This window comes from Mesoplodon mirus (assembly GCF_964341445.2).
Source record: "Mesoplodon mirus genome assembly, chromosome: 5".
Classification (NCBI taxonomy): domain Eukaryota; kingdom Metazoa; phylum Chordata; class Mammalia; order Artiodactyla; family Ziphiidae; genus Mesoplodon; species Mesoplodon mirus.
In genome coordinates this window covers 79805697-79877785 of record NC_138980.1, presented here as the reverse complement: position 1 = coordinate 79877785, position 72089 = coordinate 79805697, and positions in this window count along the sequence as shown.

Below are 72089 nucleotides of genomic sequence, written 5' to 3'. Positions count from 1 at the left end.
GGGTTTGCCGAACTCCCCCCTCTCAGTGAGGCCAAACCAAAGGGAGAGCTCAACAGGAGGAATGAAAATAAATAATTGTATTGGCCTTTTGAAAATGACAGATTATATGTCTATTTCCCCCTTAAAACACTAATGAATTGTGATGATACAGTGAAACCTACAAAGTATAAGACCACAATTCCTCTTCCAAAATCCTCAAAGATAGAAGTGTTTCAGGGGCATTTTCAAAATATAATATAGTACAACTATCAGATATGTATAACACCACTGGTGGGGACTAGGGTGCCTATTCATTATCAAACAGTATAATTTCTACCCTGAAGTTTGGTTTTTAGGTTCTTTTTGGTTTAAGAATAAAGGATTAAGTGATTGTAGATTTTACCATAAATGTTTCTCTCATCAGTTTTGGACTGGGATGATCAAGAATTGTTTCTGCGGCATTTTTCTGCAGCAAAAGTAGTCCCTAGTTTGTGATATATGTGTTGAAAGTACCCATCAGGGGAGGAGGTGGTGTGAGTGGATGATGTTCATGCTTTATTCAAAGTCTCTTAGCAAAGCACTCGCCAAAGCCAGAGTGAGTGAGGCTGGGAAGACAGCTTTTCTTCTACGGCTCTTCTCTGATCAGTATCTCAGGCAGAGCAGCATTGCTCCTCAGTTAAGATACCACCATCATTCAAGTGCGGTCGGTCGAGTGAGGAGGCTAGAAAAGGAATGATGGACAGCACCAGCTTGCCATCTTCTTTCTCGACGCTAATTGCCTTCAGGATCCTGCCTCTTTTACCTCTAAATGTAATTTTCTTCTTCCCTGCTGTGCACAGACATCATCATCTTTTAAGTTCCTGTCCCTGGGCGCAGGAGCTTATGAAGAGAGTTAGAGAGTTGCCTACACTCCTAGTCCAGCCTTTTGTTCAGAATAACTATTCCCATTTCACCTAATGATGGAGTTATTGTTTTCACACATCCTACACATCTCCAGCACTACATCCTTAATTTATTTCTTGATGTTTCTTCTCAGATAATGTATGCCCACTTCAAACTAAAGCTGAGCTCCTAATATTCTCCTTAAAATTGGCTTCCCTCCAGTCTTCTCTCTCCCACAGCCAAGGAGGCTCAAAATCCTAGAGGTATCAATGACTCCAGTACCTACTTTTCCCCCCAAATAAGGGGCAGTGAGCAAGGCCTGCCAGTTCTTTATTTGGAAAACATCTCTTTTCATTTCCAGCCTATTTCTGAAACTCATAGCCTTCTCCATCCATACCTGATCTACTGGGGCACTCTTATAAGAGAGAACACCCCACCCCATCTTCACGCAACCAAACAACACATCGGAGTCAATGAATCTTACTGAAGTAACTTTCCATCTTACCCTTGCTCTGTTTAGAACACTATAGTGTTGCCAAGAATTAGAAACTATGTATGTACTCTTTAATCTGCTTTCAGAGCCCTCTGTAATACAAACCCAATTTGCTTTTCCATTTTTATTTTTCAATCCTCTGCTCCAATATTCCTAGAGATACACTGGTCCCGGCACATTATATAAACTTGTCAGCATCTCCCCAAACTCCTTGCTCATTTTCATCCTGTTCATCTGCTTCAAACCTGACTCCATTCACTCATCGAAGTTCAAGTTTCACTTGTCCATGAAGGCTACTGCTTATACTCATACCACTTGGATTGTGTTTCTATGTGTTCTGGATATGGCGATACAGAACATACACTAGTCACTGGTACAATGTTGGTGAATGGCCACTCTAGTCACCGGCCGGCCTCCTGAGTCTCAGGGTTAGCCTCTGCTGTCGGCCTAGGGGCACATACGCAGGAAAGCCCAAGTGTTAAACCCACACATGGCCACTGTGAACAAAACAAAGTGAGGAAACTTACAGAGGATCATCGTATAAACTTTATCAGCTAAAAATCAAGATGAGGTCTCTTTACTGGGACAAATGAGCACATGCCCTGGAACATGGTATACAGCTATGGCTCTAGAGGAGAAAATATATAGAGGGACAACGGAACATACTTATGATCTGGTGTCAAGATCAATCAGTTCTCTGGCTCTATGTCATAATTCAGTTTTCAAAAACTTCAATCATCTCATTTCTCATAGGATATTATATTGCTCCACTGTCTTAATGGCATCACATTGCTAGGGCTTGGGGAGCAGAAGGCAGAAACTACTCTAGATATCTTGTATTGACATTTGTGCTCTAGATTCAGAAAATAATTATGAAGAAAATTCAAGACCTGCTATCATATTGAAGTTCCTTTGTATCCAGAAGTGATACATTTTACTGTCTGCTTCTAAGTGGCACAGAAATGTAAGGGCTTATTTGGATTTTAGAAACAACTGTGGTCTTTGAGACTATTTTCTGAGTAACCTAAAGGGCTGTTAACATGGAGAGTATCCTAGAGCAAGAGAAATTTTCTAGTACAAATAGCTTTCCTAATTGCTCCTTATGACCATGAAGCTCTAATCATGCTGAAAGTCTCTGAGGAAAATTGGGATACTGGATGGAGCCTGTTGCAAAACTGGATAGAGGAATCACAGCAGTGACACCTGGGTTTTGAAACAGGTAGGCTTTTTTCGGCAAACCTTTTAAAAATATGGCTGGCTGCTAAGAGTCCTATTAGAGACTGAACCGTGTGCATAGGACATGAGCAAGTGGCAGCTTATGATCTGTTCTACTCATCATAAACGTGGTATTATCTGACTCATCAACCCACTAAACTTTAAATGCCTGACAATTTCTTATTACCAAGTAGAAGTATTATATGCAACACAGGGCTTGAGAAGGTCATGAAGGCACAAATATTTTGCATGAGCAGATGGACCCATTTCCCATTGTGCATGACACACAGCTATCTTTCCCTAAATCCATACATAGGGCCCTGGAGGAAACTGTCTATGACTGGGAAGAAAATCATTCAAGCCTTATTTGCAGATAAGGCTTTATTAAATGATGGCATCAACTGGAAATGCACCCCACTCATTGCTGGCCTTGAATGATGATGAAAAAGGGAGACAACCCAGTGGGCAGAATTTATTTTTAATCAACCTTGTTAAATTCCACGTACAATAAATTCCACAGATTTTAAGTGTACAGGTTGATGAGTTTTGACAAATGTATATGTCTATGTAACCAACATCCCAATCAAGATACTTAAGATGTCTATCCCCCCAAAAAGTTCTTTGTACTTCTTTGCAGTCTACTTCCCCATACCCACTCCCTACCACAGAGAATCAACAATGTGACTCCTATTACTTTAGTTTTTGTCTGTTCTGGTAATTCATATAAATGAAATCATCAAATATACTCTTTTCTGTCTAGTGTATTTTGCTCAACATAGTGTCCATTTGGTTCATCCATGTTGGTGTCCATGTTGGTGCATGAATCAGCAGTTCATTTGTATTACTCAGCAGTATTTCAAGGTATGTATATATCATCCTTTGTCTATTAATGGACATTGGGGTGTTCCCAATTTGGGGCTGTTATGAATAAAATTACTCAGAATACTCATGTACAAATCATTTTAGTGGCATGCGCTTCCATATATTTGGGTAAATATTTAGGAGTGGAATTGTTGGGCCGTATTGTAAGTGTATGTTTAACGTAGTGAGAAATGAGTGGACTGATCTTTGAACAGTAGAACCTTTGGTCTACTTTGCCTGAAAGAAGATGTAGCCTGAGGCAGAGATCTGTAGCAATGCATGGATATATATTGGCTAATATATAGTGGCTAATAGTTTGCATATAAATACCCAGAGACTTGTTAAAAAAAAAAAGATAGAAAATGGATTAAAGGATATTTGGAGAAGTATGTGAAAGGGCCTGGAGTGTGAGAATATTGATTCTCATGTGTTGATCACTCATCACAAGACCCTCACTAAAGAAGATGCTCCTGATAAACAGGCAGATATAAGTTGGTCTCTATACAGCTATACAGATGTGTTCAAAACAAAGTAGCCAAGATGCTAAGTCAGAGATCACTCATAGGTTTAGCACTTGGACTTTCACTCACAAATCTTGACCTGGCTAAGTTTTGTCTCATATGCCACTAACAGAGAACAACCCTGAGCCACAGGAGGCTATGCTATCAGGGGACCCAGAGAGCCAGTTGATTATATTGGACCCTTTCCTTGTGGAGAGGGATCAATTTTCCCTGTTGGGAGTGTTGCTTGTTCTGTACTGTGAATAACAGCAGCATTCATGAACTTACTAAATGGTATTTCAGAAACCATTTTCTTTTGAATAAGGAACCATGTACCCATTTTATACTGGAAAAAATAGTCAGCAGATACTGATGAGGTTTACTGATCCTTCCGTGTACAACATTACCCAGAAGCTAGAAGACAGCATCTTGTAAATTTAGAATGTACTATTACCTGGTGCTAAATATGCTCTGAACCATTGATAAATGTGTACTCTGCATCCCATTTCCAGAATACACAGAACCATGACTGCTATGGGCTGAATTTTGTCCCCCCCACAAATTCATATATTGAAGTTCCAACACCCAGTACCTCAGAATGTAATTGTATTTGGAGATAGAGTCTATAAAGAAGTAATTAAAGTAAAATGAGGTCACATGGGTGGGCCCTAATCCAAGTGACTGGTTTCCTTATAAGAAGAGGAGATTAGGACACAGATACACACAGAGGGAAGACCGTATGAACACACTAAATGAAGACAGCCATCTGCAAGCCAAGGAGACATTACTATGTGTCCACACATAGTAATGATGAATATCACCCCCTTTAAATAACTGCGCATGTAACATGGGTGAAATGTGCCACATAATTAACCTATGTGTGGACTCAGGACAGGTTATCTGATGATGAACAAAGCAAAAACAACAATGAAGTGCCAGCCTGATGCTTGAAGATAATTACACCTTTTTTTCTAAACAGCTAACACTGACATCCTCTTTAAAATGGAAAATCAGATGTGGCATTCTTTGTTGAGATATTTTTAATATTGGTTAAAAATAATCTTCAGGGCTTCCCTGGTGGCGCAGTGGTTGAGAGTCCACCTGCCGATGCAGGGGACACGAGTTCGTGCACCGGTCTGGGAAGATCCCACATGCCGCGGAGCGGCTGGGCCCATGAGCCATGGCCGCTGAGCCTGCGCGTCCGGAGCCTGTGCTCCGCAGAGGGAGAGGCCACAACAGTGAGAGGCCCGCGTACAACAACAACAAAAAAAAATAAAAATAATCTTCAAAACAATACCATTTTTGTGATATGAAAAGCAAATGAATAACTTGAGAAAAAAGTTATATTTTAATTTTTCCAGAAATAAATGCTTAATTTTTTTCTTATTTTTCTAAGGCTCTCTTTAAATCCTGAATGGTTAACAATGAGATACAGACAGACTTTGCTTCCCATGTCAAAAACAATTAAAATGGAAGACAAATATTCTTTTCAGGGCTTCCCTGGTGGCGCAGCGGTTGAGAGTCCGCCTGCCGATGCAGGGCACACAGGTTCGTGCCCTGGTCCGGGAAGATCCCACGTGCCGCGGAGCGGCTGGGCCCGTGAGCCATGGCCGCTGAGCCTGTGTGTCCAGAGCCTACGCCACGGGAGAGGCCACAACAGTGAGAGGCCCGCGTACCGTAAAAAAAAAAAAATATATATATATATATATATATTCTTTTCATATTTTCATCTTTTGTCTGTAATATGAGCCTTCATTTCAACAATTTAAATACTTTCCTGTCTCTGATTCAGCCTTTGGTCACACCATTCAAGCCTAGAAAAATTTTAGTTAGCTTGAACTGTATTTGGATATCACAGAGCTAGTTGCCAAGCTCTTTATTCTAGAGAAGAACCCCTCACGTATATTCATAGTCTTTGACATAGCTGTGTTTGTTTTGCAAACTAGTTCTTGTTCTAACCAAATAAAGTATGATTTGGCCAAGTAGGCTCTAAACTACCAAAGTAACATGTATATGAACTCATGTATGTATATAAATTCATACTCTGCAGACAAAATCATCACACTGTAACTCTACCAGAATTCACAAGCGTTCCATCACAATTAGAAATTATTATTATTATTATTTTAGAAATTATTTTTATCAATAGAGGACCTTTAAGAACATTGCTGGGTTTAGCTACACAATTATAAGACTTATCTATACAACAAACAACTATCAACTTGAAATGTAGACAGGATAGCATCTAGAGACCAACTATAGCATTAAAATTTATAGTAAACTCTCATAGAGAAAATCACAGGGTAAACAGCACAAATAACAGTACTAAGTTCCTTGAAAAATGAATCCTGTTAATTCTACTATAGAAAAAAAAATACCAATGCATTTAACAGGAAGGCTTAGAGCCCTTGAATGCTCTTACTCAAATAGGAAATTAAAATGAAGAGGTATAGATTTGGGGATGAGGAAGTGATTGGTTTATGCCAATCAGAATATACTGCTGAGTTATATTGAGGTGACACCTGAAAGAGTGAACGAAGGTAGGTAAAAAAGAAGTAAATCAATTTCATCTTTTGATCATTTGTTAAGGACTCTCTGATTTTTGTCTTGGATAGTCATTTGTCATTCACAAAACAATACAAGAAGAAGTACTATTTTCATAAAGTGGGTAGACAGAGATGGAGCTGAGAAATGAGAATGCGTTTTAATTTATTTAATGAAACATCTATGTTATGAATTTCAGTAGGCAGGAAGATATAAGGATCTTAAATTCTAAAGTTAATCTCTAGTTCACACCAAGCTTTTGGTGCTATCAGAAATCATGTGGTTGCTAAAGCCATGGGAACAGGTAAACTCATTCAGGAAAAGAACATGTCAGAGTTAGAAAAGAAGCTTGGCAAATAACAGTATTAATGAAATGGGTCAAGAAAGTATTGTCAATAAATGGAGATTAAAATTTAGCCACGAGAGAGCAGGAAGTAAAGCAGAAGAGTTGTTATGGAAGCCAAAGAACAGAAAGTGTCAAGAAGATAAGGGTAATCAAAAGTCTCAAATGTCCTTAGAGGAAAATAAGATAAGCACTAAAAGTGCCCACAGGAGCTAGTAATAGGAAGCCATTAAATGCTACTTGGGCAATGGAGAGTTTTAGGGCTTGGGGGAGGCAGAAACCTCAGTAGCACACTGAGCTGATGAGTAAACAAGAGGAGAGAAAGGAAACAGATGTGCACGCTGTCTGGTTTCTCTCACCGCCTCAAAAATTCCTGTTTTCAAAAGTTAAAGCAATGAGAAAATTCACCTGTATTTCTCAAGAACACATGGAGGATAGCCTCACGTAAGAGGTACAAATAAAATACTTAAGGCCACCCATTTGCTTCAACACTTTTGAGGGACATTTAGGATGGAGTAGGATTTGGGGATGAGAATGTTTTCTTTTTTAAACATTTCCAGCGCATTGAACACTTTTCTAAACTTTTAGATAAATTACCTCATTTTAGCCTTACAACAGCAACTCTAAGTTGGATAATTATACTTGAAATTTACAGGTCAGGATTTAGGCTCATAAAGTGAAGTTCTCAAAGTCCATGACAAAGCAAAGTAGAAGAGTTGGAGGCCAAGCCCCAGCTGGCGGGTCCCAAAGCCCATCCACTTTCTGCCATGGATTATTACTCATTTCCTAACACGTCCTTCTGCTGTGGTCCAAGCCAGGTACATGTTCACACACTATCCCTGGGCTAAGGATATGTTTTCATATTTCCTAAAAGCCATCATCTCAAAGCTGTCTTTACTGCAGATCCCCAACATCCTGTCCTTTAAGAATCTCAACTCAGGTTCTAAAGAATTTACCAACATTCTTCTTTATGTGTCTCTCTTTCCCAAAATTCAGAGGCAAACATATATCAAGTGAGTCCTAAGAACATGCAGTGATCTCACAAAGTTTCAAAATTTACAAACTTCATTCAAATAATCATTTTTTAAATGGTTTTTACTTGTATTATTAACTTTGTTGCTAATAATATTAGCTTTAAATAAGGTAACTGCCTGCTTTTCCTGATTAGAAAATTATATGATCATTGCAGGAAATTGGAATAGAATAAGTTTTCTTAACGGATATCCACTTAATAGACTTGCTAGATTAATCAACACTCTCCATTTTCTCTGTATTCTGATGGAAGCCTGGGGGACACTGAGTTTGCCTGTGGCTGGCGAGTCTTTCTCTGACATATTTGCAATGTCTCCTCTCACTGGTTGATTGTATGCTCACCAGAATAAGGTTATTTATTCACAAACTTGTTTATGCAAGTTGTACCTATTAGTGTGTTTATGGAGTGTAATTAAATGTCGCATAAACCAAGAAAATATGAGTATGAAAGGAGAGCTCCTGAGTCTGTAAAAATAATTTGAATTCTTTGGAAAGATTTGATAAAGATAAGTAATTAAAATTTGCTGTTGAATTAAGTGTGGATATAATAACTTTTTAAATCATAATAATCTGCATTCAGATTGCTTCCAAACCTCTTAAATCCTTATTAAAGAAGTCAAAACAAAATAGATTTTATAAGGAAAAAAAAAAAAAGGAACTCCAATTAGCAGAACTTAAAAAAAAAAAAAGCCTGTACCTTTCAAGAAAAATCCAGGAAATAAATAAATAAACATTTACTGGTTGAAAGTTTAAATAAAATATAATATTTAGAGTATGTATTTTTCTTTTGATTCTCTGCTTTAAATTAACTGATCAGCTACCTAAAATAATCATGTTTGCTAAATATCATCCATAATCCTACCAGCAACAATGTTAATCACAATTAACATCACAGCACATTTCCTCTAGTCCTGTTCCTTCCATCCATTTTACATGGACTAGGATAGGTCATACTGTATATTCCAATTTGTAGCTCTCTTATTTGACAGTATATAGCAAGCATTTTCCAATATAAAAATCATCTTTTCTTTTCCAAATCTACTTTCAGTTTAGTGTCCTATTATTATAATAGACTATTTCATATACAATAAAAATGCACAACTCAATGACTTTTGCCATTTTTATACACCAATATACCAAAAGCTTAAATCAAAATACAAAACATAACCATCATTGTTCCCAGAAATTTCCCTCATCCCTCTTTCTAATCAATTATCACCACCACCACCTCAGAGGTATCAACTTGCTGATTTTTATTACCATAGAATGCTCCTGCCTGGACTTGGATTTCGTATAAATGGAATCATACAGCATGTATTCTTTTGTGCCTGCCTTCTTTAGTTCAACCTAATGTTTTTTAGATTCATCCATGGTGTTGGATATGGTAGTTTGTTCCTTTTCATTAATGAGTAGTATTCCATTGTATGAATATACTACAGTTAATTTATACTTTCTTCTGTTGATGAACGTGTGATAGTTTCCAGTTTTTAAGGATGCTATATGAACATTCTTGTACAAGGCATATTGTGGACATATGTTTTCATTTCTGGGTCACTGAGTAGAAATATATTTACCTTTATAGGAATCTGACAGTTTTCCAAAGTGGTTATATCATTTTACATCCCCACCAACAGAGTGTGATAGCTCCACTTATTCTCAGGTCCTCACCAACATTAGGTATTTTCAGTATTTTGTGTTTTATCCATTCTTTTGCATGTGAAATGGTATCTCATTATAGTTTTGATTTGTATTTCACTGAAGAATAATGATAAACCTCTTTTAGTGTTCTATAAATGTCTTTTCAGTAACTGAGTTTATTCTATGTCGTGGATATACTATATTCACCTTCTTAGCTAGGTCCTTCTCAGCTAGGTCTTTCCTGCCCACCCTACTTAATTTCTCCCCAGTATCTTACTCCAGAACAGTTACTCTGTGTCATCTTAAATTATCTCATATCTAACTTGTTTTTGTTGCTTATATATTTATTGGTATGTAAATGCCATAAGATTAGGAATTTAGCCTATCTTATTTACCACCATGATGCCAAGATCAGTGCTTGACGCATAGGATTAACACAATACTTGTTGAATGAATTCTTTAACCTATAAAATATTATCTGATATTTCCCTGGGCATTTCCTGTTGCTTCTTTACACTCTTATTCCCATTCTGAATCTTCCTTCCCACATCAACTGGGCAAATAAACATTTCTGGCTTTCAGGTTTCAAGGTAGATTTTTTTTTTTAACTCCCTGCAGGCTTGAGAGTTTACCTCTTCATTAGTGCTTTCTTATTTATCAAGACCACTTTAAAACAGAGGCCTGTATTAATGGCTCCACAAAAGAGGGTCTAGTGGACAGGTTTCTGTGTTCAAGTACTAAATTAAGACCGCTTCCATGGAGAGCTCTAGATTACATGGACTATCCAGGGTTTAGGAGCACAACAGGACTAGAGACAAGGTCAAAAATAGAAGTGGAGTCAAGCCTGGAACCACAACAAGGAACATGAATGGAGAGTAAACATATGATTAAATCTGGAAATCTGAGCTTCCTAAAATTCCACACATGAGTTGATATAGGATTATTTTAGATGCCACATGATTCATGAATGCTAACTCCCCTGTACTTTCTAACTGTAACTAGCTTAAGTAGATAGTCTTGAACACAGTTAGACCTCTAGAGAAGGTTTACTTTCTATTCCCATAAAAAGATGATTTTCCCTCAAATATACCTATTTCATACCCATGTAATTTTCTCCATTTCTACTGCTACCATCAGTCTTCACCACATCTCCTCTTACCCAAACCACTACAATCATCTCCATTCCTTCTACTGCCCCAATACAATCTGTTCTGAACATATCTGCACAAATGCTCTCAAGGATGTCATTCAGATCATGTCACTTTCCTGCTTAAAGTCTTTCCAGGGCTTCCCACTGCACTTAGAACAAACTTCCCACTCCCTACTCTCACCTCTAAGTGTGGAAATAAACAAAGACCAGCCAAATGAGACAAATAAGGCTATTTATTCTGAGCCTGCTATAGCAAGGGAGTCAGGCACCATCACTTGCATTTTGGCAGAGACTCAAATGGGCAGAGGAGTGGGAAAGTTTCATAGCAGAACAAGGGAAGGCTTCGACACCTTGTTGAAGGCTGTGAGCATGGGAAAGCTACAGGCAGTCTTACTAAAAGAGAAGCATCCTATGCAATTGGTTAGGGGTGCATATTTGGCTTTCTCTGGTTGGTGCTTGACTGGAACAGGGAATTAAAAAAAAAAGCTGTCAGTTATTAATCAAGTCCTGGCCATTTGGGGCTGATTATTTCAGGAGTTATCATTTAGCTTCTGGACTGTCACCGGAGATAGCAATCTGGCTTCCTGCTAGTCTGATTTATACCAGGTTGGCTTCCTGGATTGTTTATTATAGATAAGGGTTTGGTTTTCTGGGCAGATTGCTGCAGGTTGTGAGGTCAAAGTTTTATTTTTAACTATGATCTGGCCATTGTATATTCAGCTTCTTCATGAATTCCCTGCCCTCTGTTATGGTGTTATGCCCTCCTCTCCTCCTTTGCTCATAGGTACTGGCCAAAACATCTTCTGTAAGTCCACTAAAATTTCAAACTCAGCCCTGCCTCCCAGCCTTTGCATATGCCTCTGGCATGGCTAACTCCTTCTCAGTCTTCATTTCTCAGCTTAAATTTAATTTCTTTAGACAGCTTTTCCCAGACCACTCTACTTAAATCAGTTTGCACCATCACTACTTTAGTAACTATTAACCCTTGTTTGCTTTCTTTATTTCATTTACAATTTTGTGATTATTCTTATTTATTTTCCTACTTTTATTTCATTTGTCTGCTCCACTGAACTGTAAGTTTTTGGACGCAAGACACAGTTTTTGCCATTATATTTCCTGTACCTAACAGAGTGCCTAGAACAGAATAGGCCTTCAAGAGAAATTTGTTCAATGACTACTTAGTCTGCCTCTCTCACTTTTCCCAGCTTGCTTTTCAGATTAGTAAATTAGAAAGTTTTACATATGCTGTGGACTTTTGCAAGAATGAGAAATATCATGATGAACATAATTATTAAATATTATCAAACCAACAAGGCTAATATCTTAAATTGGAGTTATTCTCATCCTTATGTAACATATAGATCATTATTTTTAAATCCAATTCTTCAATACTCTAATAGAATTATAGTTCAAATCTATGTAACATGATGAAATTATTCTCTATAATTTGTGTAACTTAAAACTAATTCAAGATTTCCAATGGAACAACAACAGAAACCACTAACAACAAAAACACTGTACGGAAGAAACAAAGACAATGCATTAAAATTTAGCTCTGATTCATTACATTTGGGTGAACTGATAAATGCCGAGCATACTGAAAATTGATAATGGACAGCAAATAATGTAGTGCTGCACAATACAAATACAATGGTAAAATCACATAGGTATTCATTAGCAGTTTTTTTTGACAATTCAGAAGGCATGTCAACATCTTCCGGTGATTCGTGTTCATCTTTTTTTTTTTTTTTTTCTTTTTGCGGTATGCGGGCCTCTCACTGTTGTGGCCTCCCCCGTTGCGGAGCACAGGCTCCGGACGCGCAGGCCCAGCGGCCATGGCTCACGGGCCCAGCCGCTCCGCGGCATATGGGATCCTCCCAGACCGGGGCACGAACCCGTATCCCCTGCATCGGCAGGCGGACTCTCAACCACTGCGCCACCAGGGAGGCCCCTCGTGTTCATCTTTAATGACAGCAAGAGCATTTGCTGCTGCTTCATATATATGAGTTTATGAATGGAGAAGGAGGGAGCCATTTTAATTACTTGGACACTAACCAAATAGGAGTCTACCTTATCATTTTACTTAATAATTAGAAACTCAAAAATGATCCCTTCTTAAATTATTCTTTCACATTAAACTGTCATTCTAAGAGAGGATGGTAAAACATGAGATTTTCCTCTTAAGTACAAATATCAGTTAGGATACTGTGCTTTCTTAAGTCCAGAAATCAGGACACAGTTTGATGGACAACAAACAGAGGCACTGAAAGTGAGGATCCTGTAAAAATGTGTTCCCATCATTTGTTCTTCCTTCTAGGACCAACTGTGGACACACGGTAGGGAGGCATATTATCCTTGCCATTATTCAGTTGACCCAGGGGACAAGAAATCAAAATGTCTTTTGTAGTCTTTCAAGGGGATAAGGATTAGAGATGGGAGGGGTGAAAGCTACTGCCTTTATCTTCACACCTTTTAAAACTAGGAAATCCATTTAATGTTGCGTGCATACTCCAAAATGGTGATTACCGTGAAAATATATGACAAACGCATGCTAATGAGATAAGCCAACAAGGGCAAAAAATATCCACTAATAATAAAAAAATATTTTTTTATTATTTTAAAAATAATATTAAAATATTATCCACTTTAATAATGCAATCATAAGAGAAAGAGTTTTAAGTAGATGTGGGAAATTATCATAAATGTCAAGGCTCAAAAAATATAATAAAAAGGATTGATGTGTTTTATACATGTTAAATCGCTGATGGGGATTTATTATCTACACAAGACTCCCAGCTGACAGAAAAACAGGCTTAGCACATAACAATAACTTTTGTAAAACATTACCGTTTAATTTTACATTTTTCTCTCCTTGTACGCTGAGCTCATAAATCAAAAATTTTTCCATGCACTAAAAGGACATCAAATCTTTTGAAGGAGGTATGAAAAGTATTTTGCTACTATTTGCATGAAAAAAAAGGAACAATTAGGTACTGGTTATTTTCATAAGCATCACATCTATTTCTCTCTCAGGAGTGAATACCAATATCTCTATTATCAAGACTATGGTGAAAACTCCTGTGAAATCAGTGTTTTCCAGGATAAAGTTAAGTACAGGGGAAAAAGGGATTAGCTTTGTATTAAAAAATTTAGACAAAAATAAAAATAGACATCACTGACGCTTCCTCAGGAGAGGCCATAAAATTAACCTCAAAGGAATATAAGAGGGAATTAAACCAAGCAAGTGAAGATTAGCTTGGGGAAGTAGACCATAACATTCTAGAGGGTTCAACAAATTTCTGGAAGATAGAAATTGAGGGAAACATGTTAACTGCTGAGAAGAGAGCAAAGGGAGTTAGGAATGTGGCTAGGTTGGAGGCTGCAATGAGTAGCATGTAGTTCCCTTGATTTTCCCTAGGGTCCCCAAGCTCAGAGGCAGGTATTAAGAGAGGTAGGCTAAAGAGGAAGAGCCTACACCATTTTCCTTTCCTCCCCACATACAGAGCAACAGCAACCATGGTGGTAATTTTCAATCTAAGCAAATATATCAGAGAAATCCTCTCTAAACAGGTGGACTAAATCAACTAGAGAAAGTGAAGACTTTCCGTGTGAGTGTTGGCTCTTATTTTTATGAAAAAAGAGAAAGAAAATGTCCCAGAACCCTTGAAAGTCATAAATGTTAGACGAAAGGGGCCTTCTGAGTACCAAGCAGTTTCAATGAAGACAGACACACACCTTTTGCTTTTAGATTAAAAACTAAAATTTGTTCCAGGTTTGAGAAGAATAAATAAAATTGTGATACATTTGAGGCCTGGCTAGCCACATAATAATGGATAGCCACTGGTTCTGGCTCCTGCAGCCTGGGCTATGTTGGAGGTTCATTCTGCACATTCACAGCATAATGCCGTGCTTGCCTTCTCCAGTGTAGCACTGTAGTATTCATATGTTGAGTGAAAGTATCCAAAAAAAAAAAAAACTAATTCTAGGATAAAAGTTATCCAGTCTTCAACTGACAAAGCCATTCCAACAGTAAGCATCAAATATCCTGACATAAGGACTACAATGGCTTCACAGCACCAACCAAGTCCAGAAATTCCCTTGGCTCTGTGTCATTTGTAAGATGGGATTTAAATCAGGAGAACATAGGCTGCAGGCCATGATGGATTCTAGCTCATATAAAAGTGAGTTTTCAAGCAAAAATCAAAAAATAGTTTCATGAACAAGTACCTTATTATGAAAAGTGGCTCTTAGGCCATGAATTAGAAGAGGTTTTGTTTTAATTGTCAGAAGTTCAAGGGTAAAGAAATAGAAGATCCTAAAAGTTTCCAGGGTAGAATCTGGGAGAAGAGATTGCATACAAAACAAATCAAACAAACCAAGAACTGGGGTGGTGTTAGACTTCTTATTTAGAAAACTTTATGCAAGAAGACAATGGGTCAGTACTTTCAAAGAACCGAGGAAAATTATTTTGAACTAGATTTCCAGACCAGTTATACTATCAATCAAATATGATTGCAAAGGCATTTTTAGATGTATAAAGACTCGTAAGTGTTCTTGCCAAGACTGTTTCTGAGTTACCTGAAAACATATTGAAACAAGCAAACTCAGTCAAAATCAAGAAAGAGAAAATGTGAGATCCAAGGAATGCTAGAACTTATGTAGAAGTGGAGTGAATATAATCTCACAATCTTCAAAGTGGAATAAAAGTACAAAACACAACTGGTCAAAATTATATCAAGAAAATAGCACCAAAAAAAATCTTCAAAAAGAAAACTCTTGGGGCTTCCCTGGTGGCGCAGTGGTTGAGAGTCTGCCTGCCGATGCAGGGGACACAGGTTCGTGACCCGGTCCGGGAAGATCCCACATGCCGCGGAGTGGCTGGGTCCGTGAGCCATGGCCGCTGAGCCTGCGAGTCTGGAGACTGTGCTCCGCAACAGGAGAGCCCACAGCAGTGAGAGGCCCGTGTACCACAAAAAAAAAAAAAAAAGAAAACTCTTGGGATAAATACTATTCTGTAGATAGAATGAGTAAGAGACTAGAAGTGATATGGTGAATAGGTATTATTTTTCTTTCAACAAGAAGAAATGAAAGGCAATTAGAAACTTCAGGGAAATCCACATGGGAGCATGTGCAAACACACACACATATAGTGAAGAATACATGGCATGATTTTCAGGTTCTCATGGTGTGTAAGAAAGGTAACTCATTTGCACCGTAAGGCTAGGAACAATATTTTTCAAGTTGTACAAGGGTCATGATTTTGGATCAATTGAGAAAAATATAATCCTAGCATATCACTCAGTATTACATAGAATAACATTTATATAGGAAAATAGTTAAATGCCATTTATTATCAACTTTCAGAATCAAACTATAGAGAAAGCATAGACAACTTAAGACACAGAATTTAAAGGCCATCATCCTTGATACTATAAAAAATAAAAGGTATAGCTGTCAACTGCTAGAGGCAAATTGGATGAGATAGATGAAGGCAATAGTAGAGGAAAAAAAATCTCAACTTACTAAGAAGTCAAAATAAACTATTGAAATGTAATAAAATAAGAAACCATGCTTTTGAGTATATTATTTAAAACTACAGCATAATCAATAAAATAATTGAAAATAATAACAACTTAGAGTAAGGAGTGGAAATAGTGCATAAAGGTGACAAACTAAGAAAGAGTTTTGAAGACCAAAATAGACAAATGGGACACTGTTGCTCTTATTTTTAAGCTACTGCATCAGCCCCCTCTTGTGCATAGCCTAACAGATTCTTGGCCTTACCTTTGTTTCCAGACATGGCCATAGTGATTATTTTGTACAGACCTCAACTCATTTTCACACTGATGGTTCCTTAACCAAGTGCACACCACCTCCAATGGCTTTCTCTCTATACTCCAGGGCATCTTATGATGCTGCTGCAGAACACCATACCAGTGGAAAGCCCTCCCATGCATCAGCGTGCATCCTGCAGAGTTTGGAATTCAATGGTCAAATGCTTCTCCAGGCCATCCTTGCACAGATCATCCTGAGAAGCATTCTACAGACTCAAGATCTTTGTGTGATCGAGCTGCAGTTGCCCATGATTGGGACAAACTCAATAACACCCCTTAGCAATAACTTTTCTTCTTTCCTTTTTAATTTTTCCCACTCTCTCTCTTCTCTGCACAATCACCTCCCAAATAAACTACCTTCCCAGAGGCCCTTATCTCAGAACCGACCGACAAGGTAAACACAGACTAAGACATCTCTTCTACATCCCTTGGTTTTTGTTTGCTTTTTACCATATGCACTCATTAATTTTATTTTAAAATTCTTATGAATATTCACATTACTTGTTGTAGATCATGCATTCCTCTCATAGTTATCACATGTGAAGATTTTTAATTTTTCTTCTCTGGTTCATTGACAATTGCTACTATGCACTAGTCACTCACTATGTGCTTAAAATGATTTCTCATGTCAAGAAAGATGCTACATCTAGAATCATAGCAGAGAATAACAATGAACATATAAAATTCTAGTCAGTGGAGTATCAAACTGGGAAATACAAAGACAAGAAATACAATTTAGAACTGACAACATTCCCACGGTGATTGAGCCTGAATCTCTTTCTTCTTTTTGTAAAAGAGCACAATAATGTTTACTTCTCAAGAAACTGAAATTAGTTTTTAATGATTTTCAAGTACTTCTTGAGGGCTTAAGTGTTGAGATTTCACCATGTATTATATATTTAAACAATTCACAGTTCTCAAAAGACTGAAGTGAATAGGAAGTGCCCTGAGCAAAGTATCAGAAGATAGGAATCCTTAATTCACCTCCACCTCAATTTTATTATAACATTGAGGAGAGAAATTTAAACCTTCTGAACCTCAGTTTCCTCATCTTTAAAGTAAAGACAATGTTAGCTCTGCCAAATATCAGGAGTTATTATTAAAGGTTAATAAGAAAATATGTACAAAAGCTCTTAGGAAACTATCAAGTACACTGCAGAATCAGGGCATTACCATATCTCTGGGAAGTGGATGGCAACAATCAGTGAGAAAGAAAAAAGCCTCCATTAATAGAATGTCCAAATTGAAAAGTTTTGAAGCTGAGTCCCCATGGGCAATTCCTGGGTGTTCTAAAGCCAACTTTAGACAAGCAAAAGAGCTGCCCCAGGGGCAGCCAACAAAAGTACCTTGTTTGCTATCATATTGTTTTGAAAAAATGTGAATCGCTTTCTCTTAAGGAAAGTTAACCTAAGAATATAAACTTTCGGCTCCCCTGTAAAAGCTAGGAAATGTGGCCACCTGGCCTGTGTTCTGAAATGTCACTGTTCCCAGAGGTGAGTAAGCTATTTTCCCCTTGGATGAGGTACAAACCCTCTAATCTGCCACAGTCTCTTCTTCCTTCTACCTCACACCTGGCCCACTTCACTTATTTAGATTATTGATTTGTCTCTGTACCAGTTGAGTTTGAAGCTGATGTTCTAGCATTGGGTGAAAAGATAGATAAATGTTCTCCCAATTATATTGAAAAAAAAAAACTTTGCAGCTTGGAAGATAAGGACTTAGAGCTAAGGAGGAGAGAAGAAGAGGGATGTTAGAGGTTCTTGAAATATAGTCAGACAGTAAAGCTGGAATAGAAGACCAGAGAAAATTCCCTGCTGGATGGAATACCATAACGATTTTCAATACCAGGCATTACTAATGTTAATTTTCCCATTGCTTTATCTGGTGTGCTATGCTGTGATGTGATATAAGCCTGTGCCAAATACGGCACCTATAAAGGGCACTGCTGGTTGTTACCCAAATTGTTTACCCCAACATTAAAAAGAACTCTTAGGGGACTTTTTGGGGGGTGAGGGTGGGGAATTCCTTTCCAGCTTTATTAAGATACAATTGACACGTAACCTTATGTAAGCTTAAGGTGTACAGTGTGATGATTTTATATACACATATACTGTGAACACTTTACCACAAGAAGGTCAATTAACACATCCTTCATCTCACATATTTACCATTTTGTTATTGTTGGTGTTATGGGGTATGGTAAGAGCATTTAAGATCTACTCTCTTAGCAACTTTTCCCCATTTCTACCATCCCCTAGTCCCTGGCAACTACTATAATTGCTGCTATGACTTTGGAATCTTCAGATTCCACATATAAGGGAGATCATAATTTGTCATTTCCTGTCTGACTCATTTCACTTAGCATAATGCCCTCAAGGTCCATCTCTGTTGTCGCAAATAGGATTCCCTTTTTTTTCATGGTGCAATAATATTCCATTGTATATATACCACTGCTTTATCCATTTATCCATCCATAAACACATAGGTTGTTTTCATATCTTGGCTATTGTGAATAACGCTACAATAAACTGGGGAGGCAAGGGAAGAGAGATCTCTTCATGATCCTTATTTCATTTTCTTTGGACATATACCCAGAAGTGGAATTGCTGGATCATACGGTAGTTCTTTTTTAAATTTTTTGAGGAACCTCCACAATGTTTTCCATAGTGGCTGCACCAACTTATATCCCCACCAACAGTACACAACAGCCTCAGAAGGATTAGTGTTAATTCTCCTTTAAATGTTTAATAGATTTTATTTGGGAAGCCATCTGTTCCTGGGATTTTCTTATTTGGGAGGGTTTTGATTATTGATTCAATACTTAACGCATTATTGGTCTGTTCAGATTTTCTATTTCTTCATGATTCCATCTGGGTCAGGTGTGGGTTTCTAGGAATTTATCCATTTTTTTCTAGGTTGTCCAATTTGTTGGTGTATAATTGTTCATAGTAGTCTCATAATCCTTTGTATTTCTGTGGTATCAGTTGTGGCATCTCCTCTTTCATTTATAATTTTATTTATTTAAGTCCTCTTTCCTTTTTTCTCAGTAAGTCTAACTGTTTGTCAATTTTATTTATCTGTTCAAAAAACCAACTCAGTTTTATTGATCTTTTCTATTATTTTTATTCTCTATTTCATTTATTTCCACTCTGATCTTTGTTATCACCTTCTTTCTGATAACTTTGGTCTTCATTATTTCTTCTTTTTCTAATTCTTTGTAAACTTGGGTTGTCTATTTGAGATTTTTTTTTAAAGGTTTCCTCTTAAATTAATTAATTTATTTATTTTGCATGCATTGGGTCTTCGTTGCTGCATGCAGCCTTTCTCTAGTTGCAGCAAGCAGGAGCTACTCTTGGTTGCAGAGCACGGGCTTCTCATTGCAGTGGCTTCTCTTGTTGTGGAGCACAGGATCTAGGCGTGCGGGCTTCAGTAGTTGTGGTGCAAGGGCTTAGTTGCTCCGTGGCATGTGGGATCTTCCTGAACCAGTGCTTGAACCTGTGTCCCCTGAGTTGGCAGGTGGATTTGTTTTTTCAGGAGATGCTAAATAATTTCATTCTTTTTTTTTCTAACATCTTTATTGGAGTATAATTGCTTTAAAATGGTGTGTTACTTCCTGCTTTATAACAAAGTGAATCAGTCATACATATACATATATTGCCATATCTCTTCCCTCTTGCATCTCCCTCCCTCCAACCCTCCCTATCTCACCCCTCTAGGGGGTCACAAAGCACCGAGCTCATCTCGCTGTGCTATGCAGCTGCTTCCCACTAGCTATCTATTTTACATTTGGTGATGTATATATGTACATGCCACTCTCTCACTTCGTCCCAGCTTACCCCTTCCCCTCCCCATATCCTCAAGTCCATTCTCTAGTAAGTCTGCATCTTTATTCCCAACTTGCCCCTAGGTTTTTCATGACCTTTTTTTTTTCTTAGATTCCATATATATGTGTTAGCATACGGTATTTGTTTTTCTCTTTCTGACTTACTTCACTCTGTATGACAGACTCTAGGTCCATCCACCTCACTACAAATAACTCAATTTTGTTTCTTTTTCTGGCTGAGTAATATTCCATTGTATATATGTGCCACATTTTCTTTATCCATTCGTGTGTTGATGGACACTTAGGTTGCTTCCATGTCCTGCCTATTGCAAATAGAGCTGCAATGAACATTGTGGTACATGACTCTTTTTGAATTATGCTTTTTCCCAGGCTATATGCCCAGTAGTGGGATTGCTGGGTCATATGGTAGTTCTTTTTAAAATTTTTTAAGGAACCTCCATACTGTTCTCCATTGTGGCTGTATCAATTTACATTCCCACCAACAGTGCAGGAGGATTCCCTTTTCTCCACACCCTCTCCAGCATTTATTGTTTCTAGATTTTTTGATGATGGCCATTCTGACTGGTGTGAGATGATATCTCATTGTAGTTTTGATTTGCATTTCTCTGATGATTAATGATGTTGAGCATTCTTTCATGTGTTTGTTGGCAATCTGTATATCTTCTTTGGAGAAATGTCTATTTAGGTCTTCTGCCCATTTTTGAATTGGGTTGTTTGTTTTTTTGATATGGAGCTGCATGAGCTGCTTATAAATTTTGGAGATTAATCCTTTGTCAGTTGCTTCATTTGCAAATATTTTCTCCCATTCTGAGGGTTGTCTTTTCATCTTCTTTATGGTTTCCTTTGCTGTGCAAAAGCTTTTAAGCTTCATGAGGTCCCAATTTTTTTTTTCCATTTCTCTAGGAGGTGGGTCAAAAAGGATCTTGCTTTGATTTATGTCATGGAGTGTTCTGCCTATGTTTTCCTCTAAGAGTTTAACAGTGCCTGGTCTTACATTTAGGTCTTTAATCCGATAGTTTATTTTTGTGTATGAAGTTAGGGAGTGTTCTAATTTCATTATTTTACATATAGCTGTCCAGTTTTCCCAGCACCACTTATTGAAGAGGCTGTCTTTTCTTCACTGTGTATTCTTGCCTCCTTTATCAAAGATAAGGTGACCATATGTGTGTGGGTTTATCTCTGGGCTTTCTATCCTGTTCCATTGATCTATATGTCTGATTTTGTGCCAGTACCATACTGTCTTGATTACTGTAGCTTTGTAGTAGAGTCTGAAGTCAGGGAGCCTGATTCCTCTAGCTCCATTGTTCTTTCTCAAGATTGCTTTGGCTATTTGGGGTCTTTTGTGTTTCCATACAAATTGTGAGATTTTTTTGTTCTAGTTCTGTAAAAAATGCCAGTGGTAGTTTGATAGGGATTGCACTGAATCTGTAGATTGCTTTGGGTAGTAGAGTCATTTTCACAATGTTGTTTCTTCCAATCCAAGACCATGGTATATCTGTCCATCTATTTGTATCATCTTTAATTTCTTTCATCAGTGTCTTATAATTTTCTGCATACAGGTCTTTTGTCTCCTTAGGTAGGTTTATTCCTATGTATTTTATTCTTTTTGTTGCATTGGTAAATGGGAGTGTTTTCTTAATTTCACTTTCAGATTTTTCATCATTAGTGTATAGGAATGCAAGAGATTTCTGTGCATTAATTTTGCATCCTGCTCCTTTACCAGATTCATTGATTAGCTCTAGTAGTTTTCTTGTAGTATCTTTAGGATTCTCTATGTATAGTATCATGTCATCTGCAAACAGTGACAGCTTTACTTCTTCTTTTCCGATTTGGATTCCTATTATTTCTTTTTCCTCTCTGATTGCTGTGGCTAAAACTTCCAAAACTATGTTGAATAAGAGTGGTGAGAGTGGGCAACCTTGTATTTTTCCTGATCTTAGTGGAAATGGTTTCAGTTTTTCACCATTGAGGACCATGTTGGCTGTGGGTTTATCATATATGGCCTTTATTATGTTGAGGTAAGTTCCCTCTACTTTCTCGAGGGTTTTTATGATAAATGGGTATTGAATTTTGTCAAAAGCTTTCTCTGCAGCTATTAAGATGATCATATGGTTTTTCTCCTTCAATTTGTTAATATGGTGCATCACATTGATTGATTTGCATATATTGAAGATTCCTTGCATTCCTGGGATAAACCCCACTTGATCATGGTGTATGATCTTTTTAATGTGCTTTTGGATTCTGTTTGCTAGTATTTTGTTGAGGATTTTTGCATTTATGTTCATCAGAGATATTGGCCTGTAGTTTTCTTTCTTTCTTTGTGACATCTTTGTATGGTTTTGGTAACAGGGTGGCCTCGTAGAGTGAGTTTGGGAGTGTTCCTCCCTCTGCTATATTTTGGAACAGTTTGAGAAGGATAGGAGTTAGCTCTTCTCTGAATGTTTGATAGAATTTGACTGTGAAGCCATCTGGTCCTGGGTTTTTCTTTGTTGGAAGATTCTTAATCACAATCTCAATTTCAGTGCTCGTGATTGGTCTGTTTATATTTTTCTACTTCTTCCTGGTTCAATCTCTGAAGGTTGTGCTTTTCTAAGAATGTGCCCATTTCTTCCAGGTTGTGCATTTTATTGGCATATAGTTGCTTGTAGTAATCTCTCATGATCTTTTGTATTTCTGCAGTGTCAGTTGTTACTTCTCTTTTTTCATTTCTAATTCTACTGATTTGAGTCTTCCCCCTTTTTTTCTTGATGAGTCTGGCTAATGGTTTATCAATTTTTTTTTAATCTTCTCAAAGAACCAGCTTTTAGTTTTATTGATCTTTGCTATCGTTTCCTTCATTTCTTTTTCATTTATTTCTGATCTGATCTTTATGATTTCTTTCCTTCTGCTAACTTTGGGGGATTTTTTGTTCTTCTTTCTCTAATTGCTTTAGGTGTAATGTTAGGTTGTTCATTTGAGATGTTACTTGTTTCTTAATGTAGGATTGTATTCTATAAACTTCCTTCTTAGAACTGCTTTTGCTGCATCCCATAGGTTTTGCATCATCATGTTTTCATTGTCATTTGTTTCTAGGTATTTTTTTATTTAATCTTGGATTTCTTCAGTGGTCTCTTGGTTATTAACTAGTATATTGTTTCATCTCTATGTGTTTGTATTTTTTACAGATTTTTTTTCCTGTAATTGACATCTAGTCTCATAGCATTGTGGTCAGAAAAAATACTTGATACAATTTCAATTTTCTAAAATTTACCAAGGCTTGATTTGTGACCCAAGATATGTTCTATCCTGGAGAATATTCTATGAGCACTTGTGAAGAAAGTGTATTCTGTTGTTTTCAGATGGAATGTCCTATAAATATGAATTAAGTCATCTTGTTTAATGTATCATTTAAAGCTTGTGTGTCCTTATTTATTTTCATTTTGGATGATCTGTCCATTTGAGAGAGTAGGGTGCTAAAGTCCCCTACTACGATTGTGTTACTGTTGATTTCCCCTTTTATGGCTGTTAGTATTGGCCTTATGTATTGAGGTGCTCCTATGTTGGGTGCATAAATATTTTCAATTTTTATATCTTCTTCTTGGATTGATCCCTTGATCATTATGTAGTGTCCTTCTTTGTCTCTTGTAATAGTCTTTGTTTTAAAGTCCATTTTGTCTGATATGAGAATCGCTACTCCAGCTTAGTTTTGATTTCCATTTGCATGGAATATCTTTTTCCATCCCCTCACTTTCAGTCTGTATGTGTCCCTAGATCTGAAGTGGGTCTCTTGTAGACAGCATATATACCGGTCTTGTTTTTGTATCCATTCAGCCAGTCTATGTCTTTTGGTTAGAGCATTGAATCATTTACATTTAAGGTTACTATCGATATGTATGTTCCTATTACCATTTTCTTAATTGTTTTGGGTTTGTTATTGTCAGTCTTTTCCTTGTCTTGTGTTTCCTGCCTAGAGAAGTTCCTTTAGCATTTGTTGTAAAGCTGGTTTGGTGGTACTGAATTCTTTTAGCTTTGGCTTGTCTGTAAAGATTTTAATTTATCCGTCACATCTGAATGAGATGCTTGCTGGGTAGAGTAATCTTGGTTGTAGGTTTTTCCCCTTCATCACTTTAAATATGTCCTGCCACTCCCTTCTGGCTTGGAGAGTTTCTGCTGAAAGATCAGCTGTTAACCTTATGGGGATTCTCTTGTATGTTATTTGTTGTTTTTTCTTCCTTGCTGCTTTGAATATTTTTTCTTTGTATTTAATTTTGGATAGTTTGATTCATATGTGTCTTGGTGTGTTTCTCCTTGGATTTATCCTGTATCGGACCCTCTGTGCTTCCTGGACTTGATTAACTATTTCCTTTCCCATATTAGGGAAGTTTTCAACTATAATCTCTTCAAATATTTTCTCAGTCCCTTTCTTTTTCCCTTCTTCTTCTCAGACCCCTATAATTTGAATGTTGGTGCGTTTAATTTTATCCCAGAGGTCTCTGAGACTGTCCTCAGTTCTTTTCATTTTCTTTTCTTTATTCTGCTCTGCAGTCGTTATTTCCACTATTTTATCTTCCATGTCACTTATCCGTTCTTCTGCCTCAGTTATTCTGCTATTGATCTCTTCTGGAGAATTTTTAATTTCATTTATTGTGTTGTTCACAATGTTTGTTTGCTCTTTAGTTCTTCTACGTCCTTGTTAAATGTTTCTTGTATTTTTTCCATTCTATTTCCAAGATTTTGGATCATCTTTACTATTATTATTCTGAACTCTTTTTCAGGTTGACTGGCTATTTCCTCTTCATTTGTTAGGTCTGGTGGACCAGACCTTGCTCCTTCATCTGGTGTGTGTTTTTCTGTATTCTCATTTTGCTTAACTTACTGTGTTTGGTGTCTCCTTTTCGCAGACTGCAGGTTCGTAGTTCCCATTGTTTTTGGTGTCTGCTCCTAGTGGTTAAGGTTGGTTCAGTGGGTTGTGTAGGCTTCCTGGTGGAGGGGACTAGTGCCTGTGTTCTGGTGGATGAGGCTGGATCTTGTCTTTCTGGTGGGCAGGTCCACAACTGGTTGTGTGTTTTGGGGTGTCTGTGGCCTTATTATGATTTTAGGCAGCCTGTCTGCTAATGGGTGGGGTTGTGTTCCTGTTTTGCTAGTTGTTTGTCATAGGGTGTCCAGCACTGGAGCTTGCTGAGTGGAGCTGGGTCTTGGTGTTGAGATGGAGTTATCTGGGAGATTTTTGCCATTTGATAGTATGTGGAGCTGGGAGGTCTCTTGTGGACCTGTGTCCTGAACTTGGCTCTCCCACCTCAGAGGCATAGCCCTGACACCTGGCTGTAGCACCAAGACCCTGTCATCCACATGGCTTAGAATAAAAGGGAGAAAAAGAAAGAAAGAAAGAAAGAAAGAAAGAAAGAAAGAAAGAAAGAAAGAGATAAAAAGTTATTAAAATAAAAAACAAAAAAATAAGTATAAAAAATTTTTTAAGTAATAAAAAAGAAGAGAACAACCAAACAAAAAACAAATTCACCAATGATAACAAGCATTGAAAACTGTACTAAAAAAACAAAACAAAAACAAAAGCAAAAAACAGACAGACAGAACCCTAGGACAAATGGTAAAAGCAAAGCTATACAGACAAAATCACACACAGAAGTATACATATACACACTCACAAAAAGAGAAAAAGGGAAAAAAAAATATATATATATATCATTTCTACCAAAGTCCACTGCCTCAATTTTGGGATGATTCATTGTCTATTCAGGTATTCCACAGATGCAGGGTACATCAAGTTGATTGTGGAGATTTAATCTGCTGCTCCTGAGGCTGCTGGGAGAGATTTCCCTTTCTCTTCTTTGTTCACACAGCTCCCGGTGTTCAGCTTTGGATTTGGCCCCACCTCTGCATGTAGGTCGCCTGAGGGTGTCTGTTCTTCACTCAGACAGGACGGGGTTAAAGGAGCCGCTGATTAGGGGGCTCTGGCTCACTCAGGCCAGGGGGAGGGAGGGGTACAGAGTGTGGGGTGAGCCTGTGATGGCAGAGGCTGGCATACGTTGCACTAGCCTGAGGCACGCCATGTGTTTTCCCAGGGAAGTTGTCCCTGGATCACGGGACCCTGGCAGTGGCGGGCTGCACAGGCTCCCAGGAGGGGAAGTGTGGATAGTGACCTGTGCTTGCACACAGGCTCTTGGTGGTTGCAGCAGCAGGCTTAGTGTCTCATGCCCATCTCTGGGGTCCGCACTGATAGAAGCGGCTCACGCCCATCTCTGGAGCTCCTTTAAGCAGTGCTCTTAATCCCTTCTCCTCGCGCATCAGGAAACAAAGAGGAAAGAATAAGTCTCTAGCCTCTTAGGCAGCTCCAGACTTTTTCCTGGACTCCCTCCCAGCTAGCGGTGGAGCACTAGCCCCCTTCAGGCTGTGTTCACACAGCCAACCCCGGTCTTCTCCATGGGATCCAAGCTCCAAAGCCCGAGCCTCAGCTCCCAGTCCCCACCCATGCTGGTGGGTGAGCAGACAAGCTCTCGGGCTTGTGAGTGCTGGTCAGCACTGATCCTCTGTGTGGGAATCTCTCTTCTTTGCCCTCCGCACCCCTGTTGCTGCGCTCTCCTCCGTGTCTCTGAAGCTTCCCCCCTCCACCACCTGCAGTCTCCGCCCACGAAGGGCCTGCCTAGTGTGTGGAAACTTTTCCTCCTTCACAGCTCCCTCCCACTGGTGCAGGTCCTGTCCCTATTCTTTTTTCTGTTTTTTTTTTTCTTTTGCCCTACATAGGTACATGGGGAGTTTCTTGCCTTTTGCGACATCTGAGGTCTTCTGCCAGCATTCAGTAGGTGTTCTGTAGGAGTTGTTCCACATGTAGATGTATTTCTGATGTATTTGTGGGGAGGAGGTGATTTCCACGTCTTACTCTTCCGCCATCTTGAAGCACCTCCGGCAGGCGGATTCTTAATCACTGAGCCACCAGGGAAGTCCGAGATCTTTTTTTTAAATGTAGACATTTATCCCTACAAACTTCCCTGTTTGAACAGCTTTTGCTGTATCCCATAAGTTTTGGTATGTTGTGTTTCCATTTTCTTTTGTTTAAAGGTATTTTAAATTTTCCTTTGGATTTCTTCTTTGACCCATTTGTTCTTCAGGAGTATGTAGTATAATTTCTACATATTTGTGAATTTTTCAGTTTTTCTCCTGTTGTTGAGCTCTAGATTCATACCCCTGTGATTGGAAAATTGGTGTGATTTCAAACTTCTTAAATTTGTTAAGCCTTGTTTTGTGACCTAACATATAGTCTATTCTGGCAAATGTTCTGCATGTGCTTGAGATAAATGTGTATTCTGCTGCTGCTGGATGAAATGGAACTCATAGTTTTAAACTTAGTACCTGGTCACCCAGAAGAAATATTTCCCAGTTTTACTTGCAGCTAGGTATGGCCATGGGCCTAGGTTCGAGCCAGTAGAATTTGAGGGAAAGTAAAATGTGTAACTTTGGGGATATAACTTGAAAGGGAAGGAAAGTATTTTATCCTCCTACTTTCCCTCTATCCTGATGCCCAGGGTGTGGATGTAATAGTAAGTTATACTGGACTACAACAACAAGGCTAACACATTATAGATGGTGGAGTCATGAGATAGAACGAAGTTGGGTCCCTGGATGATCTTTTGAAGTGGAGCCAACATGCCAGACTCAGGCCATCAGCCTCCAGATTTTTACAGAGCAAGAGAAATGAACTTTCATGATATTTAGGACACTGTTACTGTGGGTCTCTCTTATACATATCCAAATCTATATCCTAACTAATATATCCTGAAAATCTTCAGTAAAGTCTGGCTACACTATAGGCTTGAGTTGGGGACATATTGTAGAAGGAAAGGATTGAAGAGATGTCCAGCAGGCTCTGCACAGAGGCCAATCAGGTGGTGTAGCTCTTGCATCTGAAAAAGCAAGACTCACAGCCAAAGATGAGAGTCTCCACTCCAAATGCCTACAGATGCTGGGTCTTCCACCTTTTTTTTTTTTTTTTTTTTTTTTTTTTTGCGGTATGTGGGCCTCTCACTGTTGTGGCCTCTCCCGTTGCGGAGCACAGGCTCCGGATGCGCAGGCCCAGCGGCCATGGCTCACGGGCCCAGCCGCTCCGCGGCATATGGGATCCTCCCAGACCGGGGCACGAACCCGTATCCCCTGCATCGGCAGGCGGACTCTCAACCACTGCGCCACCAGGGAGGCCCTTCCACCTTTTAGACAAGAGTTTGAATAAAAATTATTTAGGGGCTTCCCTGGTGGCGCAGTGGTTGAGAGTCCACCTGCCGATACAGGGGACATGGGTTTGTGCCCCAGTCTGGAAGACCCCACATGCCGCAGAGCGGCTGGGCCTGTGAGCCATGGCCACTGAACCTGTGCGTCCGGAGCCTGTGCTCCGCAACGGGAGAGGCCACAGCAGTGGGAGGCCCACGTACCACAAAAAAAAAAAAATTATTTAGGTTCCAAGGACAAAGTGATTCAGCACACTGAAGTTATGGGGAATATGTGAGCAGAACACACCTATATGCTACATACATACACACACACACATGCATGCACACAGTGTGCTTGTGTACACATGAAATGACATTTATTCATAACAGAAAGAAAAAAACCTACTTCACAAATGGAGCTTTTTTTCAATAGGGAATAGTCTCGGGAAAAAAAATTCTGCCCACAAAATGGCGTTACAACTTCCCTATTCAATAACATTACTTTTAAAAATTAGGCTATGATTTGAATTCTATAGTGAAACATAATTCTGTGATTTCTAAAGCAAAATGGAGAATCATAGCTCTAGGGACAAAGAATGCTACCTAATTTTTATATATTTTGTTGAAGATAATACTCTGGTGATTTTCAAGAGAAAACACTTAAAAGTAATAAATTGAAGTTCATTGCATCGTATTAATTTTGTTTTGCAAGGACAATGGAATCTGCTGTATTAAATTATTCATTAAATACATCTTAATTTACTCACTTTGCTTTGTATCTGTATTACTTCTTTGGATGTTTTCACTTTAATTATTAAAATATCCCTTGTGAGGTTCATTGTAATTGCTATTATCCTGGCATCATTCTATAGAATGGAAATAAAAATATGGGTAAATAGAAGATGATAATGCTTCCTGTTGTAACATCAAAACTACAAAAGCTCAGTAACAGTAATCAGTCCAGATGTACATAATTAGTCTATGCCTCACATTCACATTATATTGGGACATTCCACTAAACACTTGAACAGTTTCTCAGACCATGAAAAAACTGCATGATGAAGCACAATGGAGCTATGGTTGGAGCACAGTGCAGTTAGACTTTGGACTCTGAAAAACTATATTTTTTGTTTTACAGTCTCTTATTGACACTCTTACAGTCTCCTCACTGGCATGTCAATGACTCCCTTCCCAATACCACTGCTTCACAGCCGCACAAACGCTTAAATGCTACCTTTGACAGTGAAGAGTTAGAGGGATCAGTCTAGAAGGAGCAAAAGGAGAAAACTGGCCACTTAGGAGATGTTCTAGGTTTCAGATTCCCATAAGGTAGAGGCAAAGGAGACCTAAGATTTTCATTACAATTGTCCTGCCAAGGGCAGGAAATGAGACAAATTCCTGGAAGACAGTTAATCCAAGATTGGAGAAGAGTTCATCTGACAAGAATACCCCTTTGCCAAACTTTCTGCACTGTTGGTAGAAATGTAAATTAGTACAGCCACTATGGAAAACAGTATGGAGTTTCCTCAAAAAATTAAAAATAGAACGACCAACAATCCCACTTCTGAGTATATATCCAAAGGAAATAAAATCAAAACAGATGCACTCTGATGTCCATTGTAGCATTATTTACAACAGCCAAGATAGAGAAAAAACCTAAGTATCCCTCAATGGATAAATGGATAAAGAAGATATGAGATATATACATATATAGTGGAATATTACAACCATGAAAAACAAGGGAATCCTGCCATTTGTGACATGGATGGACCCTGAGGGCATGATGCTAAGTGAAACAAGTCAGAGAAAGACAGATACTATGTGATATCACTTATATATGCAGTCTAAAAATGGTGAACTCATAGGAATAAAGAGAAGAATGGTGGTTACCAGGGGGCGGGGTGGGGCAGGGGAAAGGGAGAGGGGTAAGGTAGATACTGATCAAAGGATACAAACATGCAGTTAGAAGATGAATAAGTTCTGAGGGCTTAATGCACAGTACTGTGATTATAATTAACAGTATTTATTGTATACTTGAAAATTGTTAAAAGAACAAATAACAGAAATGGTGATATGTGATGTGATGGAGGTGTTAGCTAATGTTACAGTGGTAGTCATACTGTAATATATATAAGTGTATGTACACCTTAAGTTTACACAATGTTATATGTCAATTATATCTCAATAAAGATTGAAGAAGAAAAAAAGAACACCCTTGTGCCACTTTCTTTTCTGAATCCAACGTTAAATAGAAAGTAGAAAAACAGTAATCCTAGCATTCAATGATTCTAGGATTTCCCAAACACTCCCTCTTTATACCATTCCAGCCTTACTGAAATTCATTTCCACATCAGTATTATAGAGCACTAAGTTAAAATATGAAATTATACATATTGGTGAAGAAAGAATTTAAAGGATCTTATTTATATTTACACTGATACTAAAATATGGTCACACAGGAAAAAAAAGATTCTAAAATATTTCCCAAGGAGTTTTATACTCTTTTCTTCTATTTTCCACTCTTTTCTTCTATTATGTCATACAACTTTTTAACTTCTATATATGCTTTTAAAACTTTTACTTTCATCCAACCAATTCAATTTTAAAAAATTAATCCATGGATCATTTCAAAATAAGATAAGAAAAAGATTAATATGACAGATTCTATTTTACTCCTCAGTTCTTTGTTGTAATTTTAGTTTATCTATGAAAAAGGCAGTATCTAGACAAACTTACTAATAGACACACATAAAATTTATTAGCCCTTAAATGTCTACAGTTTGCTCTCCCTTAAAGGAGCTAATGAACAATTAAATAACACCCTGGAGATGGAGGAAATGGTCACTTTGGGAGGAATATTGACACTGGATAATCAAGACTCACTCCTGGGGTGAAGATAATGTTTCTGACTCAGGGAAAGTGTACAAAGAGACTTGATACTGAAACAAATATTAACCCTCTATGATTCATAGAAGAACCTGCCTTCCTGTATATTTTCAGTAACCTACTCTTTCCCCATTGCCAAAAACTAGGCATGAACTCTTCCTTGTCCTGTTCTTCACTGCTCATCTCCGAAGCAATATTTTGATATTTTCCTTAATGCTAATTCTCCCTCAAAGAGGAACTTTAAAAATAATTCTTACTCTCATGTAGTGCTCCTCTGTCCAGAAATGTGTAAAGGGGAAAACACTATAGGAAAATAAAGTTTAGAGTTTCAGTGACAGTCACACCTTTTCTTAATTTCTCTTTAGGTTATAATTTCCTTAAGAAAAAGAACAATGTATTTTCCATTCCTGTAAAATCCCTTGAGTAATAACATAATGTCTGCCTCTCAATGGATACATTTCTTTCAGTTTAGGAACTTCTTAGAATCTTAAAGACATTTTCTTTTACTACAACTATAACCATTTCTTCTCTTTAACGTTAACAGACAAATGTAATTTTAAAGCTTCTTTTACACGGATTTTTAAGGAGAAAATATGATAACCAATGCAGAAACAATAGATCTCATACTATGTAAAATAATCCTGTCTCTTTGCCATTCTCAATAGAATCCTAGACTTTTTATTCCTCCTTGACCCCACACACACAAAAAAAAGAGAAAAAAGGAGGAGGTCTTTTCAAATTATACATTTTGTGTTTGTGTTTGTGCACCACCCACAAGGAATACATCTCGTAATTGCTAACATAACTTTTCCATGATCTAAAATTTGAGTTGACGCTGCTGGGTTCAGAGTCAGTTCCTAGGGAGTCTGTATATATTTATAAGGGATTAAATACCCTCAGATAGAACAAGCTGAATAAACCTTCCCACTTAAAGAAAATGTACACATAAAAGAGCTATATTAAAATGTTTGAATTATAAATTCAGCACTGTGATTTATTTTGAGATCATTAGCAGAAAATATTACATCATCATGTCAATAATGTAACTAATTAATGTATTTTGTAACCAAGATCTAGAAATTTAAGTAAAAAAAAAATCCAGTGTATTTTCCTCTATCTCTTTTTCTATTCATTATTTTTGAAAATAATATGGATTGAAAAGAACTTTATGGGGTACAAACCCTAAAATAATTGTTTATCTTGGTATTTGAATTTCTCATTTTTATTTAATGAAATAAGTAGGGTATGATAATCCCAAGAATAAATTCTATTTCCAAATTATTTGACATGCTGCTACATAGCAAACTTAAGATTGTCAAATGAAAAAAAAAAGCAATAAAACTAACACAACATTGTAAATCAACTATAGTCCAATAAATTTTTTTTAAAAAGCAATATACAAGAAAGATTTTATATTGGAAAAAGTATGCTGAATGCAAATAAGCTATAGAAGGACATTGACACAGGAGGCAGTGATAAAAAGCTTAGAAACACACATGTATTTTGCCACTAAGTACAGACCCTACAGCCCCAGGATGACACTCATTGCTTTTAGCAACATTCCTTAAGCTAAGAGGTAGCTCTTTCTGGTCATAAAATCCTCAAGAGCAGGAACAGTATCTTTTCCACATCATGTAAAATCCCTTGAGTAATAACATCAACCTCTGATATTATTGTTAATAACTTACTTTATGTGAATTATTCAATTTTCACAATAACTCTATAAGATACTACTTAAACCCACTTTGTCTATGAGGAAATACATCCCAAGAGGTTAAATGATTTCTCCAAGATAATACACAGTCAGTAAGTATCAGGGCTGGGATCCAAATCCAGACATTCTGAGTCCCAAGCCCTACTTATTAATTATATTTTGCTTATCAAATATGAGAGCCCTCTTCCTGTTTTGCAGACTCTTTGCCACCTTCTTGCTGTATCCTCACATGGAAGGAGAAGCAGGGAAAGAGAGAGAGACTGAGAGAGACAGACAGACAGAGAGGAAGAGGAAGAGAGACTGGGGAGGGGAGAGAGATCTTGTGTCTCTTCTTCTTTTTAGAAGGGCATTAATTCCATCATGAGGGCCCCATCCTCATGACCTAATCTAACCCTGATCACCTCCTAAAGGACCCACCTCTAAATACCATCACACTGGGGACTGAGCCTTCAGCATATGAATTTCAAGGACACAAACATTTAGTCTATAATACTCTCCTTGTCCTTTCTAAACACCTAGAAGCAGATCCAATCCACACAGAAAAGGAAGAGGAGTAGGAGAAAATTAGTTAAAAGCTACACTTTATTGAATACCCAGGTAGTGTGCTAAGCACTTTACATAAATTACCTTTAATCCACATACCAGCTCTGAAAGATAAGACTTTCATGCCTATTTTATGGAAGAGGAAACTGAGTTTCAAGCAGATTAATCCTTCTGTTAAGGTCACTCATCTATCAAGCAGTGGATCTAGTATTCAAACGCAAATCTGACCGACTTTAAACAGCAGGCTTTCTGGTGGAGATGACTGTGAGACAGGTGATCCTTCCTTGGATCTTTAAATCTACTGCACAGGCTTGTCCCCTCCTCAGCACCCGCCCAACACTGAACCTACACTTAATGAACATCCTCAAGACATCAAAAAGTCCTGGTCAGTAGGAAGTTGGGGGTTTAGAACCTCATGATGAATCGCCTGGAATTGCATCAAGAACTTCAAGTGGGTGGCAAACACAGACAACTCCCTAGTGGAACTTTTCATGGGTCCAGAGAACAGTTATCCTATTTCCTTGTAGAACACACTGACGTAGCTGGACCTCAAACATGAGTAGCTGTCTGCATGGAGGCGGGACGCTGGGGGACCAAGCCCCAGCCTCACAAAATATTCCCAGGTTCTACACAGGCACAGAAGCAGGAGAACATCAAGGGCTTAACATTTCTTCCTGGCGTCAGTGTGGGTCAGAGGTCAGAGGGCATGCCCCAAAGAGTGTACACCCATCATTTCTGAGGTATAAATTTATAGTTACATCTAAGGGTTAAATTTGTATTTAGGTGCAATTTTATTTAAAAAAAAAAACAAAACAAACTGAAAGTAAGAACTTAAACACAGTCCATCTGTCAGACCCTGCTCCACAGGGAAGAATATTCGCTGACCTGAGGGCAAAGCTGTGGGTCTACCATGCAGAAGGCAAACGACGCTTGCATAAGCTTTCACCAGCTTCCCATGTATTGCTATATACTGCAACTTCTATACATAAATTTATGGGATTATATGATCTCCAGTAAAGAATCTTCCAGTGTAGTGGAATGAGATGGGGTGTGACCATCTTTCATTTAATGTTATCTAATGGCAAAGTATTTAATAGGACTGTCAAATTTAAACATGTTACTTTTTTCTTCCTCAAAAAGACATGCATTTCAGATTTGTTTACCTTCCCTGTGATAAGTGAATATCAGTACTAAGCTAGAAGATATTAAAAAAAAAAAAACATTCTTATTTGCTCCCTCAAGGTAAAGGTGACATTTTAAAAATGGGGGAAAAATGACTACATTCTGAAAGAATTTTGAACTATAGAGAGAGCATTCTGAAAACAGATGTTTGGAAATGGAAACATGCAACTCTGCTGCCAAAATTAAATAAGCATATTATCTATTAAGTAAGCATATTATCTATAAAATAAGCATATTATCTATTAAAAACAAACTGCATACCTTACACTTTAAAAACTTAGAAACATAATTTTCTAGGCTATTTTAAAATCATCTACATGAAGAGTTTCACAGGATTCAAACCCTTTAGTAAAAATGTAACAAAGGACACCTTTGTGTGTTAACTGTAAGACCACTAACTCACTGACATCATGGAAAAATGGAAATGTACCAGATGAATTTCAACAAGCCCTTTCTATTATTGAATATGAAAAAAGGTTATAATTTCACCAGTGGGGTCAAGTTTGCACTTCATCCATCTGAATCTACTTATCTTTATTAGGTATCCTTTTCAGCTTAGTTTTCATTAAAACCAAGTGTGAAAATATACTGCACTCATGATCCAACATTTGAATCACTGATACAACCAAGATTTTCAAAACTATAAAGCACACTCAATCAAGTTTTGTTCACTAATAATTATAAATATTAATGACAAAGGTCTATACCATTAATGTTAAAATTAAAATACTTTTCAAATAGTTTATTTGTCTCTTTGTATTTCTATTTTTGTATGTTTTATAATAAATATATTAATAGAATACCATATGCACAGACCTTTTTTTGAGATTACTATTCTAAACTGTGTAAGACCATTGAGACACAAGTCCATTTTTGAAAGGATGGGCAGTAATTGAATAAGTTTAGGTTTCTTACCACCTTCAATGTGTAGGGGCTCTATACATGATTTAATCAGATTTAGGAAAAAATAAGTAACCTGTGTTTCTTCCACCAAAATTATGGAGGAAAGTCACATAATCAGTTACCTCTGCTCTGAATAATTTTCCTTTAACTATTTGGCAGAAATCCACAAATATCATCCATTCATAACTACATGATAATGAAAAGTTCTGTCTTCTACAAATTTAGATTAAACCAGCAAATTTTTAATCCTATTCTTCCCAACTCCTCATTTAAAACATCCCAAACCAGCCATATTGATGAACATGGGGAAGGGAGATTCTCAAAAATGGTAGGACCTTTGTACAGTGGAACAAATACGACGTCCATCATAAAGAGCTCTTTTAGCTTAAAATAAGCTTATTACAAAATAAAATTCAACAGTTTTAAGAATGGACTCCTTATGAGGAGGCCAAACATCTTGAGATCAACCTTCACCTCCTTTGCAATATCTCCAAGTGGTCCTTTTTCTCTGAGTAAAGATTCTCAGATGATTCACTCACTTGCCACATTCACAGCCTCCAGCCACCAAAATGTGATCTTTGAAAGAAGGGACTTCCCACCTCCACCAGAGAATGTGAGCCAAAAGCTCCACACAGCTACTCACTCACAGTGTAGTTGGCAGAGAGGATTGGGGAAAGAGGAATTTCCTTTCTCTCGTCTGCAGATAATCACCTTTCATCCTAAAGCATAGATTTTGATTACCCAGATTATTTCAGCTTTCAGAGCCACAAGGGTTATTAGTGGTAATAAAATCATTCAGCCTTATAAAAAAAATTTTTTTAAAAAGGATTCCAACCACAGTATTTAAGAATCTGACCTCACAGCCCATTATCCACCCACTATGTAAAGTATTTTCTCTTTGCTGTCAGTGTGATCTTTTTTCCATTTCTTTAGCTGCATTTCAAAAGGAAAATGAAGTGATGTGACTGACCTCATCAGGTCAGAATTATCTGTAGCCAAAGCATGGGTGGTGGTGGGAGGTGGGGTGAGGGGGGCGTGTTTTGTTTCATTTATTTGTATAAATCTAACTGGCCCAAATGGATGCCAAAATCAAGAGCTTACCCTTATTCACACTGTACTTAAACCCAACTGAGAGAGCCTACTAACTCTGGTGGTTCCTAAGCATGATCACCTGCTAAAGTAACAATTCTACTCTTCTCCACACAGAAGGAGAGGTGAAATCCTTCCAGTCAGCTTAATTTTGTCCTCCTCACTACCTTGATGACTGTGGCTTTAAGCCATCTCTCAAGGACTCTGCCCTTACTATCTAATGGACATTCTAGAAACTCTCCTTCCCTCAACTATCCCTCCTAAAATATGCGTTAAAGTTTGTGTTCACTTTTAATAGTGTTCATTTCTAATATCTAAACCTTCATAAATCAGTTGGGGAAAGCTACTATTTTCAGGAGGCGCCTTGCATTTCTAAGAAAATGCATGTTGGCATATATATGATACAGCTGCATTCTTTGTGGATCCATGTCTATCTCTGGAAGGAGGAATCAGGTTTTCAAAGAGCCCAGTGAGGCATGTGGAAATCCAAGCAGGCACTTGGAAAAGAACTTTTCTCAAAGAAGTTACAAAAGTGTGTAGGTAATATGACTCCATATTTCTTTTTAATTCCACATGCAGAGGCTGGGAAACATTTGGGAAACAAAATACTTCTAAACATTGTGAGTAGTGGAATTACATTTCTTTTTTTCTTTTTCCTTATATGCTTCTAGATTTTCCAAAATATCTACCACAAACTTGCTAATTTTTTAATCAGATTTTTTGAAAGCATATGAAGTAGAGTAGAAAGATTTTTTTTCCTATTATGTTTTAAAGCATACATTATCTCAGTTATAGAGGATCTGGCTTTCAGAATGACTCCTCCAAAATAAATTTGTGGTATATCCAAAATATAAATTATGTCTGCTTTATATAAAGATTTCTTTTAATTAAACATATTGCAAATTGCTTGCAGTTAGAGTCACTAAATCATCACTCTGCTTGAATTTCTCTTTTCTTGGTCGTACCTAGTCAAGTATTTACCAAAATGCAAAGGCATAGCAAAGAAGTACCATGCATCAATTGCTTTGAACATCTTGTTCAATACAGTCTTTTGAGGAATACAACTTTATTTTTCATAATTAAATAACCCTCTACTTCTATACACTTTTTTTTTTTTTTTTTTTTTTTTTTTTTGCGGTACGCGGGCCTCTCACTGTTGCGTTCTCTCCCATTGCAGAGCACAGACTCCGGACGCGCAGGCTCAGCGGCCATGGCTCACGGGCTCAGCCGCTCCACGGCATGTGGGATCTTCCCAGACCGGGGCACGAACCCATGTCCCCTGCATTGGCAGGCGGACTCTCAACCACTGCGCCACCAGGGAAGCCCTCTATACACTTTTAACAGATAATATTCACATCCTTCTGCTGCTAAAAACAAGTGTATAATGTGAATATGTTTTCCTCAAGTAAATATTTTGGGAATTTTGAAGAGGGTGTAAAATGGGAACAGAAAAAAGATGGAGGTAGCTAATCACTGGTTATATATAGCACATATATGAAGGACGAAGGCATAAATTTGGTAAGAAAAAAGGAAAATAAATTTTCAGAGCTGTTTTTAAAAAAAAAAAAAGAATCTATTCAACAGCTGAATTTGAAAAGCAGTTTACCAGTTGTTACAGTAAATATATTCAAAGTGAATGATATAACCACTAATTAGGTTTGAATCACTCAAGTGTACATTTGCTATGACAACAGTTTTCCCTTTACAGATCATCCCTCTATTTATAAAAGAGCTGAAAATTAACATTTCCTGCTTTTGTCAAACTGAAGCCTCTTTCAATAGTTCTCAGCAAACATCTGAAGGATTCTTGCATCCTGAGATCATCTGGCCATTATGTTTTCAAGTGTTGTCTCTCTTCAAGAACTGAGCAAGGTGCATAGAATAGTGATTGCAGATTCTTTGTAAAATAGCAACAAGAGCACAACAAAAATACCTGATGGAAAAGAGATCATGGGTTACCATTCATGGCAGATGGGAATCAACATAAATTGACAGTGGAAGTTTTCATTCTGTTTTGCACATGACTAACCACAAGTAAAGTCTGAGCCCCAGAGAAATAAAATGCAAGATTGCATGGCAGTGTTTTTAATACAGCGATTATTAGTAGATCCAGATTTAAACAGATTTTTTTTCTTCCTAATTGAAATGGTTTCTTGAAGAACACTGTTTTAAGAGCATGTGCTGCTCAGTACCAAATAAAGCCTAATGCCCACTCATTTTCACAAGTATTACTCTAAAACGGGGACAGTTTTCTGGGTTAATTTTAATATATCATCCCTTAAACATCAACCAAACTGTGATGCACTGCTATCAGGAATGAAAGTGCTTTTCCCTGGGACTCTCAGTTGAAGATTTTAAAAAGAGGAGGAATGGTCTCATTCTACTGTGGAACTGAGATTCTCTACTCTCTGACAAAAGTGCTGTTTCGGCCCTAAAATTCACTACTTATGAGGGTATATCACTACTTACAAATCTTAAGATTTGTAGCACAGTCTCAGTTCTTGAGGGAGTGAATAAACTAATGCTATGTCACAGGATTTACTCAGTTCTCCAAGTGGCAGACACACAGGCAACTGTGTAAAGGTCAACTATCTAGAAGATGTTTCCTACTTATTTTTCTTAGTTTTCTTAGTATTCTGAGCACATTCTTATTCTCATCTCTTATTCTTCCAAGGCTTTTTTTCTGGGGGTTTTTTTCCTTAAAATTTCCACACTTCCTCAAGCTTCTCACAAGCTTTGTGATTAATTGAAAATCTCTCAAGTTGAATTCTTGGTGACAAATTTTCTGAAATCGATTTTAAATTGACACACTCTAAGCCCACTTTTTAAGGGAAGGATATTCCTATCCTTTGACCCTCACTGTCATTGTTATCTCCTGTCATCTTTAATCATTTTACCTGCTCCAACACACTTTGTATGTTACCATCAATCCAATGCTGTTCCTTGTGCACAGCATATCTTACACCTACCTTCATCCTTCACTGTTGAAACAGTGCTCATCCTTCAAGGACTTGTCCAAATAACACCTCCTTCCTGTGGCTTTCCCCCACAATAGTTTATTTATAATTACATTATATTTTGGCTAATAAACAGCCCTTTCCCACCTGGAAAATTTGTCCTCTGTGATAAAATTCTAAAGATACACTAACAGATGGGACTTCCCTGGTGGTCCAGTGTTAAGACTTCTCCTTCCAATGCCAGGGGTGTGGGTTCGATCCCTGGTCAGGGAGCTAAGATCCCACATGCCTTGTGGCCAAAAAACCAAGACATAAAACAGAAGCAATATTATAACAAATTCAATAAAGACTTTAAAAATGGTCCACATCAAAAAATCTTTAAAAAAAAAAGATACACTGGCAGAGAGGTGAAGAGGAAAAGGGATACATACCTAGCTTGCTAAGTCAACTGAACCAATGTTACTAATCAATAAGGCGGTCAATGTCAGAGCCAAAACACTCTCATGATCAATACCTCCCCTAAAGCACCCATTAGTCAGCCTTATATTTGTTGTAGTTCTGGGTCTACTCTCTTATTTACCATAAGAATCTCAAGGGTTTATTTATACTTGGAACTCAGGACCTGGTCAATACCTTCTGCTTACTCAGTACCAAACAGATGTATGTTGAAATTGGCTGAATTTTTGGACGCTACATATTGGACATAAAAGAACACTTTATGTCTCAAAACATATACAATAAAAGGAAATCCGAGGGAATGATGAAAATAACACTCAGGTAGGTTAGAACAGACTTCTGTTCTAGTTTGAGTTCTACCACCTATGTCACTTTGAGGATGAGGATCTCATTTCCATGCACATAAAACAGAGAATTTGAAGGAACTTCTCCACTGACTTTCAAATCTTCTTTAAGATCAAACATAGCAGAATATATCAAAGAATTTTGAAAATTCAGTCTCATGGTGGACTAAAATCTACAACACACAGAAGGAAAACACGCCAATCTGTAAACCAAGTAAGACAATTAGTCTTATAAAGTTAAATTTATATAAGTCTAAGAGAGGAGTTAATATGCAACCTCTCTGTAATTATGGAAGTTCCCATGATGTGTAAGTCAGTAGCCAGTTTCCCATCTTCATAGAAAAAAAAAAAAGAATGAAAGGAAATAACAGGATATTATTTAAGGAAAGACAAGTCATTTTTGTTTTTGTTGTTGTACTGGTGAACAAAGGAACATTTCACTGCAAGAATGATTCCAAACAGTGACTTCTCTGGTGGTGCAGTGGTTAAGACTCCATGCTCCCAATGCAGGGGGCCCGGGGTCGATCCCTGGTTAGGGAGCTAGATCCCACACACATGCTGCAACTAAGAGTTTGCATGCCAGACTAAGGAGCCCACGTGCCGCACCTAAGGATCCCTGGAGCCACAACTAAAGTAGCCCACCTGTCGCAAATAAGGAGCCCTCCTGCCGCAAATAAGACCCAGCACAACCAAATAAGTAATAAATAAATAAATATTAAAAAATAAAGAAGACATGGCCAACGCTTAAAAAAAAATAAAAATGATGCCAAACAGTGGAACAGGCTTTCAAGAGGGTAGAAAAATCTCTTCAATGTAAATTATTTTAAATAGCATTGACCATCAATTACTACTACAAAATCTAAGTAACAGCATTGTTAATAAACGAACTCAACACTGGGAGATTCTCTCTGACGCCCCCCCGCAAAGCCACAGGAGACTATCAATGAAGTTTAAGATGCTGTAGAGACAAAATGAGTTTACAAAGGAAAAGGCAATTTGCTCTAAGAATTAAGCACCAAGCACTCACAGACTGTGATTCTAAACCCCTGCCTAAGGCTACATTTCATTTGAGATGAGCTGTCATGATATTCAGCTTTACTAGGTTGAGGTTCAGAGTTGTATTTGTTAGTTGAAAAGCAGTCTGTTTATAAAACGGTCCTCATTCTGACAATGTATTTTGAATGGTCAGTTTTGGCTAATGTTTCATATAATAGCAACATTAACACAACCAGTGGTTCTGAGTTTTTTAATCACACAAATTTCAGAAAAGAATCTTTTCAAACAACAGTTCCTAGATACGGCTTTAATCAAGCAATGAACAGATCACACAAGAAGATGTAGCTTCATATAATAAAACTCTGCCTTCCAGAGTTGAGTTTTTTAATCAAAACAACTTAAGCATGTGGAAAAAAAAGGTTTTTTTCCTATAGAAACCACGTATATGATTTTCCTACTCAACTACCCATCTTTCTAAATAATAAATAGTGCCATTTATTCATTTGAAAATTAGTTATTGTACTTACAGCCATGGCAATTCCATAAAACACAAGGCAGTCCACCACACAGAACAATGAACTTTTGATCTGGCCTCACTTAAAGAACTGACCATGTTAGATTGTTGTATGAAAAAACAAAAAGGAGGCAGAAGACAAGAAAAAGTCAGAGGAGGAAAAGAAGAATGAAAAAGGATAAGCAGAAATAATTATAATAATAATATCCCAAAAAGTTATCTGTCTCACTGCTAAACATCGGATATGAGAATTTTAGAATTGATTTAAGTTATATATACATATATATATATTTATATATCTTTTCTGACAACTTTGTTAAAACTTATGCAAAAATACAGAAAATAAAGATAAAGAAAAAACATTGACAGAAGGCAGAGGGGAAAAAGCACCTTACCTACAGAGGAACAAAGGTAACAAAGAATTACATTCAACTCCTCCTCAGAAACCATGCAAGCCAGAGAGTGAAGTGAAACATTTAAAGTGTTGAGAGAAAGAAACCACCAATCTAGAATTCTGTACCCTGCAAAATGACCCTTCAAAAATGAAGGAGAAATAAAGACTTTATGAGACAACCAGAAACTGAGGGAATTTGTTGCCAGTAGAGCTGTCTTGCAAGAAATGTTAAAAAAAAATAAAGTTCTTAAGAGAGAAGGAAAATAATATAGGTCAGAAACTCAGATCTATATAATGTGAGGAAGAATACTGAAGAAGGAATAAGTGAAGGTAAAATAAAACATGAATTATGTTGGTTTTTACCAGCATTAAAAATCTTAGATGATGCTCTGCTAGACATATGGCATAAAGTATAAAAGAAAATGAAATATATGCATATATAAACATGAAATAATTGTAGAAATACAGGGGGGTTTTGATAGGGCATTTGCTTATGGATTTCCATTATGCTGAATGTAAAAGTGGAAAGAGCTTTTAAATTTCTCTCAAGGGTTAAATTTCCATTAATATGTGAATAATCAAAAACTATTATGATTACATGAAGCAGATAGGACATCAGAAACCTTCCTTAACATACGTCTTGGATTTTTGACTTTGTTCCTTACAGTTATACTGGTGTGCTGGTTAATGTTATTTTTGTTGCTGTTGTTAGGTCCATTTGTTTATTTTTGGTTTTATTTCCATTACTCTAGGAGGTGGATCAAAAAAGATCTTGCTCTGATTTATGTCAAAGAGTGTTCTTCCTATGGTTTCCTCTAAGAGTTGTATAGTGTCTGGTCTTACATTTAGGTCTTTAATCCATTTTGAGTTTATTTTTGTGTATGGTGTTAGGGAGTGTTCGCATTTCATTCTTTTACATGTAGCTGTCCAGCTTTCCCAGCACCACTTATTGAAGAGATGGTCTTTTCTCCATTGTATATCTTTGCCTCCTTTGTCATATTTTAGTTGACCATAGGTGCATGGGTTTATCTCTGGGCTTTCTATCCTGTTCCATTGATCTATATTTCGGTTTTTTTGCCAGTACCATGTTGTCTTGATTACTGTAGCTTTGTAGTATAGTCCGAAGTCAGGGAGTCTGATTCCTCCAGCTCTGCTTTTTTTCCCTCAAGATTGTTTTGGCTATTTGGGGTCTTTTTTGTCACCAGACAAATTTTAAGATTTTTTGTTCTAGTTCTGTAAAAAATGCCATTGGTAATTTGATAGGGATTGCACTGAATCTGTAGATGGCTTTAGGTAGTATGGTCATTTTGATTCTCCCAATCCAAGAACATTGTATATCTTTCCATCTGTTTGTGTCATCTTTGATATTTTCATCAGTGTCTTATAATTTTCTGAGTACAGGTATTTTACCTCCTTATTTAGGTTTATTCCTAGGTATTTTATTCTTTTTGTTGCCATGGTGAATGGGATTCTTTCCTTAATTTCTCTTCCTGATCTTTCGTTGTTACTGTATAGGAATGAAAGAGATTTCTGTACATTAATTTTGTATCCTGCAACTTTACCAAATTCATTGATTAGCTCTAGTAGTTTTCTGGTGGCAACTTTAGCATTTTCTATGTATAGTATCTTGTCATCTGCAAACAGTGACAGTCTTACTTCTTCTTTTCCAATTTGTATTCTTTTCATTTCTTTTTCCTTCTCTGATTGCCATGGTTAGGACTTCCAAAACTACGTTGAATAACAGTGGCAAGAGTGGACATTCTTGCCTTCTTCCTGATCTTAGAGGAAATGCTTTCTTTTCCGCCATTGAGAATGATGTTTACTGTGGGTTTGTTGTATATGGCCTTTATTATGTTGAGGTACGTTCCCTCTATGCTCACTTTCTGGAGAGTTTTTATCATAAATTGGTGTTGAATTTTGTCAAAAGGTTTTTCTGCATCTATTGAGATGATCATATGGTTTTTATTCTTCAATTTGTTAATATGGTGTATCACATTGACTGATTTGCATATATTGAAGAATCCTTGCATCCCTGGGATAAATCCAACTTGATCATGGTGTACGATCCTTTTAATGTGTTGTTGGATTCTGTCTGCTAGTACTTTGTTGAGGATTTTTGTATCTATATTCATCAGTGATATTGGTCTGTAGTTTTCTTTTTTTGTGGTATCTTTGCCTGGTTTTGGTATGAGGGTGATGTTAGCCTTGTAGAATGAGTTTAGGAGTGTTCCTTCCTCTGCAATTTTTTGGAAGAGTTTGAGAAGGACTGGTGTTAGCTCTTCTCTAAATGTTTGATAGAATTCACCTGTGAAGCCATCTGGTCCTGGGCTTCTGTTTGTTGTTAGATTTTTAAGTTTCAATTTCATTAGTTGTGATTGGTCTGTTCATATTTTCTATTTCTTCCTGGTTCAGTCTTGGAAGGTTATATCTTTCTAAGAATTTATCCATTTCTTCCAGGTTGTCCATTTTCTTGGTATAGAGTTGCTTGTAGTAGTCTCTTATGATGCTTTGTATTTCTGCGGTGTCTGTTGTAACTTCTCCTTTTTCATTTCTAATTTTATTGATTTGAGTCCTCTCCCTCTTTTTCTTGATGAGTCTGGCTAAAGGTTTATCAATTTTGTTCTTCTCAAAGAACCAGCTTTTAGTTTTATTGATATGTGCTTGTTTTCTTTGTTTCTATTTCATTTATTTCTGCTCTAATCTTTATGATTTCTTTCCTTCTTCTAACTTTGGGTTTTGTTTGTTCTTCTTTATCTAGTTCCTTTAGGTGTAAGGTTAGATTGTTTATTTGAGATTTTTCTTGTTTCTTGAGGTAGGCTTGTATTGCTATAAACTTCCCTCTTAGAACTGCTTTTGCTGCATCCCATAGGTTTTGGATCATTGTGTTTTCACTGTCGTTTGTTTCTAAGTATTTTTTGATTTCCTCTTTGATTTCTTCAGTGATCTCTTGGTTCTTTAGTAATGTATTTTTTAGCCTCCATGTGTTTGTGTTTTTTACATTTTTTTCCCCTGTAATTGATTTCTAATCTCATAGAGATGTGGTCAGAAAAGATGCTTGATATGATTTCAATTTTCTTAAATTTACTGAGGCTTGATTTGTGACCCAAGACGTGATCTATCCTGGAGAATGTTCCATAAGCACTTGAGAAGAAAGTGTAATCTGCTGTTTTCAGATGGAATGTCCTATAATTATTAATTAAATCTATCTGGTCTATTGTGTCATTTAAAACTTGTGTTTCCTTATTAATTTTCTGTCTGGCTGATCTGTCTTTGGTGTAAGTGAGGTGTTAAAGTCCCCCACTATTATTGTGTTACTGTTGATGTCCTCTTTTATAGCTATTAACATTTGCCTTATGTATTGAGGTGCTCGTATATTGGGTGAATGTATATTTATAATTGTTATATCTTCTTCTTGGTTTGATCCCTTGATCATTATGTAGTGTCCTTCCTTGTCTCTTGTAACATTCTCTATTTTAAAGTCTATTTTATCTGCTATGAGTATTGCTACTCCAGCTTTCTTTTGATTTCCATTTGCACAGAATATATTTTTCCATCCCGACTTTCAGTCTGTATGTGTCCCTAAGTCTGAAGAGGGTCTCTTGTATACAGTATATAGATGGGTCTTGTTTTTGTATCCATTCAGCGAGCCTGTGTCTTTTGGTTGGAGTATTTAATCCATTCACATTTAAGGTAATTATCGATATGTATGTTCCTATGACCATTTTCTTAATTATTTTGGGTTTGTTTTTGGAGGCCTTTTCTTCTCTTGTGTTTCCCACTTAGAAAAGTTCCTTTAGCATTTGCTGTAGAGCTGGTTTCGTGGTGCTGAATTCTCTTAGCTTTTGCTTGTCTGTAAAGCTTTTGATTTCTCCATCGAATCTGAATGAGATCCTTGCTGGGTAGAGTAATCTTGGTTGTAGGTTCTTCCTTTTCATCACTTTAAATATATTGTGCCACTCCCTTCTGGCTTGTAGAGTTGCTGCTGAGAAATAAGCTGTTAACCCTATGGGAGTTCCCCTGTATGTTACTTGTCATTTTTCCCTTGTTGCTTTTAACAATTTTTCTTTGTCTTTAATTTTTGTCTGTTTGATTACTATGTGTCTCGGTGTGTTTCTTCTTGGGTTTATCCTTCCTGGGACTCTCTGCACTTCCTGGACTTGTGACTATTTCCTTTCCCATGTTAGGGAAGTTTTCACCTCTAATCTCTTCAAATATTTTCTCGAGTTTTTCTCTCTCTCTCTTCTCCTTCTGGGACCCCTATAATGTGAATGTTGTTGCATTTAATGCTGTCCCAGAGGTCTATTAGGCTGTTTTCATCTCTTTTCATTCTTTTTTCTTTATTCTGTTCCACAGCAGTGAATTCCACCATTCTGTCTTCCATCTCACTTATCAGTTCTCCTGTCTCAGTTATTCTGTTATTGATTCCTTCTAGTGTAGTTTTCATTTCAGTTATTGTATTGTTCATCTCTGTTGGTTTGTTCTTTAATTCTTCTAGGTGTTTGTTCTTTAATTCTTCTGGGTCTTTGTTAAACATTTCTTGCATCTTCTCAATCTTTGCCTCCATTCTTTTTCCAAAGTCCAGATCATCTTCACTATCATTCTGAATTCTTTTTCTGGAAGGTTGCCTATCTCCACTTCGTTTAATTGTTTTTCTGGGGTTTTATCTTGTTCCTTTATCTGGTACATAGTCCTCTGCCTTTTCATTTTGTCTCTCTTTCTGTGAATGTGGTTTTCTTTCCACAGGCTTCAGGATAGTAGTTCTTCTTGCTTTTGCTGTCTGTCCTCTGGTCTGTGCTGGTTAATGTTTAACAACCAGCCCTATGGGCCAACATAAGCCACTCCAGCACACTACATGTTCCTCCTTTTCAGACCAAAGTATTCAGCATTCATTGCTATCAATTTGCCTATTGTTACCAACGAAGCCAAAGTTTTTTCAACAACATATTCACCAAGAAAACTGCCAGCTTTGATGAACCACGTAATTAACTGTAATCTAATTAGAAATCAGAAATGAAGTCGGTGATGTTAATCCACTAAAACAGTGGTTAAGTCCCTGGGATTTTAGATGCTCAGATTTAAGTCCTGTTATCAACTCTTAGAAGACATGATTTTGAGCTTGACACATAATATCTCTAAACCTTTTTTCTACATCTCTAAACTGAACATAATACCAGGCCTGCCTTACTCTTGCAGAAAAATTAAGTTAAATAATCCATGTAAAGTACATCCAATAATCACTATATGTGCATGGCACACAGAAAAACTTCATTTCTATTTTTATTCTTTGAGAAGAACAAGAGTATTTACAGTTATAAATATCCAAAGTAATGGTTTCTCTCATGTAAAAATGAATTCACTTTCTTGAGTTATTTATAGTGGAACTTTCAATTTATTTTCAAAAGTGAACACATACATTTAATTTAAAATTAATAAGATCATTATTGTGTGTTCATTAAAAATTTCATGTGATTATTGGAAGCATTTACAAGGTATGCAATGGACTCATCATATAGAAGAGACAGTAAACATTAATAAATGGAATTTTAAATAATCACTTATAAAAATATATTATTAAATTTAAGATCTCTTATTTTAAAATCTATCAATAATTTCTATTTACTAGAGAGAAAGTAAGAAATTAAATGTTTTGTGAATATTTAAACAAATAGAATTACTTTTAGAAATGGATGACTAAGGATAAGTCTTCTAGTCAGAGTCAGTCTCCTGCCTGCTAGAAAACTGTAATGCAGTCAGGAGATTCTGTTGATGTTCTTCTCTGTATCTTCTCCTTTTTCAATAATCAAGGTTATTATTTAATAATGTCAATGGAGTCTCTTTTTTCTCCTCCCATACACTGACAATAAACAGCAAGTTTATTCATGTGTTGTCACAAAGGTCAGTGCATAATTTGCATCACGAATAATACCTGTGTGATTTAATTTGATCTGCAGGTAATCTGTCTGGCTTTCTTTTTTCTCTTTATTTGTGATTTTGCAAGAGAAACACAATGTTTAATTTTGTTTCTTTACTTTAAAACATTTCATCACTTAAAAAGGTAAATCATAAATTCCATGAAGACACCATGAGTATTTTGGTTACATTTTTTTCAGCTGCTAGCACAGTGTCTGGAACATAACTGGGGTGAGAGAGAGAGGGAGAGAAAGAAGGAAAGAAAGAAAGAAAGAGAGAGAGAGAAAGGAAGGAAGGAAGGAAAGAAGGAAAGAGAGAGAGGGAGGGAGGGAGGGAGGAAGTAAGGAGGAGGGAGGGAGGGAAGGAGGACAAATAAAGAATTAGCACCAAATTATCTTTAAAAATAACTAAAATTGTTCAGTGCGGTGCTTTCTTACTTCACTGGTGAGCTGCTTTAACTATCCTTCATAGTACTTTTTATAGTTTGAAATTACCTGCTTACATGATTGTTTGATTATAATCCCCACTAGACTATTTTGCCTACAGTGATACTCCCGACTTCCAGCACAGGACCAGGCACAGAGCAGGAACCCAGGAAACACTGATCAAGGAAGGAAAGCCTCTTGTTTGGGTACCTTGGTTAATTAGCAGATATCAGAGCTCTAGTCTAAGACTCTATGCCCTATTTTATACAACAAAAAAAGCCCTGCAATAAAATAGCAAGTCTTTTTGAATGTCTGTTACAATGACTGCATAATCCCCAAGATTTCCAGTTATCCTTTAAGCATGGAAAGTCTTTAAAGATGGAGTTTCATCTCATTTTCTCTGAGTATGCATAATGTGCAGGGAGGCACTTGTATCCCATCAGACATTTTAAAAATATTTAATATGTTAAATATTCTAAAATATACAGTATATTATAAATCGTATGATTTTAAATGCTCTATTTCTCACCAGCTAAACGGGCTCCAATTATTGGCCTGAATGTTTTATCTTACTTTCAGAGACAGGACTGGTAATAGAAATCAAACTTGTGTCTGTCCAGGTAATACTGTGTACATTATTTTATCTTTGAAAGTTATAGTTTATTGTTTCAAAAAAACAAAACAATAAAAAGAGTTATGAAGTTTTCCCTCTACTGTGCTTTTCTGAAAGAGTTTATATAGAATTGCAATTTTACCTTTTTAAAATAGTTAGTAGAACCCTTGGGTAAAAACATTAAAAACAGAGGTTTGTTGGGAGAGAGGGCAGAATCAGTCATCAAGAATTCAACTTCTTCAGTAAATACGGCATTATTCACACTTTCTATTTATTTTTATGTTAATTTTGGTTAATATGTATTTCAAGGAACTTGCCCATTCATCCAAATTGTAGAATTTATTGGCATATAGTTGTTCATAAATTCCTATTGTTTCATTTTAAAATCTATAGTATGTATATGTGTTGATGTCCCCTTTGTGGTTCCTGATGTTGGTAATTTGTGTGGTCTCCTTTTTAAAATTTTTTTCCTTGATTAGTCTTGCTTTAAACCTTTATTAATCATTTTGATTTTATTAGAAAAACAAGAGTAAATTAAATTTAAAATAAGAAGGAAGAAAATAACAAAGATAACAAATGGAAATCAATGACCAGAAAAGACAATATAGAAAAACTTAATAAAGCCAAATATTGGTTCTTTTAATAAAACAATACCAAGCAAGACTGACCAAGAAATAAGATAAAAACTCAAATTGCCAGCATCAGGAATAAAGAAGGGGACATCACTATATATTCTATAAATATTAAAAAGTACCTCTATATCAATAAAACTGATAACTAAGATAAAATGGACAAATCTTCAAAATAAACAAATTACCAAACTGACGCAAGTAGAAAAAGAAATTTTAAATAGCCATATATCTGTTAAAAATTGAGTCTTAACTTAAAACTTTCCCAGGTTCAGACTGCTTTATTTGTGAATTCTGTCAAATATTAAAGGAGAAAGAAATAACCCAGATGGTTTCTCTAGTGAATTCTGTCAAACATTTGAGAAAAAATAATTCATTCTTATGCACACTTTAAAAAAATATAGGAGGATATAACACTTCCTAACTTTTTTCTGAGGTTAACATAACTCTGACACCAAACCTGACAAAGATATTACAAAAAATTAACAACAGACCACTATCTCTCATGAACACAAATGCAAAAGCTCTCAACGAAGTATTAGCAAATCATATCTGGAAATATATTAAAAAGATAATATAGCATGACCAAGTGGGATTTATCCCAGGGATGCAAAATTAATTTACCACTTGTATAAATCAAGGTCATTCACCATATTAACTATAAAGGGAAATGACATGTGCACATCAATATATGCAGGAAAGCTTTTGGCAAAACACAGCATCCATTCATGATAAAATGAAAGCCTTTTATCAATCTAGGAATAGAAGGGAACTGCCATAATCTGATAAAGGGCACCTAGTTTTTAAAAACATCTACAGCTATCATCATACTTAATGGTGAAATAGTAAATTCTTTCCCCCTTAATATTGTGAATAAGGTCAGGATGTTGACTTTTAACAAGTCTATGTAGCATTGCACTGGAGGTCCTAGCCAACTATTAAAGAAAGAAACTTAAATGAAAGTTATAAAGATTAAAAAAGAAGAAATAAAACTATACTTTATTCACATGAAACACAATTGAGGATGCAGAAAAATCCTATGAACCTATGAAAATCTGGTAGAGCATATATTGTATATATCAAAGTCATGAGATTCAAGGTCAATATATACTTATCATATATCTATGTACTACCAGTGAAAAAAATTGAAAATAAAATTTCTAAAAATTATTATCATTTGCAACAGCCTCAAAAAACATTAAATACTTAGAGGTAAATTTAACAAAAGATGTATGAGACTTCTCAATTACAGACTATAAAGTATTACTGAGAGATATTAAAAAATGCCTAAATATATACCTAAAGATATACCATGTTCATTCAACTAAAGACTTAAAGTTATTAAGTTGTCCATTCTCTCCCATGTAATCTCAGCCACAATCTCAGCAGACTTTTTATAAAAGTTGACACACTGATGCTAAAAATATCTATTGCAATAAAAAAGATCTAGAGTAGCCAAAATAGTCCTGCAAAAGAAGGAAAAATTTGGACAGCTCACTCTTTCTGATTTCAAGGTTTATTCTAGGGAATTCCCTGGTGGCACAGTGGTTAAGAATCCACTTGCAAATGCAGGGGACACGGGTTTGAGCCCTGGTCCGGGAAGATCCCACATGCCACGGAGCAACTAAGCCCGTGCACCACAACTACTGAGCCTGCACTCTAGAGTCCGCGAGCCATGACTACTGAGCCCACGCGCCCTAGAGCCCATGCTCCACAACAAGAGAAGCCACCACAATGAGAAGCCCACGCACCTCAATGAAGAGTAGCCCCCCGCTGGCGGCCACTAGAGAAAGCCCGCGCACAGAAATGAAGACCCAACACAGCCAAAAATTAATTAATTAATTAAAAAATTTTTTAATTAAAAAAAGATGTATTCTAAAGCTACAGTAATCAAGAAATAGTGGTATTGACTTAACAATGGACAAATAAATCAACAAATGAAAAGAGAGAGTCTTTTCAACATAAGGAGCTGAAACAACTGGAAATTCTTACATACCACTCCTTAAATCATACACAAAAGTTAACGTAATGTGGATTAAAGGCCAACTATCAAAGTCAAATCTTCTAAAACAAAACATAAAAGAATATCTTTACGACCCTGGGATAGGCAAAGATTTCTTAGACAGAACACAGAAAGCACTAACCTTCAAAGAAAATATTGATAAATTGAAGTTCATCGACAATGAGAAATCATTAGGGCATTACAAATCAAAACCACAATGAGAGAGCACAACACACTGGCAGGAATAGCAAAAATTTTAAAGACCGACAACACTAAATACTGACAAGAATTTCAAGTAATGAAAACTTTCATACATTGCAAGTGAGAGTGCAAAATTACACACCCCTTTAGAAAATGGTTTGGAAATTTCTTATATAGTTAAATATATACCTACCTATGATCCAAAAATTCCATCAAAGAGAAGTAAAATCCTATGTCTACAAATAGACTTGTCCAAGAATGTTTGTAGAAACATGTTCACTACAGGCAGAAACTAGAAACTAGTCCAATGTTCCACAACAAAAGACTGGATAAACAAATTGTAGTCTATATTGTGGAATGCTACTCATAAATAGAAAAACCAAATTAATTACACACACAACATTTAAAAAATATCAAAAACTTTAGATGAGCAAAGCAAAGCCTGATAAAGTATGTACTATACAGTTCCATTTGTGTGAATTTCAAGAAGCAAAACTAATCTATAGCAAAAGATTTCAAGAAAGTGGTTGTTTTCCAGAGAAGGAGAATTAGCTGAGGAAGGGCACAAGGAAATCTGGGGTGATGGGAATGTTCTATATTTTGATAGAGTTACTAGTTATGTGACTGTGTACATTTCTCAACATTCACTGAACTGTACCACTTAAGAGTTATTTCACTAAATGTACATATACCTCAATCAAATTTTAAAGAGAATACACAAAAAATTAATAAATCATGCAAAATTAATATGTAGTGGTAAAACCCAAGACAGTGGTTACCCAAAGCATGGAACTGTGATTTGACAGAGATGTAAGGCAGCTTCTGCAGTACTGATGATGTTCTGCATCTTGATCTGGGTCCCAGTTGTGCTGCTATGTTTACTTTGTGAAATTTCAGGTATACTGATGATATGGACATTTTTTAATATGTTGTACTTCAATATAATTTGCATTTAAAAATTTTGTTGCTAGTGATCACAAAACGCCTCTCCATCAATTCCTAGCTAGAAATGCATATACTGTATCACTGATACAACGGAATGTAATGAGGTTGCTAGCTGTACCACCACATTGTGCATAATAACCTCCTAGTGGAAAAGCTTTAACCTGTTACTATGACAGCGTGCTTTGACTATGGCATTCACAGAGAATAAATCATTTCAATTTAATCTGTCCAGTAGCTTTGTTATTAAAGATGGCAAGGAAGCAGCAGCAAGCATCACTAGAGAAATCACAGCAATATACATCTGTCACATTATAATACAGTGGGATCAGAGATCATTCAGGAGTGTCATAATTGTAATTTCAGAAAACCAAATACTATTTATGTGATAACATCCACCTGTATCTCTTTAAGTTGCATTTTCAATTTGCTTCTTTACATCTATTCAAAACTGAAACATCGCATGTTATTAAATACTATGTAAATAAGTTAGGCCTGTCTGTGAAGGATCAGAAGCTAACTGGGACACTTCAGCATCTGGGGCCAGAAGATTCTATTTTAACAACACCCATATGGTCCTTGAACCACAGCTTAAGCATTTTGATAGACATGCCAAGATTCAACTAAGGAGATAGATTTTTACCACAGATGATAGTGTCTCCCAGTGAAAGAAAACAGATTAATGGACGTGTCAGTTAGGGTTCTTTGGTTGCAGTCTATGGATACTCATTCTGGCTAACATATGCAAAAAAAAAGGGAGAATTTGTTATAAACTGATTTGGGAATTACTCACTGGATTAAGGTGAGGAAGGACAACAAGGCATCTGTGGAGCTTTGAAAAGGGGAAGTGAGGGAAATATATATTGGATTCTGCTCAGCCCCACCTCACGTCCTCTGGGGCCAACTTTTTATTCCAATCGTTGCTACAGAAAGCAGCTACACAGGTATAATTTGACAGCCCCTTCTGTATGGGGATTTCTCTGCCACATAAGATGCTTGTGACAGCCCACTAACCATTCTGGCACATAAACAGAAATATGGAGATGTGAAGGAGGTAGCAATTCATGGAGCAACCAATGGGACATGAGCTGCTGGAAAAATGTTACCCTCTTTTATCCCCCAACTGGATAATTTTGTGCTGCCTTCTATGTGATTCTGCATATAGTTCCCAGCATGATTAAGCCTCAGTTGCCTACAACAGTGATCAGCTTGCCTTGAACAGTGCAGCTCAGACTGGGCTCTCCCTCCTTTCCTGTTTTACCCTCCCTGTCCTCTACAACTGTTGCTTGGAACTACTTCCCAAGATACATTACCTGCCCACAAGCCCTATACTAGGCTCTACTATGTTAGGGAAATGTAAGCTAAAATAAAAGTTATCTACAGGGCTCTATGGCTGCCAGAGTAAATGCATTTCAAATCTATTCCATCCTTTTTGTTCTGTTGATCATGAATTGAATCCTGGGACAGCACACAATTGGCCAAGCTTGAATCCCACGCCCACTTCTTGCATATGAAGGGTAAGACATGCTAGATAGTCCCTCAGAGGGAGAAGACATAATTCCTCAAAAGGAAAGAAGAGAAGAGAGGGGAGGGAAGGGGAGGGGAGGGGAGGGAAGAGAAGGGAAGGGAAAGGAGAAACGTTGCTCTTTCTTTATATTATTGGGTGCCCAAAGTATTGCATTAAAAACCTAAGAGGCAAACTCCGTAGAGTGTGATTATTTAAATTATATCCCTAAATTAACAGCACATATACCATTATATTTACAATGAATTTATTTCACAAAGGGTTTGAGAATATAGGCCACTTCCACTTATTGTGATTAATTTAAAATTCATCAAACATCTGAAGATGGTTAGATTAGAACCTCACGTCCTACTCATTCTTTAAAAAGTTTGATATTACACTGCCACCAGAAAGGAACCAAAGCTAGGAAAGATGGAGTAAACACATTCTAAGGTACTCATCTCACTAATTACAACTAAACACCCTAAACAAAATATATAGAACAACTATATATCAGAAGATTGTGACAGGTAGAGAAAAAGACAGACTGGCTAAGGACCCGTGGACTCAAGGAACAATGTGGTGATGAGTTTTTTGGTTTGGTTTGATTTTATCCCTCTCTGTCTTGGCCTTTACACTACAGCAGCCTATAACCCTGAAACACAAACGGATAAAGAGAAGTAAACAACAACAACAAAAGACTGCTCTTGCTAGCCAAAGCACAGGGAAGAAGGCAGCCGTGCAAGATGGAACCCTTTGACAATATCTCTCCAAGCAAACACCACAAAAAAAAAATCTTTCCCTTTGCACCAGGCACTGCAGCAACCATGGAACATGAGCCAAGTCAAACATCCCCACATTGCACCAACCGAGCAGAGGCTCCAGTGTCTTCCACCTTCCCTCTTCCCTGGGTGCTGTAGATACTATTGGTAGTATCCTGTCCACCAGCCTCACTCTACAATAGCTACAGAGGCAGAGTGCTTTCCCCAACCCATCCAAAAGCCCATCATGCACTATATGAATGTAAACAGAGACAGCATCCCTCCTTCTTCCCCATCAGGCACTATGAAGACTGTAGAAGGATCCCTATCTACAAACCCTGCCCTGCACTAAGGGAACATCAGCAAAGAGGAGGCACTCCACCCCCTTCCAACTAAATTGTGGAAATTAAGAGATTAGACTAAGGAGAGTAGGAACCTGGAAAAAGAGATTCTTTATAGCTGGGCATAAAACCACAAGCACACCCCAACAGCCTATGTATGAAATTGACTAGAATCAATATAGCAAAAACGTTGAAAACTGAACTATGGCACAGAATACCACTCAGGTTTCAAACTGACCTCAGTATTAATAAGCAGAGTAGACCAGAATAACGTTGCAAAAGTTTGAAAACTAAATTGACATTGGAACTATAGCCTACAAAATACAAAAGTGGACTAGGTCATGCTTTCTGAACCTAAACAGGTCTATTGCCCAGTGAAACAGAAGATTTATATAGGAACCAGAGTCTCAAAACCTAATACTAAAAAAATCCAGAACACAATCTAGAATATGTCGTACCAAGAACCAGTAAACTCTCAATTCAAATGAGGAAAGGTAAGCAACAGTGCCAACACTGAGTTTATCCAAATGTTAGAATTACCTGACTAGAATTTTAAAGCAGTTGTCATAAAAATGCTCCAACAAGAAATTACAAACACTCTTGAAATAAATGGAAATATAGAAAGTCCAAGCAAAGAAATAGAAGATATTTAAAAAATTAAAATAAAAATTTTAAAATTAAAAATAAAGTAAATGAAAATTTAAAACTCCCTGGATTGGCTCAGTAGCAGAATGGAGATAACAGAGGACAAAAAAACAGTACACATAAAGATAGATCAATAGTAATTATCCAACCTGAACAACAGAGAAAATAGATTAAAAATAGCCAAGGATCTTCAGAAATATGTGGGGCAATGATAAAAGATCTATCATTTGTGTCACTGAAGTCCCAGAAGAGAACAAGAAAGAGATCGGGGCTAAAACAATACTTGAAGAAACAGTGGCTGAAATATTCCCAGATTTGACAAAGGACATAAATCTACAGAATAAAAGAGGAACAATCATAAAAAGGATAAACGCAAAGAAATGCATGCCCTGATATATCATAATCAGAGTTCTAAGCACTAAAAATATAGATTAAAAAATTTGAAAGCAGCCAAAGAGCAACAATACATTACCTGTAAAGGAGGGACATTTTGAATCTTGAAGTGTTTCTAAGCAGAAACAATAGAAGCTAGAAATAAGTGGCCAACATTTTTCAAGTGCTGAAATTAAAAGATCTACCAACCCAGAATCCTACAACCAGTGAAAATATACTGGGTGTTTTACCAAAATAAAAATAAAAATCATATATTTGGCTTCACTCAAAAAATCAGAATACCTGGCCATCAGGCTGATTTTTTACAGAGCAATGATAGTCCTGAGGCAGAGGGAGCTGCTCCCTTTACATGAGGAGTGTACCGTCTACTCACCAGATAGCTTCTTATCCTGAGTACTGTTCCACACACTTATTCTACTTGCCTGGCTGTTGTAGGTACTGCGTTTATGGCATCCAGACTATTAGTTCTAAAGTTTTCCAGAGACTCTAATAAAAGCCATAGAATCCCAGAAAGGCACCCATCCAAGCAATTTTGTATTTAGTTTCAAAGGTCATAGACTCATATGTTCCTAAGATTCTGCAGACCCCACTTTAAGAAACCCTGATTTGACCATCTAGTACACTAGTCTAATCCCATACACAATGAGATTATTGATTACTCATCTTTTTTCTATGTTAACTTTATTTAGGAATGCCTCCTATATTGCCATATGTGTTTGCTGTATTACTTAGGAATATTCAGTTCTGCTATGGAGAACAAGACAAATAAGGAAGATTAAATGAAACTAAGTGTAAAAGCAAGTACCTTGTGAAACATATTAGACATAAAGAAAGTAGTTAGAATCTATATATGAAGCAGTAGAAGAACAAAGTAGCGGCCAAATATTCATGAAGCATCCAACAGTTTCTGTGACATAACTGGCAGAATGAGTGAAGGAGTGAATGAATGAATGAATGAATGCAAGGCTCTGCTTCTCCAGTACATTATGCCCCTTCCTCTTACCTCAACCAAATTACTTTTCTCCATATTCATTATTGTCTCCACTAGATCATAAATTTATTGTAGACAAGGGCCATAAATTATGTTATATACATGACGTAAGTTAATAAGTACCTGAAAGCAGTGTCACACATAGAACAGTGATTCTCAGACTCAAGGGTACATCACAATCACTTGGTAAGCCTGTTTAAAATGCAGATACCTAGAAGCCACCCTCAGAAGTTTTGATTCAGTAATTTAGAGATGTGATGTAAGAATCTGCATTTTTTAAATTTTATTTATTTTTTATATAGCAGGTTTTTATTAGTTATCTATTTTAAACATATTAGTGTATACATGTCAATCCCAATCTCCCAATTCATCCCACAACCACCACCACCACTCCCCCACTTTCCCCCCTTGGTGTCTATAAGTTTGTTCTCTACATCTGTGTCTCTATTTCTGCCTTGCAAACTGGTTCATCTGTACCGTTTTTCTAGATTCCACATATATGCGTTAATATATGATATTTGTTTTTCTCTTTCTGACTTACTTCACTCTGTATGACAGTCTCTACATCCATCCACGTCTCTACAAATGACTCAATTTCGTTCCTTTTTATGGCTGAGTAATATTGCATTGTATATATGTACCACAACTTCTTTATCCATTCATCTGTCAATGGGCATTTAGGTTGCTTCCATGACCTGGCTATTGTAAATAGTGCTGCAATGAACACTGGGGTGCATGTGTCTTTTTGAATTATAGTATGCCAAGTAGTGGGATTGCTGGATCATATGGTAATTCTATGTTTAGTTTTTTAAGGAACCTCCATACTGTTCTCCATAATGGCTATATCAATTTATACTCCCACCAACAGGGCAAGAGGGTTCCCTTTTCTCCACACCCTTTCCAGCATTTGTTGTTTGTAGATTTTCTGATGGTTTTCTAAACAGTGTGAGGTGATACCTTATTGTAGTTTTGATTTGCATTTCTCTAATAATTAGTGATGTTGAGCATCTTTTCATGTGCCTCTTGGCCATCTGTATGTCTTCTTTGGAGAAAGGTCTATTTAGGTCTTCTGTCACCCCCCCTTTTTTTTTTGCGGTACGCGGGCCTCTCACTGTTGTGGCCTCTCCCGTTGCGGAGCACAGGCTCCAGACGCGCAGGCTCAGCGGCCACGGCTCATGGGCCCAGCTGCTCCGCGGCATGTGGGATCTTCCCGGACTGGGGCACGAACCCGTGTCCCCTGCATCGGCAGGCGGACTCGCAACCACTGCGCCACCAGGGAAGCCCTGTCAGCTTTTTTTGATTGGGTTGTTTGTTTTTTTAATATTGAGCTGCATGATCTGTTTATATATATTGGAGATTAATCCTTTGCCCGTTGATTTGTTTGCAAATATTTTCTCCCATTCTGAGGGTTGTTTTTCCATCTTGTTTATAGTTTCCTTTGCTGTGCAAAAGCTTTTAAATTTCATTAGGTTCCATTTGTTTATTTTTGTTTTTACTTCCATTACTCTAGCAGGTGGGTCAAAAAAGCTCTTGCTGTGATTTATGTCAAAGAGTGTTCTTCCTAAGGTTTCCTCTAAGAGTTTTATAGTGTCTGGTTCTTACATTTAGGTCTTTAATCCATTTTGAGTTTATTTTTGTGTATGGTGTTAGGGAGTGTTCTAGTTTCATTATTTACATGTAGCTGCCCAGTTTTCCCAGCACCACTTATTAAAGAGACTGTCTTTTCTCCACTGTATATCCTTGCTTCTTTTGTCATAGATTAGTTGACCATAGGTGCATGGGTTTATCTCTGGGCTTTCTATCCTGTTCCATTGATCTATATTTCTGTTTTTATGCCAGTACTATATTGTCTTAATTACTGTAGCTTTGTAGTATAGTCTGAAGTCAGGGAGTCTGATTCCTCCAGCTCCATTTTTTTCCCTCAAGATTGCTTTGGCTGTTGGGGGTCTTTTGTGTTTCCATACAAATTTTAAGATTTTTTGTTCTAGTTCTGTAAAAAATGCCATTGGTAATTTGATAGTGATTGCATTGAATCTGTAGATTGCTTTGGCTAGTATAGTCATTTTCACAATATTGAAGAATAGGTATTTTTACCAAAACTCCCACTGCTTTTGATGTAGGAGCTCCATCAATAACATATTGAAAACTATTGAAATAGGAAATGTGGAAAGTCTAGGGCAAATGGTAGTCTCTCTCTCCACTCAATAATGATACATTATCAAATAGATTAAAATGGACTTCAGAGCAGACACTCTGAAGGACACTGGGGGAAAGATGGGCCTAGCTCCTTCACCTTAGATGGTATGATTTGGGGAGGTGGGGGAGAATTTATTACTATCTGTGTGAGATACTAGTTTTACCAGCTTGCAGAGTTACTATCTTCTGCACAGCCAGCTGCTTTTTTGTTATCATTGTTCATGGCCAGAAGATGGGCAAGAAGCAAGAACCATAGCTCAGTTCCTGCTGCAACCGCTTCAAGAGTTGAATGGTCCTGCTTCTTGTTTGATTGATTTCATAATACTCATTATTGCAACTGCACTTATTGCATGCCTAGAGTTGAACTTAAAAGCCCAATGTAAATTTTTAAACTAATATTTAGATTTTTAAAAATAATATATTACTTTTTAAACAATTTCAGATTGAGGAAGTACATAAAGATCATCAGGGATTTTTAAGCTGGAGGTTTGAAAAAGCAGAAACAGTTTCCAAGTTGAGCAATTACTTTATGTGTGGGCTCATAGTAGTTGAAATAAGTAGTTGATTGGATTTTCTTGATTTCTGCTTTACTTTATGAAAACTTTGCACAGTGTTTTCCAACTTATTAACATGTAACAATTGATTTTGTTCATTTACATAATCCAGTCCCCAACTTTTACATAAAGTTGTCAATCCAAATACTCAAACTTTAATTTCTGGAACATGTATAATCAATTTGGAATTCTGGATAATACATGTAATCATGAAATGTATTAATTAATTAGGAAAATATTTTTACATATCTCTAAATTGTTTATTTACAGTTCCATTGAATCTGAAAGCAATTGGATTAGAAGTCCAAGCTCTTTCAAGTCACTGAAATTTAAAGAAATCTACAACTAATCCAAAGTACCATAAATATTTTATGCTAAGTAAAGGCAACTGTCTTCTTCCACAAGCTCTTATTTTTCCCAATTTAACACAGCAGTTCACAGAGAAACAAACAGCTAGCCTAATAAAGAAACAGATGGCACATTTACTGCCTCTTTACCTTATGTGATACACCAAGGAAATAATAGCTGAGTTCAGTACTAAAGGGGCATTAAAACATCAATAAAAATATGCAATAGGTATAATTCTCTATTTACTGGTCTGGACCTTACTTACTCAAATAACACAGGTGATGGCTACAATATCTTGATTTTCCATCCAATAAGAGTACGCAAAAAGAAAGAGAGGTTGTAGTAGAAAACAGTTGTAGTATTGTTTAATGCTGTACTGGGCCAGACCCAGGCAACTATACAGAAAACAGACAAACAATCAACTGATCTAACACAATAAATCAATTTAGGGCTTTGCTGGGTAGTGCAAAATAAACAAGTCCCTACCAGGGATTACTAACTTCCTACCTTACAGAAATCATTCAAAAACAATTATAGACAGACTAACATAACCTCTTTTAAGGTTTAGTTAACATTTTTACTTTGGTTTCACACTATTTTTCTTCCCTTATATTTAGATATAAGCTAGGAAAAAATGATAAGATTTTTTCAAGTTTGCTATTAATTTATGACATGAGAATATTTTCCCAATTTTACTCTTGCTTATTGATGAACTTAGTATCCTCACTGTGTGGGAGTTTTACCCTTTTGGAAGGGGTTTTTGGCTTTTCAAATCTGTAAAGGCTCTAATTCTGAATCTTTATTGAAGGATTTTTCATTTTTAAAGATATATTCAGAAGAACTTTACATTAAAAATAATTTTTATAAAGCCCTTCAGTCATCTGGGGCCTCTCTGACTCTGAGATTTGCATAACACCTGACCAAAAATTTATTACGTCTTTTTTAAAAATATTGTTCTATAGAAGAAAATAAAGAACCTAATAAGAAGATTGGACATTAAAGGATTCTTATCTGGAGAAATTTTATCCTCTTGGAGAAAGAACTATGAAAAATACATTTGAATGTCCTCAGCTGGCCATCCCATCACCCTACACACCCAACCACACCCATGGGACTTTTAGTCTCTCAAGATTAAGAATTCATGGAAAACAAAAGGTGACACACATAGGAAGAAACCTCCTTCATGAAAGTAAGCAAAACAACAAACTAAAAGAACTAAGAGGAAAACAGAAAAGGTAAGGAGTGATAAAGTTAATTCATATAACCAGACCCACAAAATGAAGGCTGCCCCAGTGGCCCAGCCCATGTCACAAATCAAACCTAAATCAGCCTCCACTTATGAGAAACATCTGACAAGGATGCCTAACATACACCAATCACAGGCCTCCAACTCATCTTTAGCCATCTTACCTTACCCTAGAAAATAGAACCTCACTAGCCCTGTCAGGAAAACCCCAACCTCCTGGCCAATCATGCCCTGTTTCTAGATGTCTCTCCTAACATTCCATAAAACTCACTCTTGCCCCAAATCCCTCAGGAAGAGTGTACCACTGCTGTGAGGCACTGTACTCCCCCCATCCATGGATTGTTTTCCCTTGAATAAAGGAAATCACACTAGTTACTAAATTGTTTTAATTTTGTCATTTGACAGTTTTGGCAGGCCACATAGGACCTGAAGACAACGGCTGAAGATTCCTGGCATGGCTCTGAGACACAGGTGAGGGCACCCACAGAGACTTTTTGTTTGGCTGCCTCTTCAGCTGCTCTCTGGGATCTCCAGTAAGCTTCTCTCAAATCAAGCTCTACTTATTTTGCATTATGAGTTCTTCAAGTTTGTCTGAGCTAATCCTTCTAGGTGGAAAATTGAGGTCTGAGAGACTCCAGATTTTTTTGGGTGAGACTTAGTGGGTCACAGCATTTGGGCTTGTGGCACCTCATCTACAAGGTAAGCACCTCCAGGGGGTCCTGACAGGTCTCGGGAACTGTGCATTGGCAGCCAGAAACAATAAGTCTGATTGAGTTAGGGAGGACTATTTCAACAAGGAAAAATAATGGGTACCCTTCAGTCTTAGAAAGCAAGATGGATGGCAGCTATTAGAAGACTCATAAAGCCTTGAGCTAAGTCCACAGAACAAACTGCTGGGGGACTTAGGGAAACATGTTAAGACAAAAAATTTGGACTTTTTTGACCAACAGCACATCAAAATCTAAGGGGAACTATTAAAAGCCATTAGGGCATCATCCACTATGAAGAACTCTTCTCATGAATGGAATAACAGCTTTATTGCTTATGAAAATCTTAGAAGCCAAAGCTTCAAAATTGGTAGGCATGAATTGAGTACTTCAGAGCCATTAGAGTGCTCACCACCTAACTCTAAGACTCCTGTGCTAGGATAAGCTGGTCACAGAGAAGGTTAGATTGACACTACATCACCAGTTAACCGTAAGAAAATTTCTGTGCAACAAGGTACACCATAAAACACCACAAAATCCTGAATTCAGCAGCACTTCCCTCTTCCCTCCAAGAGACCCAAGGCTTAGCTAAAGAAATGAGATCCTCAAGTTTGAGCATGCCACCTCCCAGCACATCTTATTTTATGTCTGAGAACTGTGGTTTCAGAAGCTATAGATAGCTACAAAAAATTGCAAAATCTTAGTAAGACAACCTAGAATTACAGCAGCCATTATGGGAAACGTTCCAATTAGGCAAGATCATTTATTTAAGAAGTTCACTTGAAACTAAGTGTTCCTAAATCAAACAAACAGAATGGCATACCTATTTTAATTGGTGTGCAGAGGGCTCCAAAAGACTTCCAGATTCCAAAATAGCTTCACTGAAAGATTCATTGCAAAAGGCTAATAAAAAATTAATGACACAATAGGTATTGTACCTAAAGCCAAAGACTATAAGACTGATGTGACTCCTACTGTCCCCTCTACCCTTTTACCTGTGTACTCACAGTCTACCAATCCACTACCTAAATTGCCTTTCCACTGTGAAGAGACTACAAGACCATAAACAAAAGTCTCCTGAGTTGGTGGCCTTATAGATGCCCCATATCTACCAAAAAAGGGGGACCCTCATAAGGTCCCCTCCCAGGGTTGATGGAACTCTGGAGGATTCCCCAGTAAACTGTTAGCAGTTACTCTCATAAACAGCCAAGGGGAAACTAAAATTAAAATTAATAAAAAGTTAGGCAAATTCTGGTAGATACTAGAACTACACTCTCTACTCTAAACCCCACTTGCTCAGGACTCTACCCATGAGATCCTAGAGAAACTGGCAGAAGCCAGTGAAGAGTGAGGATTCTTACCAGAGTCAGCCCTCCTGGATCACTAAGAGAGAGAGAAAGGTAAAATTTCACACTGTCCCTTTCTTTCCAAATCCAGACCCATTGGTTATTGATCCTTTCTATCCCAGGGACAGCTATTGGCTTCTTGTTAGTCTCATTTTGTGTCCTGAGAACTCAGCTTGGCAACCATCAGGTTGGGGGCCCCCAAAATATGGCCAGACTGAAAGGTGGATTAGATTCCCTTTGTAGCTAGATATGGCCAAAACATGTGAGTTCACATCATAAAAATGAAGCAACTGGATTAAATAATCTTAAATGTCCCTTCATTTCTAAAATTATTTAATTAGATGAGTTTGAGTGACTTCACATAGTCCAATTATTAAGATGAACCCAGAAGCCTAAACTGTTGAATTGGACAGAGACTCCAGTTCAAACAAGCTTAAGAAGAAAAAAAAAATTATTGATTCACTTAATTGAGAAAGCTAGAAATAATCCTGACTCTATACATGATTGGATTCAGAGATCCAATGATGTCATCAGAACTTGGTTTCTTTCCAGCTCTTTGGCTCTTTTCCACAGAGTTGGCTTCTTTCTCTGGCTTCACAGTATGGCCCCTGATAGCTCCAGGATCATAATCTCCTAGGATGATCTCCTACTGGATTATTTTTGCTGACACATACAACCCTGAATCACTGAGGCCTAAAGCTCATACTTAGCCCTGACTGAATTGTGAATTTCTCCCCCACCACAAATTTTCTGTTATTTTCATATGAGTACATTTTAACTAATACAGATTTTGATATCAGGAAATGAGGCACTGCAGAAAACATACAGGTTTAATAGAAGATGAAGGATACAGAACAGAGAAGACCCTACTATTTCCTCTACTATTTCTTTCTAGAAATCTTATACTTGATTTTTAATATTCATTTCTTTTATGCTAAAACTCAATGTGCCTACTAAGGCTATAGCAATTGGGGACTTGATAAGAATGTGCTTAGAGTGTTTTTTTTTAAAACCTTTTTTTAAAATTCAAGCAGAAAGTCACAAAAATTATAATCATCCTCATCAGTTCACTCAGTCCCATGTAATTTTTTTTATCTTGATCTTTTGTTAGCACTTTTATGAATTCATCAGTTTTCCATTAGAGTTCTGAAAATGATTATTCATTCAGTTCAGCAGTATACTCAGTTACCAGAAACCTGTACTTGTCAGAGTCTTTTCCATGAATTCCTTGAAGATAAAACCCTTTTATAGGAACATATTTGCAAAAGCATCAGAGTACACCCAGAACTGTCTGTAAAAGACAGAAGACTTAAAAATGACCATGGTTAAAGATTTGATGAAAGTTCACAATAATGCAATTGACAAGGAAATTTAGTTATTTCTGAGATATACATTTTAAATAACTAGAATTATGACTTCTAACATTATACCAGAACATATAAGATATTTAGGAATTTCATGTAATGTCTGAAGCATTTATATTAACATATTTCCATACAAAAAACCCAAAGAAAGTTTAGTATTAGCTTTTGTTTTGTTTTCTTTTGTTTTGCTTATACAGCAGGTTCTTATTAGTCATCAATTTTATACACATCAGTGTATACATGTCAATCCCAATTGCCCAGTTTAGCACACCACCACCACCACCACCAACCCCCGCCACTTTCCCCCCTTGGTGTCAATACATTTGTTCTCTACATCTGTGTCTCAACTTCTGCCCTGCAAACCGGCTCATCTGTACCATTTTTCTAGGTTCCACATACATGCATTAATATACGATATTTGTTTTTCTCTTTCTGACTTACTTCACTCTGTATGAAAGTCTCTACATCCATCCACGTCTCAACAAATGACTCAATTTCATTCCTTTTTATGGTTGAGTAATATTCCATTGTATATATGTACCACAACTTCTTTATCCATTCATCTGTCAATGGGCATTTAGGTTGCTTCCATGACATGGCTATTGTAAATAGTGCTGCAATGAACATTGGGGTGCATGTGTCTCTTTGAATTATGGTTTTCTCTGGGTATATGCCCAGTAGTGGGATTGCTGGATCATATGATAATTCTATTTTTAGTTTTTTAAGGAACCTCCATACTGTTCTCCATAGTGGCTGTATCAATTTACATTCCCACCAACAGTGCAAGAGGGTTCCCTTTTCTCCACACCCTCTCTAGCATTTGTTGTTTATAGATTTTCTGATGATGCCCATTCTAACTGGTGTGAGGTGATATCTCATTGTAGTTTTGATTTGCATTTCTCTAATAATTAGTGATGTTGAGCAGCTTTTCATGTGCTTCTTGGCAATCTGTATGTCTTCTTTAGAGAAATGTCCATTTAGGCCTTCTGCCCATTTTTGGATTGGGTTGTTTGTTTCTTTAATATTGAGCTGCATGAGCTGTTTATATATTTTGGAGATTAATCCTTTGTCCGTTGATTCCTTTGCAAATATTTTCTCCCATGCTGAGGGTTGTCTTTTCATCTTGTTTATGGTTTTCTTTGCTGTGCAAAAGCTTTGAAGTTTCATTAGGTCCCATTTGTTTATTTTTGTTTTTATTTCCATTACTCTAGGAGATGTATCAAAAAAGATCTTGCTGTGATTTATGTCAAAGAGTTTTCTTCCTATGTTTTCCTCTAAGAGTTTTATAGTGTCCGGTCTTACATTTATGTCTCTAATCCATTTTGAGTTTATTTTTGTGTGTGATGTTAGGGAGTGTTCTAATTTCACTCTTTTACATGTAGCTGTCCAGTTTTCCCAGCACCACTTACTAAAGAGACTGTCTTTTCTCCATTGTATATCTTTGCCTTCTTTGTCATAGATTAGTTGACCATAGGTGCGTGGGTTTATCTCTGGGCTTTCTATCTTGTTCCATTGATCTCTGTTTCTGTTTTTGTGCCAGTACCATATTGTCTTGATTACTGTAGCTTTGTAGTATAGTCTGAAGTCAGGGAGTCTGATTCCTCCAGCTCCATTTTTTTCCCTCAAGACTGTTTTGGCTATTCAGGGTCTTTTTTGTCTCCATACAAATTTTAAGATTATTTGTTCTAGTTCTGTAAAAAATGCCATTGGTAATTTGATAGGGATTGCATTGAATCTGTAGATTGCTTTGGGTAGTATAATCATGTTCACAATATTGACTCTTCCAATCCAAGAAAGTGGTATATCTCTCCATCTGTTGGTATCATCTTTAATTTCTTTCATCAGTGTCTTACAGCTTTCTGCATACAGGTCTTTTGTCTCCCTAGGTAGGTTTATTCCTAGGTATTTTTTTCTTTTTGTTGCAATGGTAAATGGGAGTGTTTCCTTAATTTCTCTTTTAGATTTTTCATCATTTGTGCATAGGAATGCAAGGCATTTCTGTGCACTAATTTTGTATCCTGCAACTTTACCAAATTCATTGTTTTGCTCTAGTAGTTTTCTGGTGGCATTTTTAGGATTCTCTATGTGTAGTATCATGTCATCTGCAAACAGTGACAGTTTTACTTCTTTTCTGATTTGTATTCTTTTATGTCTTTTTCTTCTCTGATTGCCATGGCTAGGACTTCCAAAACTATGTTGAATAATTGTGGTGAGAGTGGACATCCTTGTCTTGTTCCTGATCTTAGTGGAAATGCTATCAGTTTTTCACCATTGAGAATGATGTTTGCTATGGTTTTCTCGTATATGACCTTTCCTATGTTGAGGTATGCCCACTTTCTGGAGAGTTTTTACCATAAATGGGTGTTGAATTTTGTCAAAAGCTTTTTCTGCATTTATTGAGATGATCATATGGTTCTTATTCAATTTGTTATTACAGTGTATCACATTAATAGATTTGCATATATTGAGGAATCCTTGCATTCCTGGGATAAATCCCACTTGATCATGGTGTATGATCCTTTTAATGTGTTGTTGGATTCTGTTTGCTAGTATTTTGTTGAGGATTTTTGTATCTATAATCATCAGTGATATTGGTCTGTAATTTTCTTTTTTTGTAGTATCTTTGTCTGGTTTTGGTATCAGGGTGATGGTGGCCTCGTAGAATGAGTTTGGGAGTGTTCCTTCCTCTGCAACTTTTTGGAAGAGTTTGAGAAGGATGGGTGTTAGCCCTTCTCTAAATGTTTGATAGAATTCACCTGTGAAGCCATCTGGTCCTGGACTTTTGTTTGCTGGAAGGGTTTTAATCACAGTTTCAATTTCATTACTTGTGATTGGTCTGTTCATATTTTCTATTTCTTCCTGGTTCAGTCTTGGAAGGTTATACCTTTCTAAGAATTTGTCCATTTCTTCCAGGTTGTCCATTTTCTTGGCATAGAGTTGCTTGTAGCAGTCTCTTAGGATGCTTTTTATTCCTGTGGTGTCTGTTGTAACTTCTCCTTTTTCATATCTAAGTTTATTGATTTGAGTCCTCTCCCTCTTTTTCTTGATGAGTCTGGCTAATGGTTTATCAATTTTGTTTATCTTCTCAAAGAACCAGCTTTTAGTTTTATTGATCTTTGCTATCGTTTCCTTTATTTCTTTTTCATTTATTTCTGATCTGATCTTTATGATTTCTTTCCTTCTGCTAACTTTGGGGGTTTTTTGTCCTTCTTTCTCTAATTGTTTTAGGTGTAAGGTTAGGTTGTTTATTTGAGATGTTTCTTGTTTCTTGAGGTAGGCTTGTATAGCTATAAACTTCCCTCTTAGAACTGCTTTTGCTGCATCCCATAGGTTTTGGATCATCGTGTTTCCATTGTCATCTGTCTCTAGGTATAGCTACTCCAGCTTTCTTTTGATTTCCGTTTGCATGGAATATCTTTTTCCACCTCCTCACTTTCAGTCTGTATGTGTCCCTAGGTCTGAAGTGAGTCTCTTGTAGACAGCATATATATGGGTCTTGTTTTTGTATCCATTCAGCAAGCCTGTGTCTCTTGGTTGGAGCATTTAATCCATTCACATTTAAGGTAATTATCGATATGTATGTTCCTATGACCATTTTCTTAATTGTTTTGGGTTTGTTTTTGTAGGTCCTTTTCTTCTCTTGTTTCCCACTTAGAGAAGTTCCTTTAGCATTTGTTGTAGAGCTGGTTTGGTGGTGCTGAATTCTCTTAGCTTTTGCTTGTCTGTAAAGCTTTTGATTTCTCCATCGAATTTGAATGAGATCCTTGCCAGGTAGAGTAATCTTGGTTGTAGGTTGTTCCCTTTCATCACTTTAAGTATATCATGACACTCCCTTCTGGCTTGTAGAGTTTCTGCTGAGAAATCAGCTGTTAACCTTATGAGAGTTCCCTTGTATGTGATTTGTCATTTTTCCCTTGCTGCTTTCAATAATTTTTCTTTTTCTTTAATTTTTGCCAATTTGATTACTATGTGTCTCGATGTGCTTCTCCTTGGGTTTATCCTGTATGGGACTCGTTGTGCTTCCTGGACTTTGGTGGCTATTTCCTTTCCCATGTTAGGGAAGTTTTTGACTATAATCTCTTCAAATATTTTCTCTGGTCCTTTCTCTCTCTCTTCCCCTTCTGGGACCCCTATAACGGGAATGTTGTTGCATTTAATGTTGTCCCAGAGGTCTGTTAGGCTGTCTTCATTTCTTTTCATTCTTTTTTCTTTATTCTGTTCCACAGCAGTGAATTCCTCCATTCTGTCTTCCATCTCACTTATCCGTTCTGCCTCAGTTATTCTGCTATTGATTCCTTCTAGTGTAGTTTTCATTTCAGTTATTGTATTGTTCATCTCTGTTTGTTTGTTCCTTAATTCTTCTAGGTGTTTGTTCTTTAATTCTTCTAGGTCTTTGTTAAACATTTCTTGCATCTTCTCGATCTTTGCCTCTGTTCTTTTTCCGAGGTCCTGGATCATCTTCACTATCATTATTCTGAATTCTTTTTCCGGACAGTTGCCTATCTCCACTTCGTTAAGTTGTTTTTCTGGGGTTTTATCTTGTTCCTTCATCTGGTACATAGCCCTCTGCCTTTTCATCTTGTCTATCTTTCTGTGAATGTGGTTTTTGTTCCACAGGCTACAGGATTGTAGTTCTTCTTGCTTCTACTCTCTGCCCTCTGGTGGATGAGGCTATCTAAGAGGCTTGTGTAAGTTTCCTGATGGGAGGGACTGGTAGGGGGTAGAGCTGACTGTTGCTCTGGTGGGCAGAGCTCAGAAAACTTTAATCCACTTGACTGTAGATGGGTGGGGCTGGGTTTCCTCCCTGTTGGTTGTTTGGCCTGAGGCAACCCAACACTGGAGTCTACCTGTGCTCTTTGGTGGGGCTAATGAGAGACTCTGGGAGGGCTCACACCAAGGAGTACTTCCCAGAACTTCTGCTGCCAGTGTCCTTGTCCCCACGGTGAGCCACAGCCACCCCCTGCCTCTGCAGGAGACCCTCCAACACTAGCAGATAGGTCTGGTTCAGTCTCCCCTGGGGTCACTGATTCTTCCCCTGGGTCCCAATATGCACACTACTTTGTGTGTGCCCTCCAAGAGTGGAGTCTCTGTTTCCCCCAATCCCATCGAAGTCTTGCAATCAAATCCCACTAGGCTTCAAAATCTGATTCTCTAGGAATTCCTCCTCCTGTTGCCAGACCCCCACGTTGGGAAGCCTGATATGGGGCTCAGAACCTTCACTCCAGTGGGTGGACTTCTGTGGTATAAGTGTTCTCTAGTCTGTGAGTCACCCACCCAGCAATTATGGGATTTGATTTTATTGTGATTGCACCTGTCCTACCATCTCATTGTGGCTTCTCCTTTGTCTTTGGATGTAGGGTATCTTTTTTGGTGAGTTCCAGTGTATTTCTGTCTATGCTTGTCCAGCAGCTAGTTGTGATTCTAGTGTTCTTGCAAGAGGGAGTGAGAGCACGTCCTTCTACTCTGCCATCTTGGTTCCTCCCTTCACAGATTCTTTGCTTAGAGTGTTTCTAATGACCTTCTTGAAGCCATTAATGAAGTCTTACAAAAAAGAGACAAACAGGCTGAATGTGGCCTGCTGTAAACACAGAGGGGGAAACATAGCTTCATTAAGAAGGGCCAGGGCTTCCCTGGTGGCGCAGTGGTTGAGAATCCGCCTGCCGATGCAGGGGACACGGGTTCGAGCCCTGGTCTGGGAAGATCCCACATGCCGCGGAGCAGCTAGCCCCGTGAGCCACAATTACTGAGCCTGCGCGTCTGGAGCCTGTGCTCCGCAACGGGAGAGGCCGCGATAATGAGAGGCCCGCGCACCGTGATGAGGAGTGGCCCCCACTTGCCGCAACTAGAGGAAGCCCTCACACAGAAACGAAGACCCAACACAGCCATAAATAAATTAATTAATTAAAAAAAAATTGTTTAAAAAAAAAAAAAAAAGAAGGGCCATTTCTTTAATCCAAAATCATGGACTTTTGTATGTTAGAAAAGTTGAATTGTCTACCTTAGCAAATATTAATGCTGGTACAGATTGGAAAGTAGACGATTTGGAAGAATGTAAGTTTGAGGTACCAGAAAAACATGAGATTCAGTCAAGTCCTATTAAGTATTCTCTTCCTGAAAAAGGATACAATATATTGATGTCCACCAACCCATGGCTATTTCTTCAAATCTCTTCCAGGGACAGGCCAAAATAGATCGAGGCCATTAAACTAAGATTCTAGGAAAGAGACTTGTTCCTAGGAGACCAAAGTCCCAAACTCAAAAGCCATGACTACATTAAAATCTCCTGGTATGGTAACACACAGTGAAAATTACAAATACATATGGACTGAGCTTGACCATAAAGAGCTATGACTTAAATCTTTTTTTTTTGAAGTCTTGAATTTTATTTTATTTGTTTTTTTATACAGTAGGTTATTAGTTATCCATTTTACACATATTAGTGTATATATGTCAATCCCAATCTCCCAATGCATTTGTTCTCTA